At 47.2% G+C, this 71,714-nt stretch overlaps 1 long non-coding RNA gene across 3 annotated transcripts; it reads left to right on the top strand.

The window, feature by feature from the left end:
• Positions 1-39,855: 39,855 nt before the first annotated feature.
• Positions 39,856-53,814, top strand: LOC103348645 (uncharacterized). 3 transcript variants are annotated; one of them, XR_011385131.1, is made up of 5 exons: positions 39,856-40,044; positions 43,462-43,515; positions 48,838-48,937; positions 52,101-52,264; positions 52,386-53,814. It is a non-coding gene; the product is annotated as an uncharacterized lncRNA (long non-coding RNA). The 3 variants fall into 3 exon arrangements; XR_011385127.1 differs by lacking the exon at positions 39,856-40,044 and adding an exon at positions 40,071-40,726; XR_007920165.2 differs by lacking the exons at positions 39,856-40,044; positions 48,838-48,937 and adding an exon at positions 40,072-40,726.
• The last annotated feature ends 17,900 nt before the right edge of the window (positions 53,815-71,714 follow it).

Raw genomic sequence — 71,714 nt, 5'->3', positions numbered from 1 at the left:
AGGTGCTCCCGGGGCTGCTCACAACGCCAGCCAGGCTGCCTTCCCATCCAGGGGCTCTAGAAAACCAGTCACATTCCTATCCAGTCAAGGTGAGGGAATTGTCCAAAGGTGTCCACAGTAGGAGGCTCAGATCATTGAGGATCAACACATCCATGTTTGAAAAATGAAACAAAGCAGCCAGTGCTGTGACTTAGTAGGCTAAGCCTCTGCCTGTGGTACTGGCAGACCACATGGGTGCTGGTTCATGTCCTGGCTGCTCCTCTTCCAATCCAGCTCTCTGCTGATGGCCTAGGAAAGGAGTGGAAGATGACCCAGGTGCTTGGACCCCTGCACCCACAAGGGAGACCTGGAGATAGTTCCTGGCTCCTGGCTTCAGATAGGATTGGCCTAGCTGCAGCCATCTTGGTCATTTGGGGAGTGAACCAGCAGATGGAAGACCTTTCTCTCTGTCTCTCCCTCTGTCTGTAACTCAACCTCTCAAATAAGTGAAAGAAAAAAAAAAAAACAGAATAAACTTCTATAGAAGATAGAATGCACCACATGTGACAAGAGTGCAGTATGCCCTCCATTGTTGACAGATTCTGTATCCATGGATTTAGCCAATGGAGAATCCAAAATATTTGGGAAAAAAGTGTGTCCTTATTGAATAAATACTGACACTGTATAGGGTTTTATAAGGAGTCTATGGATGATTTAAAGTCTATGAGAAAAAATAAAACCTAAACTCGATGTGAGGGGGCCAGTGCTGTGGCATAGTAGGTTAAGCTGCTACTCGCAACACCGGCATTTCATGTCAGAAAGCCAGCCAGCTGCTCTGCTTCTGATCCAGCTCCCTGCTAATGCGCCTGGGAAGGCAGTGGAAGATGGCCCAAGTGTTTGGGACCCTGTACCCACATGGGAGACCCAGATGGAGCTCCTGGCTCTTGACTTTGGCCTGGTAGAGCCCTAGCTGTTGTGGCTATTTCGGGAGTGAACCAGTGGATGGAAAATTTCTCTCTCTCTAGCTCTTTCATGTAAATTTTTTTAATAAAGTCTATGGAAAGATTTGTGTAAGTTATATGGAAATTCTGTGCCATTTTTAGAAGGGACTTCAGCACCCACTGGTTTTGGTTTCTCCTGGAGGTCACAGAACTCATTCCCCAAGGATACTGCTTCTCAGGGTCTGCTTTTAGCAGGGAGCTGGAGTCAGGAGCCAGAGCCAGAGCCAGATATCAAACCTAGTCCAAAAGCTGTACTTTGGAAATTTATATTTATTAAATAAAAGTTAAAAAAAAAACACAAATGTTAGCAATTATTAGTACAAAAAACTAATATAAAAGATTAAAATATCTTAAATAATAATAAATTTCATAATAATGAAAAAAAAAAACCCTGGACACTCCAGCGTGGGGCACAAGTGTCAAGCAGTAGGCCATGTGCCTACCCCAAGGAATCTTTTTCTTCCCAGTGGTCTAGAACAAAACAGGCTGAAAAGGCTAGCCCAGGGGAATGCTCCTTTAGACCGGGAGGAGGAGCTGGAAGCCCCTCTGCCCATAAGCCCTGGCAGCTCCATGTGGCACGCTCTCTGTTCTCACACTGCCCTGGCAGCCTGAAAGAAGACACTCCCCAGCCTGCACGTCTTCCTTTCTGCTGGCAGTCATGGCAGCATCACAGCTCTTGAGTTCCCGGAGGACTCCCATTTCTGTAATTGCTTCCTCTACAGCGTTCTCTCATCTTTCACTCCTGTGAAATGCTGCTGGCCTTGCTGGGCCCACACCCCACAGGAAGCATCCTCTCCTGCTGACCCGATTTCCTGCACATGAGGAACAGGTCTTGCCATGTCCTCATGATGCCTGGATTTACTCTGCCCCCGGCTGTCCTGCTTCCAGGGTACTGGAGGTCAGCAAGTGTGTTCTCTTATTTTATAAATTCCCAGATCTGTTCTTGATCTCCCTGTCATGTTTGGACGGTTACAGAGAAGAGGGCTGTGAGCAGTCTTAACTCTGCCATCTTGAACTCCTGCTCCGCAGCTTTGTGATGGGAGCCCCTGCTGCCTCTGAGCCACCCAGGTCCTCTCCCCGTGGGCAGTGAGATCGCTCTGTCCCCCAGACATCCTTAGGTGTGGCCGCTTCATCATGGGCGAGTGTCTCAGTCCACTGCCCACTGCTATAAGAAAGGACCCAAGGCTGGGTTGTGTACAAAGGAAAGAGGTGCACCTGTTTCCAGTTTTAGAGGTTCCAGGGCACAGCACTGGCCTCATCAGCTCTGCCCAAGACCTCATGGAGATGATGTCACATGGCTGGAGCCCATGAGAGGGAGAGATGGCACACCCAGACTGGAAGTCATGGCGCTAGGTGGGGCCAGGTTGCTCATTTTATGATAACCTTCTTGGAAAAAAATTCAGGTTCCTGCAAGAACTACCTTAATCCCTTTTGAGAGCCGTCCCCAATGAGGACCTCCCACTAGGCGTCCCCCTCTTAAAAGCCCCCACCTCAAGCCCTCCACATGGCAACTAACTTCCAGGGCATGAATTCTTGGAGGATAATTCATGTGCACACTGTAGCAGGAAGCTCACTTGAGGTTGGGTGCAAACTTGACCGGCCTACTCAGGCTCCTATTTCATCTGCAATTTGGCTAAACCATGTGTCAGAGACATCCTTTGCCACAACATTGATCTTGTGGGATTTGGACTCTGATCCCTTTTGCCTTCCGTGGGCAACATCATTTCTGTGTGAGTTGGCCCCTGACACTCACTCTCTCCTGGCAAGACTTCACCCCTTCCATTAAGTTTCTACTTACTCATGAGAATTGTGGGATCTTAGTGATTTTGGTACGTTTGCCCGTGTTTCCCTCCCAGCGCAGAGAAACAGTGGTAACTCAGAACATCCATTGTCTCGCCCCTCCCTGGCCCCGCAATTACAGCAAGGGGAACCTCCTCCCTCAGGTTTTCTTCATATCTGTCTGCCTCCACCTTCTTTGCTCAGTAACAGGTGATAGACAGAGGAGCCTTGGTGGGACCCCTGAGGACTGTGCTTACTCCTTTCCCCTGGTCTGGGGGGAGTGGTTTGGCACAGACACCTCTGCAGCCCAGCCATGCTCTTCCGTTCCCGTCTCAGGCCATCGCTTTTCTGAGACTGTGGCTCCAGGTGCCCCTGATCTCCACGGGTTAGCTGATGACACCGCCTGTGTGCTTCTCAGCCATCTTCCCCTCCTTGTTCTGGACAAGGTTCTTCTGGAGTTATTCTGTTTTCCAGAAGGGCCATGGCCCCAGCCTAGGCGTGTGGGCGTCTCATGGCACCACCCTCACCTGGGAGTTAAATGGGCTGTGCCTCCAGCAGGCCCTCTTTCACACCCGTTTGAGAAAGATGCAACACTTGGTTTCATGCGGTTGTCCCAGGGCCTTCTCCCCTATTCCCCATTCTCTCTCAGCCCTTATCCTTTTCCTCAAAGTTAAGTTGGAAAAACTCATTTAATGCACCTCAGGGAGTCAAAACCAGTCCTAGGCAAAAAAAAATTTCCAGGGAGACAAAGAGCTGTCCCGGCCCCTTCACTTAGCACCCGAGCAAAGAAATTACATCACAGCAGTCCTGTGGCCGCCGGTGTCTGCGGCTTGCTGTCAAAGCAAGGCTGGGTTTTATTTGCTTCTGCGCAGACCCACACTGTTCACTTTAAAAACCCTAAGCTGACATGCCTTTGCCAGTCACGAGCCTTGTCCCCCACGGCTTCACCACCTGTGTTCTTGTCCTCAGCGCAGAAATACTAAATGTCCTCTATTCACTGGATGGGACTGTGGGCCCAGGCATTCAGTCTTGCAGTTAGGTTGCTGGATAGGATCCCGCATTCCACATTGGTGGGCCTGGATTGGATACTTGATTTAGGCTCCTGACTCCAGCTTCCTGCTAATGCACACCCTGGGAGGCACAGTGAGGGCTCAAGTAGTTGGGTTCCTGCCTCCAACATGGGAGACCTGGACGGAGCTCCTGGTCCCCAGGTTCAGCCTGGTCCAGCCCCAGCACTGCAGGCATTATAGAGAGTGAACTAACACATTGGAGCTCTCTGTCTCTGTCTGTCTCTCAAAGATAATTTTAAAAAAAATCCAGGGCCAGTACCACAGTGTAGCAGGTAAAGCCACCACCTGCAGTGCCAACATCCCATATGGGCGCCGCTTTGAGTCCCAGCTGCTCCACTTCCGATCCAGCTCTCTGCTTTAGCCTGGGAAAGCAGCAGAAGATGGCCCAAGTGCTTGGGCCCCTGTATCCATGTGGGAGACCCAGAAGAATCTCCTGGCTCCTGGCTTCAGATTGGCACAGCTCCAGCTGTTGTGGCCAACTGGGGGGTGAACCAAAGAATGGAAGACCAACCTCCCTCTCTCTCTCTCTCTCTCTCTCTCTCTCTTTCTTTCTGTCTCTGCTTGTCATCTCTGTGTAACTCTTTCAAATAAATAAATAAATCTTAAAAATAAAATCCTAACCGGGTGACCATCAGAGACAGCGACAGTTCTGCTGAAGGATCTTAGCAAAGAAGACCCTAGACTCTCAACAAGCCCAACACTCCAAGGTAGAAAAAGAGGAAACAAATAAGGGGCCCGGGAGCCAGGAGAGCTGCACTGGTGAGGTGAAAAGGGAACAGCTTTTCTGGGACTCGGGCTCGGCTCCTCCACCAGTCAAGGTGAATGAGCTGACCAGTGATCACGTGTTTTTCACTGAAAACGGGTGAGTAGATTGCATGAGCTTCAACGGCCAAGCTAAACCTGTGTTTCAGTTTGTGCAAAACTGGGAAAGATTAACAAGCACAGGGTGTGATCATGAGACCAGTGTTGAAATGTAAAGGCATGTTTGCTCCATGCGTCTCAGCACAGCAAACCTCGACTTGGAGAGCTACTAGATTTCTGGGCCGTGAGGTGATGCTCTGAGATTCACTTTCGTAAACAGGATCCTAATAGTATTTTCACTAGGACCGATTCATTATTTACTCGGCAAATATTTTTGGCACATAACAAATAAGTCACTGTTCAAGTGACAGATAACTATGCAGATGACAGGAGACCATATGGTGGCTACAAGACAGAATTTTAAATTTTAAAGAGCAAAACACTCATATTCCTTTGCAGCAATTAACCAGGGGCCGAGACCATCTGCTGTAACTCATTAGTCCCCTGGGGACGCTTATACAATTGTCAGTTTCACATTGGTTTATTTCAGTTTCCCTATTCCAAGCAGAAAAATGTATATTCACCATGATGTCTCGATTCCTTATAAACGTTCTTACAATGTTTTTGCCACGTTGCTCCTGTATTGTTCTTGGCTTAAAGACGGTGTGGTGGATGGGGTGGGTGGCAGTCCTTTTACTTGTTTCCAGGGTTCCCGCCCCTCCTGTTTTCTCTCCCCTGGCTCAGAGCCAGGGTTCCCCTCCCACCTACCCCATGCCATATTTTTCTAGCATCTCTTCTTGTCTCCCTGGAGGAGGCAGGGATGAAGAGGAAGCACCTTGTCTGGCCGTCAGGCACAGCTTTCTTTACATTTCCCGATACCAGAGTAGGCGTTGTACCATTGTACACTGCTTCCCAGGCAATTTGGATGGCAGGTCTGAAACCCCAAGTATTTATCCCTTCAAAGTGTGTTAATCTCCGTAGTGCTGTCTTGTTCTTCTGAGGGGAGACTTTCAAGCTGAAAATGCCAAGTCAAAGCTAGAGCAGAGCACAGGGCTAAGCAACGACCCAGCGCATCTGGTCTCATGGAGGAACTCCACACGGGTCGTCAGGGGAAGCAAAGTGTTCATTTCAACCACACCCAAATCACTGAATCTCTACTCATTTTAGCTACATGGATTAAGAAGTTGTTTTTTTTTTTTTTTTTTTTTTTTTCTGGCTGATACACTTGCAAAAACAGTACTTGGGCCTCTGCCACCACATACAAGACCTAGATGGAATTCCTGGCTCCTGGCTGCAGCCCCAGCCGTTGTGGCCATCTGGGGAGTGAACCAGCAGATGGAAGATTTCTGTGTGTGTGTGTATATTTCCGTCTCTCTCTGTAACTTGGCCTTTCAATAAATAAATAAATCTTCTTAAAGAAAAAAAACTGGGGAACAGATTTTTATTTTCTTAATGTTCTAAAGAAGAAGGGTTTTGGGTGTGTGATCTAGTTCTCCTTGTTTTACCATTTTGCCTGAATTAGAGGAAGAATTATTGAATTGGAGGTTGCAGCCTACAGATGGTGGGAGTCATGAGGGGCACCAATGATGTGACAGGCCTGGAATTTGAGGAGAAAAGGAGGCAATAAGAGAGGAACAGAGAGAGAGGTAGGGAGGAAGAGAAAGAAATGTTACTTTTTTTTTTGAGAGAGAGAGACATACAAAGAGCCAACTAAAGATAGACAGACAGAAAGAACTCCCATCTGCTGGTTTACTTTCCAGATGCCCACCATGGCCGAGACTAGACTGCGTGGAAGCTGGGAGCCGGGAATTCAGTCCAGTTCTTCTATACTGGTGGCGGGAACCCAATTCCTTGAGCCATCAGTGCTGCCTCCTAGGATCTGCACTGGCAGGAAGCTGGAGGCAGGAGCCAGAGCCAAACCCAGGCACTCTGTTGTGGGACACAGGCATCCCAACCTGGCATCTTAACCACTAGGCCAAATGCCTACACCAAGAAATTTTATCTTTTAAACACTGGTTTTTAAATTTTCATCTAATAAATGAGTCTGTTCACTTTCACAGATTAGAAAAAGGACGCAAGTCTCCTGTGTCAGAGACAAAGAACATTATTACTCCCAGCACAGCCAGGACCCTGAGCATCAGTGTGTCTGTGATGGCTCTTCTCGGAGTGACGTAGTTTAGCCAGATGACAGCTGCACACACAGTGAGCTGTAGGACATGAGGAAGACAGCTTGGGGGAATCTGCTACTTTAATAGCAGGCAGGCAGTGAGCCCGCTCTGTGTCCCGGGGGTACTTCCCATCCTCTGAGCTGCTTGCTGCAAACTGTCCTGAGACTGGGCTCAGGCAACACGTGACCTGGCTTCGCATTCCTTTTTTTTTTTTTTTAATTTTTAAAAGCTTTATTTAAAAAGCAGAGTGAGTGAGACAGAGAGAAAGGTCTTCCACTCCCCAGATGGCCGCAACAGCTGGAGCTGCGCTGATCCAAAGCCAGGAGCCAGAGCTTCTTTGGGTCTCCCACGCTGTTACAGGGGCCCAAGCACTTGGGTCAGAGAGCTGGATTGGAAGTGGAGCAGCTGGGACTCAAGCCGGTGCCCATGTTGGGGGCTGGCACTGCAGGCGGCTTTACCTGCCACACCACAGTGCCGGACCCCATGGCTTTGCGTTCTTATAACACCCAGCATGACCTCTGTTGTGTGAGACACAGAGAACACTGTCTTTCGTGGGAGGACGTGGAAGTGGCAGGAGCAGCTGGATTAAAAGCTTGGAAGCAGGGAAGTCACTCCATGCTGGCAGGGACCTTGGGGGCAGCAGCAAGGCCACGTGCCAGTGACCCTAACTGGTCTCCAAGGCTTGTCTTTCCCAGACGCCGTCCAGTAGTTGAGAAGCATAGAACAGGAGGAGCAAGAGTAGAGTAGAAGGGGAATAGGAGAATCCGCGGTGTCTGAGAGGAGGCAGAAAGAATTGCTCGTCGTTGAGCAAGAGGTGGCTGTGTATGGGAGACAGAGAGAAGCGAGACAAGTAAAGTCAGGCGTGCAGGGCGTGGCGTAGGTTCCCACGTCCTGTGGACTAAAGGAAGGAGAGGAAGGTGCTGGCCACACAGACAGAGGCAGAGGTGAAGGCTGGGTCCATGGCTGGGGAGGGGGCAGGGCACGGTGGAATCTGAAAGAAGATGGGGGCCTTGAATCACCCAGTGAGTGACACGAAGGAGCCAACGCCCAGATCTGCTGAGTCTGGGGAGTGTGGGCTGTGGACTCGTATCCTGAGCTTCCCTGACGGTACCTCTCGCACCCACTGCCAAAGGTGCCCAAGGCCCATGCATCCCAGTTCCCTCCCCTGGAAACGGAAGGCAGCTCAGATGGAGTCTTCCCAGTGGGACAAGGCTCTTTGCTCTGCTGAGCCTAGCGTCTGCAGTCCCCTCCCACCGTGCAGATAGTAATAGTGGGGATCAAGGAGAGCCCTGCTGGTCCCAGGTAGCTGAGAGCTGCTCTCATCCTGTGACCTGGCATCCCCGAGACACCCAGCATCCTGGGAAGGAGCATCTCAACACGTGGGTACCTCTAACTTAGAACAGCAGGAAGCTCCAGGGGCATGAGTGAAAGACACCATGAAAGCTCTGGAGGCCATCTTGCTTCTGGAACCACAGCCCATACAAGTAGGCCACGAGCTGTGCACTGAACATAAACAAGGTGACTGCCTGCTGATAGAGGATGTTCAAGTAGAATCTAAAGTCTGCTAACATAATGCCTGAGTGCCAGGATGTGGTCAAAACTCACTTGTCAGTAAAATACATAGAGGGGAAAAAAAGCATGGGGTCAATAAATGTGACAAGGAAAAAACCGATGGCACTGAAAATTCAATAATAAATTCAATTTGAATAACAGAAAAATAACTAAAAAAAATTCCGCAGCTTCAGGGATCTGTAAAACTATAATAAAAGATCTAAACATTCATGTCCTTGGAATAACAAAAGGTAAGGAAAATCAATTGGGGCTGGAAAAGTATGCAAACAAATCATGGCTTCAAGCTTCCTAAATTTGGCGAAATAGCTACACTCACAGATTAAATAAACTTAGGAAGCCCCAAGTAGGATAAACCCAAGGAAGCTCATGTCAAAATACATCATAAGTCAACTAAAGACTAAGGAAAAATCATCTTGAAAGCAGTCGTCTGGAACCATGAATACCAGGAGGGAATGGAAAGCACATCTCAGATGCTGGAAGGGAGAAACTGTCAGCTGTGAGCTCTGTGTCTGGAACGGTGAGAAAATAAAGCCGTGTTCGCGTGACATGAACTAAGAGAATCACTTGCAGCAGTCTGACCCTTGAAGAAGTACAAAAGGAGGGGTGGGAGTTTAGCCCAACGGTTAGGAGGCCTGCATTCCACATCCCAGTGCCCTGGTTCAGTTTCTGGCTCCAGCACTGTTGTTAATGCAGACCCCAGGAGGCAATGGTGATGGCTCAAGTAATTGGATTTCTGCTGCCCACATGGGAAACCTGAACTGAGTTCCTGACTCTCAGCTCTGACCTTGGCACAACCCCAGCTGTTGTGGGAATTTAGAGAGTGAACCAGTAGATGGGAATTCTCTGTCTCTCCCTCTCTCCCTCTCTCTACCTCCCCTCCCCTCCTCTCTCCTCTCCTCTCCTCTCCTCTCCTCTCCCTCCCTCCCTCTCAAATAAATAAATACATAAATAAATAAAAGAATGGCTATAAGACATTCTTCAAACAGAAATAATTATAAATCAAGAAGAAAAGAAGTTGAACAAAATGGGCAGACACAGGAATAAACAGGCTACCCTTGCCCTGCTGATGCATCTGGGGAAGCAGTGAAAGATGTCCAGAGCATTTGAACCCCTGTCACCCATGTGGGAGACCTGGGTGAGTTCCTGGCTCCTGGCCTCAGCCTGGTCCAGTCCTGGCCATTGTGGCCATTTGGGGAGTGCATCAGTGGATGAAAGACCTCTCTCTTTCCCTCCCTCTCTCTCTCTCTGTGTATGTGTATGTGTGTGTGTGTGTGTAATCTGACTTTCAAATACATAAGTAAATCTTCAAAAAAATTCATAACCAAATTCAGAATCACCTAGATTTTTCTCTTGTGTTATCTTTTTATAAATGTTAGTTTGGCATTACATTTGGGTCCATTTTTGAGTTACGTTTTGTAAAAGGCATAATATCAGTGTCTGCATTCTCTAATGTTTTTTGTATGAATCTCTAGTTGTTCCATTACCATTTGTTAAAAAATTATTCTTTCCCTTGCTCCACTGAGTTGTGTTCACTCCTTTGGCGTAAGTTCAGTTGACTGTATTTGTGTAGGTCTATTTCTGGGTACTCTATTCTATTCTTTTGATCTGGTTGTCTATTATTTTTTTTAGGTAGCACACTCTTCTGATTGTGGTGGCTGCATATGAAGACTTGAAGTCAGGGAGAGTCAGTCTTCATTGTTCTTTCATGCAGTTTGGCTATTCTGGGTCTTGCTGCCTTTGTGTGTAAGCTTTAGAATCAATTTGTGAATGCTCACGGAGTAGCTTGCTGGGATGGAAACCGTGAAGCAAGCTGGACAGAAGCATCTAGACAATTCCGAGTCTCTTACCTGCTAACAAGGGCGTCTTTCCATTTATTTAGATTTTCTTTGATTTCTTTCATCATAGAGTTGTGGTTTTCCTCCGGTAGATTTGCTACACATTTTGTTAGATTTATACCAAAGCTTCTCTCCCTTTTCCTTTCTCACTGCCATTGTCAAGAATGTCGTACTTTTAATTTTGAATCCCAACTGTTGGTTGCCACTGTACAGGGAAGCAGCTGACTGCTGTATATTCAGATTTCATCCTGCAGCCTCAGTGTAATAACTGCTAGTTCTAGGACATTGGTTTGGTTTTGTTCTTATCAATTCTCTGTGATGTTCTACATAGACAATCATGTCATCTATGAGTACATTTCTTCCTTCCCAGTCTCTGTAGCTATTATTTCTTTTTCTTGTCTCACTGCCTACAGTGTATTTGTAGAGCAATACATAACTACAAAAATGATTACAAATAACAATGGGCATCCTCTAAGCCGGGGCCTATACCATTTGAACATAGGTTCTAAATGCATTTTCTACACATTAATTAAAAATGTTTTAAAATGGAGCAATTGTTTGGATTTATGTGTCTCTGTAGCCTAGTGGGTATTTAGTGGAATGAATGTTAAGATTTAATTTTAAAAATTAATATCTATGTCCAGGATGTAAAAATAAAATAGAATTCACATCAGGTGCTTCAAATGAAGAGACTTTTGCACAGTGGTCTCTCAGCCAGGCTGTACGTGAGACGCTCTAGGAATCTCTCAAAATATCCGCACCTGAGGCTGGGGACCTGGGCTTTGATACCAGTGGAAAGCGACAAATGAAGATCAGTAGTAAGAGGACTTCTTTCAGAACGTCGGCCAGCTAAGGACGTTGAAGCATTTGCTTGGGAGAAGTGACAAGCTCAAAGTGACGGAGCGAGCAAGTGGCTAAGTAAGACTCAAGCCCCGCAGTGTCGGGGTCTCCACTCCACCCTGCCTCCCAGATGCTTTCTCCCGGGGGACAAAGGGTCCCATCTGACCAGTCCTGAAGTTAGAAACACCTTCGAAGTAGCACAAGCTGCCCCTCTTAAAACCAGACCAAATGGATTAAGGTCAAAGTTCTCTTTGTGTTCTCAAATGAGTTATGGCCTGAAATAAAACCTGTCTGGTGTATGTGAATAATAGCAAATGTATGATGCTTCCTCTGCTCCTCTCCTCCCCATTTGGCAGATAAAATCATGTCTGAGCTTTTCCTGGAAACAAATTAAATGGAAGCCAGAATGACAGATATTTTATCTCCTCATGTGCACTCTGGGGAAGGCCCCAGTTTGGTGGGGGAGTGGGTTAGACAGGTGGGAGATGTTGACATCTGGTCAGACTTGGGATTGAAAAGCGCTCTCTTTTCTGATGCTGCTGGAGGTGATTATGACATTCTGGCTTCACCTCCCCGCTAAGAACACGATGCAAACCTATTTTTAATTCACTTGTCGCTTATTGTTGGCTAGATTAATTAGGAAGCACTGAAAGCTTCCCAGACCACCAAAATGCGATGCTCCTGGTTTTGTGTGAGGAATAGCATTTGTCTTCCTATTGTTCATAACTCTCTCCTAAGCATGCAGGTACTTCAAAAAGTTCACAGAAAATACGTATCATGAAGGAACTGTGCAGAGCTCTCAAATCTTTTGCACCAAAATAAATGTATCTTTTAATGCATTTCCATGAACTTCTGAAGTGCCCCTTTATGACATCACAGATTCACTCAGTATTACACGTCTCGAATGGCTCTCTATCATTCATGCTGAAAGCTCTCCCCTCCAAAAGGAGAGATGATACTGGGAAGATTGCTGGGCTGTGGCAAGCTCTGTGCAGTTCACTTCCGTCCCCAGGGGTCCCTGTGGATGCTTCATTTATTCAGGTTATCTGTCTGGATGCCAGGAGCGCCGCAGTGTGTGACAGCCAACTCCCCAGACTAGACCATGAAATTCAGCAGGTGCGTGCTAGTTAGGGATTTTATTGTTGTTGTTCTGTTTTTTTTTTTTTTTTTTTTCCCATACAGAAATGAGCTTCAATCGTTGTATTCTTAGGACAGATTTCCTTTATCCTCAAGTGGTCCTCCAGATCCTAAAGATACTTAAACCTTATATTCAAATTCATCAATAAAATCCCTGTGCAACAGTTTACAGGGAAAGTCTCACCATGTACTCAAATTAGATGGATTCAAACAGCTTAGTGTATGGAAGTATCATGAACTTATGTAGGATTAAAAACATCCAAAAAATCAGCGATATTAAAATGTCTATTTTTTATCAGTAAATGTGTCAGAATCAAATGGTTTATAATTATAAATAGATTTCACATTAAAATAGACTCCCTTATAATGATTAGGAACATTTATTTTATATCAGTTTTTTTTAAGATTTTTTTATTTGAAAGGCAATGTGTTAAAGAGAGAGAGAAAAAAGAGAGAGAGAGAGAGAATTCTATCCACTAGTTCACTCCCTAAATGGCTGCAATGGCCAAGACTGGTCCAGGTTGAAGCCAGGAGCCAGGAACTCCATCCTGGTCTCCCATATGGGTGGCTGGGGCCCAAGTACTTGGACCACCTTTCACTGCCTTCACTGGCACATTAGCAGGAAACTGGATTGGAAGCAGAGCAGCCAAGACTTGAACTGGTGCTAAGATATGGAATGTTGGCCTCACAAGCAGCAACTTAACTTGCTGTGCTGCAGTGCTGGCCTCTACCCAATACCAATTTTTTTCCATCATCCTCTCTTCATTACTCATTCTTCTTAAAGCCTAGGTGCACCTTGTAAGATTTAACTTCTCTCCTTACTGTCCCAACACGGGTTGGTTGTCCCCTTGCACAGGCACTGAACCTGCCGGCCTCACATCCTCTCAGCCCAACTTTCCCCAGTGGGCACTCCACTCAGGGATGGCGGACGGCACTCAGGACCTCTTGGGCCTTCTTCCTGGGCTTCCAGGACACCGAGGAAGCTGTGCTGTACCTCTGGACTATGAAGACATTATCCTCTTAGGGACTACGGTGACCCTTGGTGGTTGGGGAACGAGAGCTGATGGAGACACTTGCCTTGCTGGGGCCTTTCTTGTGGACACCCAGTCCTGGCAGGATCTGGCCCTGGTTGCCACAGTGACCAGGAAGCTGAGAACTCATCCTTGCATTGTCTTCCCTTCCACTCCTGGTCGGTATCCATGGTCCTCCACACCGGCACCCAGGAATCAGTTCCCAAAATGAAGCACCCACACACCTCTATCTAGCTCAGGCTTTGCTTTCAGGGGGATTCAGCCTTGGATTCGCAGCATCTGCGTGTGTTGTTTTTCCCAGCTCTTGAACAATGGTAACTTCAGTTTGTCTGATTTGGGATGAATTCATTCACTTTCTCACCCCCAGAGAGCAAGCTTGTCCTGGAAAAATGCTTAACTGGCTTTTTATGGCCTCACTATGTCGAGGGCTCTGGTAATTTTACTTATTATTTGAAAGGCAAATAGACAAAAGAGACACAGAAACAGATGGAGAGAGATCTTCCATTTACTGGTTGACTTCCCAAATGCTGGCAACAGCCAGGGTGGGCCAACCACTCAGGAACCTGTAACTCAATCTGGGTCTCCGATGTGGGTGGCAGGGACCATCGTCTCCTGGCTTCCAGGGTGTGCATTAGCAGGAAGCTAAATTAGAAGCAGAGTATCCAGGACTCCAGCCAGACACAATGATGTGGGATATGGCCATCCCAAGCAGGGTTTTAATTGCTGTGCTATTTTAGAAATTATAGATGATATCGTCATAAACACCTTTGTATTTATTACCCAGAAAGACAAATCTAGATGTTTCATGTCAGATATTCATCGAAAAGAACATGAGAGCATTGGAGATAAAACTGAAATGTGTTGTTAATTTTCTCAACCTCATATCTCCTTCATCAGTCCCTAGAAACAGCCACGATCCTGATTTTGGTACATTTTCTTCTAGCCTTATTTTATTTGTTTGCTAACAATTATTTTATGTGATTCAATATTTACACAGATTACTTTAATTAAAAGTTGACTAAATTTTTCCATAAATGGTAGCACATCTTATGCTTCATTTTGAAGTAACATTTTTATCCATTTTATTTTTGTAAACCTCAGGCATGTTGATGTAAGTGGCAGTAGATCATTTCTCTTGTCTGCTGTCATGATCAATTGGATAAATATAATTTATTCACAAGTATCTCCTTCTAGACATTTTGGGGTGTTTCCAGGGATTTTTTTTCCTGTTATGAATAATGTTACTGCTGTGAACACATTTTTGCAGGTGTCTTGCACTGCACATGTGCAAACATTGTTTTCAGGAATTTTCCTGGTCATGATGAGGGGGCATCTCTAGCATGTCTATACGTTGCCAGGCTACTCTTTAGAGTGACCCTGCCAATTTACTTCTTCACAAGCAAGGCGAGAGTTTCCGCTTATCCAAGTCCTGGCCCTCACTTGGTATGCATAGAAATATTTTGCCATAGAACAAGTTATTTGTTGATGGGTTAATGAAAACACTGTGACCCAATGCTCACAGGAGCCTAATTCCCTCAGTATTCGCTAGCTCAGCATTCCTGGGACCTTATGGAGCCTAACTACCACAAACAACAAGAGTTAGCTCTGCCCTCCTATCTTGTCCAGACTTGTGAGGTTCTGTCTGCCCATGGGGCTTTCACATCTCCTTCTCCACCATGCCCAGCACCCAGTCCTATGCATAGTGTGCAGTGTGCTCAGTTTGGGTTGTTCTCCACCCCAATCCAGTTCTATGTGTCCTTCTACTTGTCGTTAACATAGTTGCTTAACCTTCTTCTCTCATGATCTCTGGGTCATTCTGCACTGGTATCGTAATCATTCTCATTTTCATTGTCTGAACTCTTAGAAAGCATAGGTCATGCTATTCACAATGTTAAAAATTAAATGGAGCCGGCGCCGTGGCTCAGTAGGCTAATCCTCCGCCTTGCAGCACCGGCACACCGGGTTCTAGTCCCAGTCGGGGCCCCGGGTTCTGTTCCGGTTGCCCCTCTTCCAGGCCAGCTCTCTGCTGTGGCCCAGGAGTACAGTGGAGGATGGCCCAAGTCCTTGGGCCCTGCACCCCATGGGAGACCAGGAGAAGCACCTGGCTCCTGGCTTCGGATCAGCGCAATGCGCCTGCCACAGCGTGCCGGCCGTGGCGTCCATTGGAGGGTGAACCAACGGCAAAAAGGAAGACCTTTCTCTCTGTCTCTCTCTCTCACTGTCCACTCTGCCTGTCAAAAAAAAAAAAATTAAATGGCACAACCGCTAATCCACAGGCAAAGACTAATTGCACACTTAAGTCATATCACTGGACTCACTGGTCGATAACCCATTACAGTGAACCACAAGTCAGGGCAGCCAACGTCAATGGCAGTGACCAGGGAAAGCAGATGCTCTGTGCCATTTTCCTATGACCCTGAAAACAGGGTTACTGTGTCTCTTCTTTTTGGAATGTCATATGGGCTTTCAGCTTTCCCGTCGTGGAGAACTGGGATCTTCTGTCTTCCAGGACTGAGGAATTTCCCAGGATGAGGGACCATTGGTGCTAGGCACACCTGGATGGCTGGTCACTCTGGCAGAATCAGGTAGCCTCATTTCTTAGTTGGTTTTCCTGGTATTTGTTTCAATATTGATAAATAGCATATCTATAAAGATACACCAAAGAGTTACTGGGAAATGAAATTAGAAAATTAGTTTATTTTTGGTGCAAAACATATGAAATCTTCTCATAATATTCATGGCCATGTACTTTCTGAAGACCCCTCATATACTAGTGAAAATGAAGCTTCAGCTCTTTCTGATTTTTTTTCCTGCATATTTCTTTTTTTAAGGATTTATTTTTATTTTTGCCTAGAGAGGGAAGGAGAGAGAGAAAGAGAGAGTGCTGCTGGTTCACTCCCCAAATGGGGAAAGCAGCAGAAGATGTTCCAAGTGCTTGGGCACTTGTATTCCCTTGGGAGACCTGGAAGAAGTTCCTGGCTCTGGACTGGCCCAAATCTGGCTGTTGCAGCCATTTGGGGGAGTGAACCAGCAGATGGAAAATCTCTTTCTCTGTCTCTCCTTCTCTCTGTCTCTGTCTCTGTAACTCTGCCTTTCAAATAAATAAAGAGAGGAGAGGCAGGGTGAGGGAGAGAGGTCTTCCATCCTCTGGTTTACTCTCCAGATGGCCACCAACAGCTGGAGCTATGTTGATCCAAAGCCAGAAGCCAGGAGCTTCTTCCGGGTCTTCCACAAGGGTGCAGGGGCTCAAGGACTTGGGCCATCTTCTACTGTTTTCCCAGGCCATAGCAGAGAGCTGGATCAGAAGTGGAGCAGTGGAGACTCGAACTGGACTTGAACCTGCACCCATATGGGATGCCGGCACTGAAGGCAGTGGCTTTACCCACTAGACCACAGCACCAGAAGCTAACTTTTGACACTAGGGTTTCCTGCAGCTTGAGGGTGAGAGACAATAGAGTGATGATGAGGTCTTACAGTGAATGTCACTTGCATTTTACAAAACCAGTGGTTACTACAGGTTCCTCAGTTTTGTCTGAAATTTGGTGCTCGTCTTTTCTTTCAGTATATCACCTGAAGCTTCCTCCAGCCATCACCTGCTGCCTCCCAGGGTGCACATTACCAGAAAACTAGAATCAGAATTGAGAATGGAGCCAAGACTCAGATCCCAGTGTTCCCAATTGGATGTCAGCCTCCCAAGCAGCCTTTTTTTTTTTTTTTTAAGATTTATTTATTTATTTTGAAAGAGTTACATGGTGAAAGGGAGAGAGAGAGAGAGAGAGAGACAGAGACAGAGAGATCTTCCATCAACTGGTTCACTCCCCAGATGACAGCAATGGCCAGTGCTGGGCCAGGCCAAAGCCAGGAGCCAGGAGCTTCTTCTGGGTCTCCCACGTGGGTGCAGGGGCCCAAGCACTTTGGCCATCTTCTGCTTCTTTCCCAGGCTATAGCAGGGAGCTGGACAGGAAGTGAAACATCCAGGACACCAACTGTCCCATATGGGATGTCAGCAGAGTAGGTGGTAGCAGAAGTGGTTGGGGTGACTCCTCTACTTTGTGAAGCTGTTGTTTTATAGTCTGAAGAAATAGTTCTGTGTGTTTTTCAAAGTGGAGAATGATGGAGGTGGGGGGTGGCACTCAGAGACTCTTGTTTAAAATAATTCACCTTCGGGGCCAGTGCTGTGGCTCAGTGGGTTAACGGCCTGGCCTGAAGTGCTGATATCCCATATGGGCGCTGGTTCGAGACCCGGCTGCTCCACTTCCAATCTAGCTCTCTGCTATGACCTGGGAAAGCAGAAGATCATCCAAGTCTTTGGGCCCCTGCTTCTGCGTGGGAGACCTAGAAGAAGCTCCTGGCTCCTGGCTTCAGATCGGTGCAGCTCTGGCCATTGTGGCCAATTGGGGAGTGAACCATCGGATGGAAGACCTCTCTCTCTCTCTCTACCTCTTTTCTCTCTGTGTAACCTGACTTGCAAATAAATTAATAAATCTTTTTAAAAAATAAAAATATAAAATAATTCACCTTCTATGTATCACTTCTCAGGAATACTCCAGGAAAGTGCATGTGTAAAGCAACAAAAAGAAATATATAGGAGCAGGGTTGGTCTTGTGGCACAGGGGATTAAGCCTCTACCTGCAACACTGGCATCCCATATGAGCACCGGTTCAGGTCGTGTCTGTTCCACATCTGATCCAGCTCCCTACTTATGCACCTGGGAAAGCAGTGGATGATGGCCCAAGTACTTGGGCCCTGCCACTCACATGAGACACCCAGATGGAATTCCAGGTGCCTGGCTTCTGCTATGCTGTGATAGAAGCCTTTGTCTTTTAATTAAGCTTGTTTCTAACTAACATGATTAATGCTGTGGTAGAGGCCTTCCCAAGGTCAGAAGAAGAAAAAAGGGAGGAACCTGTCCTGGGAATGAAATGTAGTTGCTATCTGCTTGCCTGCGAAGTTACAATCTGCTTGGATTCTTGCTTGCTAACACTGAGTGATAGTGTTAACCCTTGCTAGACAGCTTACAGCTCAGTAGGTGTGTGAAAGAAACATGATCAGTGAATCTGTGCCCATGCAAAGTACTGTATCAATTCCTGTAACCACTATGTAACATTAGAATATCCAGTCAAATGTATACATATAACCATATAAGGAAGACAAAGAAGCTAAAACCAAATATAAGGAAATGGACCTCTTTGAGGCTTAGGCTTTTGAATAAAAATCCACCCCGGCCTTATGCTGGTATAAAGATAATAATAACAGCAGACTACTTAATGTTGAAGGCTTTGGTGTCTCATCTCTGTACACAAATTTCTCTACAACGTCACAACACTCCCCCCCCCCCCGCCCCAGGCAGTGTGTTACCAATGCATCAAACACTGACCTCAAGTATTTTGTGAACCATTTTTGAAAGCCTTCACAAAAACTAAGGTTAACTTAATGACCTTGAGTTATATAAGGAAAATACTGTCACTGAAGCTGTAGCAGGAAAGAAAGCCTAAGAGGAGACTGCCTGTTGGAGCCCTCACATTGTTCTCTTTGTCCTACATTGTGCATTGGGGAAAAGATATGAATGGTTGCCAACATGTAAAAATCAAGAATGTTCACATTAAGAATAGATTTTGATGGGTCGGCATTGCGGTACAGTGGGTAAAGCCTCCTTCTATCCCATATGAGCGCTGATTTGTGTCTCAGCTGCTCTACTTCTAATTCAGCTCCCTGCTAATGCACCTGGGAAAGCAGTGGAAGAAGGCCCTGGTGCTTAAGCCTGTGCCACCCATGTGGGAGGAATGAAAGTAACTCCTGGCTCCTGGCTTCGACCTGGCTGTTGTGGGGGATGAATCAATGGATGGAGATTTCTTTCTCTGTCTCTATCTCTAACTCTCCCTTCAAATAAATACATAAATCTTTGAAAAAGAATATATTTTTGATTCTCCAGATTAATCAACAGCTCTGAGCCTTTACCATGGCAGGAACTGCCTTGGGCCAAGAAATGACCACCACAGCTGATGGACATGTGCCTTCTGTTTGCCCAGCACCTCCACCCCCAGGCCCACTCCCCTCGGTAACAGAACCTCCTCCACCCCAGGCCCACTCCCCTCAGTAACAGAACCTCCTGGGTCCTGGGAAGCATTGAGGAACCTCCTCCACCCCCAGGCCCACTCCCCTCGGTAACAGAACCTCCTGGGTCCTGGGAAGCATTGGGGTTGCTGCTCTGTTCTAGAGAAATGGTGCCATCCTTAGCGAGAACAGGATACCTGGTGAAGGTTGGGCTGTGGCTGCACAAGGGTCCAACTCTTACTCCCCTTGGAGTCTCTGATTCCTGAAAAGACTTTGCTGTACCATCTTTTTTTTTTTAAAGGTTTAGAAGCAAGATTTAGGCCGGCGCCGCGGCTCACTAGGCTAATCCTCCGCCTTGCGGCGCCGGCACACCGGGTTCTAGTCCCGGTTGGGGCGCCGGATTCTGTCCCGGTTGCCCCTCTTCCAGGCCAGCTCTCTGCTGTGGCCAGGGAGTGCAGTGGAGGATGGCCCAGGTGCTTGGGCCCTGCACCCCATGGGAGACCAGGAAAAGCGCCTGGCTCCTGGCTCCTGCCACCGGATCAGCGCGGTGCGCCGGCCGCAGCGCACCGGCCGCGGCGGCCATTGGAGGGTGAACCAACGGCAAAGGAAGACCTTTCTCTCTGTCTCTCTCTCTCACTGTCCACTCTGCCTGTCAAAAAAAAAAAAAAAAATAGAAGCAAGATTTATTAGAGGCAGAGTCCTCCAGCCAGAGTGGCGTGGAGAGGGGCTCCAAGAGAGGCAAAACCCACCATCGTTTTTAAAAATTTTATCAGGTCAGTATTCTGGGAACTCATGACAAAATGAAGCCAAGCCAAAGTGCTGACATTGTAGTGCCAAGGACAAAAGGCAAGAAGGTGGGGGTGGGGAGGTCCTGGGACATGAGTCACAAGTGTGGACTCAACTGTCTTGGATAACAGATGTCAACTTCTGGAAGGTTCCCCGGTAAATCAGGGCCTGCACACCTGGATCAGAGAGTTTAGTTGCTGAGACCACTCAGCTAAGCATTAGGAGAAAGTGAGGCTTGTATCGTTTTGAGAGACTCAGGATAGGCCACCTCAGACAATGCTACTCTGGTGAAAAGGATTAGTTTTAGTTGAAAGCAACTAAGAAAAAAGTAGACACAGGGTAAGTTTTCTTTCCTCTCCCATTTGCGTGAAATCAAAGCAGGAATTCTCCGTAGAGAGGTGCCAGGAAGAGAACAATGTGTCCCAAAGACCAGATGACAAGGGGCCTCCTACTAACAAACCCTTGTCTCCAGTTAGCTCCCCCAGATACTTTCCCTCCAACATGTAGCTGACCCAGGGCCTCAAAGTCCTCTCTTGTCTTGTTGCTTCCCTACACGTTAGTAGCGCTTTGTTAAAGGGGCACACCAGCCCACATTCTAGCCACTCCTCCATTACTCATCTTTGAGTGCTCCCTGCATGTACGCATGATGCATGCCCGAGTAAACATCTATTTGTTGTTCTCTTATTTATTGGTTTTTCATCAGAACTACCCAATGCATCTAAAATGGGTAGAATATAGAGGATAGTGGAGCAGCTGGGACTTGAACCATCACCTGTATGGGGTACCAGCACTGCAGGCCGTAGCTTTACCCGATAAGCCACAGCGCCAGCCCCATCCCCACAGTTTCTTGTGAAACATTTTTTGACTAAAGTACTGACTTCAATATTTTTGTAACTTCAGATTAAAAGGATTCCTTATATGCAGAGTAACACACACAGTAGTTGTTAAGGAAGCATGAAATGCATTGATCAGATTATATTATTTTACAGGTTTGACTCCTCAACTTAATGGTTTTGAAAGATCAATATGTGTTCTCTGTTGTTTACATAAGGTGAGAAGGCAGGTGTTAACAGCAATTTGCTTATTAAACTAATTCTGTGTTGTTCTTAATTAAAATTCTTTTCTTCTAAATAACCCTCTGAGGACCAGAAAATCACAAAGCATTAAAAGAGTAATTAGGTACCTGGCAAATACCTACGTTCATGAAAGACTGTAGCAACTCTAAGCTACTGAAGTCCCAAATCACCAAGACCTTTTTCCACTCACATTTCTCTTCCAGTAACTATTTTGGGGGATTTCGTCTGCGTGTCAAAAGTATCTGCTTAAAGAAAAAAAGATACTCAAGTTTCTTCCAGGGACCATCAAGATAAGGTTTACAAAAGCTGCTAAAATCATAGTTTCTTATTCCAGACCCAGTGAGATCATAAATAAAGACAGTTTTAGAAACGTGGAAAATGCTCCGCTGTGAGTGGTTTTTACCCAGGCGACATGGAAATCAGATGGTTTCAGAATGGTCTGGAAGAGGAATCTGGGGGTGTGTCCACAGATCTGATTCCTAACGGAGACTTGAGCCTTCCAGACCATGATGGTGCTCCAGACAGTTCTCCGAGCGCAGAGCGGGCCCACTATGGAATGGATGGCGCAGTCTGAATCTAATCTGCACAGAGCAAGATGCTTTCTTTCCGTAACTGTGCTTTTCAATAAATAAAAATAAATCTTTAAAATAAAAAAAAGAGGGGCTGGTGCTGTGGTGCAGGAGGTTAATCCTCCGCCTGTGGCGCTGGCATCCCATATGGGCACCTGATCTAGTCCTGGCTGCTCCTTTTCCAGTCTAGCTCTCTGCTGATGGCCTGGGAAAGCAGTGGAAGATGGTCCAAGTCCTTGGGCCCCTGCACCCATGTGGGAAATCTGGAGGAAGCTCCTGGCTCCTGGCTTTGGATCGGCCCATCTCCGGCCATTGTCACTGTTTGGGGAGTGAACCAGCAGATTGAAGACCTTTCTCTCTGTCTTTCCCTCTCGCTGTCTATAACTCTACCTGTCAAATCAATAAAATAAAATATTTAAAAAAAGAAGGAATACTTGAAATTAAAATACAGAAATGCATTAGAAAGTAAGATTTGCCCTGCAAGGGCAGATGGAAAGTAAGGCGAAAGTGAAATTCTGAAAAAAAAAAAAAAAAAAAAAAAAGCGCCCCTGAGGAACAACATCCACATGAGAGAATACAATAGGTGAAACACTTGCAAAGACTGGACTTCTGCAGTCTCTCAGGTACTGGTGCAGACCCTGGAGGGCAGCAGGTGGTGTCTCAAATGGTTGAATTCCTGCCATCCATGTGGAAGACCTGAATTGAGTTCCCAACTCCTGGTTTTGGCCCAGCCCAGTCTTGGTCATTGTGGGCTTTTGGGGAGTAAACCCATTGATAGGAAACCTTGCTTTGTATCTCTGCTTTTCAAATAAAGAAATAAAAGATTTTTTTTTTAAAAGAATTCCTTCTAAAATTATTCCTCAGAATAACACAATAAGCAATCATAGGTTTGATTGTCAGGTTGGAAATACTAAGATGGACAAGCTAGTGGGAACCCAAGATGTGTGGAAATTCTGAAAAGCAGACTCAGTGCTGCTTTCACGGAACCTGGCTTCCAGGACAAAAGTATGAGTGTGAGCAGGCACTGACTATTCTGCAGATCAGAAAAAATGTTTTTAATTGTGTGTGACCTATATAATTGTGTACGGACAGGCTGTGATTGCTGTGCTTGGATTTTTTCCCATTCCTCTACTGTCCCCCACATGTCCCTCCTACTTTTCCCTATCTGAGTACAGAAATTCTCTTCTTGGGTTTTTAAAATTTTTATTAATGTTTCATTTTATTTGAAAGGCAAAGAGACAGAGAGAGAGAGATCTTCCATCTACTAGTTCACTCCCCAAAAGCCTACAATGGCTGGGGCTGGGTCAGGCTGAAACTAGGAGGCTGGAACACCATCCAGGTCTCCCACATAGCTAGCAGAGACCTGAACTTGAGCCATCGTTTGCTGCTTCCCAGAGTGTGCAATAGCAGGAAGCTGGAATCAGAAGCAGAGTCAGGATTCAAACCAGGCATTCCAGTTTGGGATATGAGCTTTCTATGCAGTGTGTTAACCACTCCACTGAATGCCCACCACTAGGATTTGCTTAACAGCAATTAAAGAATGCTGAAACAAAACCAGAAGTATAGGAAGAACAAATGAAAAATTGTCTGACAAGAGCCAGCTTCCAAAATATGAAAAATATAGGTGAAGCCAAATGACATCAATGCTGTCCTTTAGTGAAATAAGGTGAGGTATCCATACTGGCTAGAAATGAGGTCGTACCGTTAGAGTGAATTTGAAGCATCCTGAAATGCCATATACAACTGTATAAACACAGGATTGAGGGACTGCACAGGTCGGACCCAAGGATGTACATCCATGGATAAGAAACAGTGGTTAGCACTAGAATGTGACGGCCTTTGTCATCTCTAATTTTATTGATTTGGGTCTCTTTTTTTTGGTGTTGTTTTTTGTTTTTTTTTTGGGCCAGTGATGTGCCATTTTTGTTTGTTTGTTTTTCCAAAAGCCAGCTCTTCATTTTGCTGATCTTTTGTATTATTTTTGGCTTCAATTTTGTTTATTTCTTCTCTAATTTATTTCATTTCTCCTACTAGTTTTGGGTTTGGTTTGCTGTTGTTTTTCTAGATCCTTGAGATGCATTGATAGCTCATTTATTTGGTGCCTTCCCAATTTCTTGATGTAGACATCAGTTGATATAAACTTTCCTCATTTTATTTTATTTTATTTTATTTTATTTTATTTTTTTGAAAAGCAGAGTGGACAGTGAGAGAGAGAGAGAGAGAGAGAAAGGTCTTCCTTTTGCTGTTGGTTCACCCTCCAATGGCTGTCGTGGCCGGCGCACTGTGGCCGGTGCACTGCGCTGATCCGAAGGCAGGAGCCAGGTGCTTCTCCTGGTCTCCCATGCGGGTGCAGGGCCCAAGGACTTGGGCCATCCTCCACTGCCCTCCCGGGCCACAGCAGAGAGCTGGACTGGAAGAGGAGCATCTGGGACAGAATCTGGCGCCCTGACCGGGTCTAGAACCTGGTGTGCTGGTGCTGCAGGCAGAGGATTAGCCTATTGAGCCACGGCGCTGGCCATAAACTTTCCTCTTAACACTACTTTTGCTGTAACTCATAAGTTTTGATCTGTTGTGTTGTCATCTTCATTCGTTTCCAGAAATGTTTTCGATTTCTCTTTTGATTTCTTCTATGACCTGCTGTTCATTCAGGAGCATGTTGTTCAGTTTTCATGTGTTTGCATATGTTCTAGGGATTCCTGAGTTGCTGATTTCTAGCTTCATTGCATTGTGGTCCAAGAAGATGCGTGGTATGATTCTGTTTTTTTTTTTTTTTTTTTTTTTTTTTTTTTTTTTTAATTTCTGAGACTTGTTTGAGGGTGTAGCATGTGGTCAATCCTAGAGAAGTTTCCATGCACAGGTGAGAAGAATGTGTATTCTGCCACTGTGGGGTGAAAGGTTCTGTAGGTATTTGTTAGGTCCATTTGTTCCATAGTGTTGATTAATCCTGCTGTTTCCTAGCTGATTTTCTGTCTGGTTGATCAGTCCATTGCTGAAAGTGAAGCATTGAAATCAGCCATTACTACTGTAATGGAGTCTGTGTCTCCCTTTAGATCCCTTAACATTTCTTTTAAATAGCCAGGTGCCCTGTAATTAGCTGCATATACATTTATAGTAGTCACATCTTCCTGTTGAATTGATCCCTTATTCATTACATAGTGCTCTTCTTTGTCTCTTTTAACAGTTTTTGTGTTAAAGTCTATTTTGTCTGATATTAGGATGGCCACACCAGCTCTTTTTTGGTTTCTGTTTTCATGGAATATCTTTTTCTATCCTTTCACTTTCAGTCTGCATGCATATTTGTTGGTGAGATGTTTTTCTTATAGGCAGCAAATAGATGGGTTTTGTTTTTTAATCCATTCAGCCAGTATGTGTCTTTTAACTGGAGAGTTAAGGCCCTTTACATTCCAGGTTATTATTGAAAAGAAATGACTTTGCCCTGCCATTTTCCCATAAATATTCCAATATTTTACTTTGGATATCCTTTGTACTTTTACTGGGAGAACTCCTTCATTTACCTTCTTCCATAGTGATGACCATGTTTCTGTGTTTCTTGGTGTAGCACAACCTTAAGCATCTTCCGCATGGCTGGACAGGTGGTGACAAATTCTTTTTTTTTTCCATGAAAGGTCTTTATTTCACCTTTGTTCATAATTGAGAGCTTTGTAGGTACAGTATTCTGGGTTGGCAGTTTTTTTCTTTTAAGATTTGGACTATATCTCACCATTCTCTCCTAGCCTGTAGGGTTTCTGATGAGAAGTTTGCTGTGAGTCTAGTTGGAGATCCTCTGAAAGTAATTTGGCATTTCTCTCATGCACATTTTAGAATCTTTTCTTATGTTTTACTGTGGAGAGTTTGACTACAATGTGTTGTGGTGAAGATCTTTTCTGGTCATATCTATTAGGAGTTCTATGTACTTCCTGTACTTAGACGTCCCTTTCTTTATCCAAATTGGGGGAATTTTCTGTAATTATTTCACTAGGAAGGCCTTCTGATACTTTCTCTCTCTCCATGCTTTCAGGAACTCCTGGAACCTGTATGTTGGGTCGTTTTATAGAGTCCTGTAGATTCCCAACAGTGTTTTTTAGTTTTCTAATTTCTTCTTGTATTTGTTCTGACTGTGTAATTTCCTGTGCTTTGTCTTCTAATTCTGATACTCTTTCTTCTGCTTCACTGATTCTGTTGATAAGGCTCTCCACTGTATTTTTCATTTGTTATATTGAATTCTTCATTGCCAAGATTTCATTTTAATTTCTCTTTAAAATCTCAATTTCATGGGGCAAATTTTCTTTCAGGTCATGTATGGATTTCATTGGTTCACGTATTTGCTTCTGATTACTTCTATGTAATCCTGTGATCAATTTTTTAAATTCCATTTCTGGCATTTCTTCAATCTCATCATCTTCACCATCTAGTATTGAGTGTTCTTTTGGGGATGGCAGTTGTCTTCCTTGTTTTTGTTTCTTGGATTGGTACATTTGTTATTTGGCATTTGTGGGGATCCTCATTTATTTCTGATTTTTCGATGTGTCGACTTTTATCTTTGGACCATATCTGATTGGATTAGTGGAGTGTCTGCTTTCAGGGAATAACTAGAGAGGTGTGGTGGCAGTGGTCAAGGAGCTCAGTTCAGTGCTCCAGGGTGGAGGGCATGTCTGAGATGACACACCCAGGTTTGGTGTGGTAAATCTCTCTCTCTCTGTCTCTCTTTTTAATCAGAGGGGAGGTTTCTTCTTGTCTGTTGGTATAGACTCAGCTGAGCTTCTCTCCTTGAAGGAGACCTGTGCCTAGGTGGCAGCCCCAGTGAGTATATTATTCATCTGCCCTGCCACAGGGACCGCACAAAGGATCTGTGCAGTCCTCAATATAAGCACAGATTCCCCAGAAATGTCTCTCATCAGGTGACCAGGGAGGCCTGAGCGTGTGGAGCCTCCCACAGTGACTGCCCAATGTCCCAGCCACACCCTGAGTCCTCCCACGCATCCTCGGCATTTTCACAGTCCCAGCACACAAGCCTGCCACAATCAGGAGCACCCAGCCCCCGTCTGTTCTCCCCACTAGACTCAGGAGTTTCCACGTGGCTGGTTGCTGGGCACGGACATCAGCTGGCACAGCTGTTATGTATGTCCAAAATGGCACCTGCTCTCTGTCAGCTTGTTACAGGTCACATTTGCAGGATGATCAGGGAGAGAGAAAACATGCCCCCACTTTGTTTTTTTCTCCTCTAGTTTGGCAGGTACATTATCCCCCATGGGGCTCCAAGCAGATTCCCTCTGGGGTCTTTCTGCAGCTGTTTTGCCAGTGGCTTGGGCTGCTACAGTCTGGTGTCACCCTGCTCGCCACTGCTGGTTCAGAGGATCTCAGCTGATGGGGTCCTAAGTTGTGCGCATCTTCGCCCTCCACGTGGGTCCACTGCATTGCTCCAGTTTACGTGGAGTTTCCCAATGTTTTCTCCCCAACCCCTTCCTGAGACTGCACTCGTTGCACTTGTTTAAACTATCGTCTCCTAGACTCGAGCAGCAAGCTCCTTCCCTACTCTGCCGTCTTCGTCCATGGATGCCAGGTTCTAAGCCAAATATCTCCTGCAAGATGATGAATCAGAAAACATTTATTTAATATGAAGATTCCCATTCCCCTTGAAAATGACTGTCAGATATTTTATTGGAAATTAGCAAAGTTATCGTTTATTTCAAGAGGCTAGTAGCAATATTAAAAAATCATCATCTGCATGAATGAACACATATAACTCATGCCGTCGTCTCATGAAGATTGATCAAGACAAGCCTCAGCATCAGTAGTGATGCAGAGCAAAGAGCCTGTTTCAAATAATGACCGTAGTTTTGGGGTTTTCCCAGCCCTTTAATTGTCTAAAAGCTTTATCTTTTTCATTTGAATTTGTTTAAACATTTTTTAAAGATTTATTTATTTATTTGAAAGTCAGAGTTACACAGAGAGGAGAGGCAGAGAGAGAGAGATATTGGTCTTCCATCCACTGGTTCACTCCCCAATTGGCTGCAATGGCCAGAGCTGCACCAATCCAAAGCCAGGAGCCAGGAGCTTCTTCCAGGTCTCCCACGTGGGTGCAGGGGCCCAAGGACTTGGGCCATCTTCTACTGCTTTCCCAGACCACAGCAGAGAGCTGGATCGGAAGTAGAGCAGCTGGGACTTGAACCAGCGCCCCTATGGGATGCCGGCGCTTCAGGCCAGGGCATTAACCCACTGCGCCACAGCGCCAGCCCCTGTTTAAACATTTTGTATAAAATAGTTCTGGGCACTTTTCTTTCCAAGTGATTTTATTACACATGTAGTTCTTTAAAATAGACCTAACTGAAAACCTATAGAGTTGTCATTCCTTGTGTGTAATATCAAGACTTTTATTAGAAAATTAATTTGCTTTAGGGAAAAAGTAATCCCCCTGGACAAGACTGAACAAACTCCCTTCAGGGTGCTGTCTTCAGGTCTGGACCCTGGGTTCTTGGAGGCATCGTCCTCAGACCACAGCCTCTACAGCATTAGCCCACAAGCGTGGGAATCCAGGGCCATGATGTCTCGGTGTGGCCAAAAAGACTGAGGCCATTAACTCTGAGAAAGAAAAAGACTGAACAAACTTGGCTTTTATGATTTAAGAATGTATCACAGAGAACTGAAGGTGTCTCTTTCAACTTCCATCTTGGGTTTTGGAGGACACGAAGGGGGAGAAGGAGACTGCTATTTTTCACACATCTTATGCCTGGAAATTATCTTGGCAGATGCTCCCACAGTCATCCCAATTTTACAGATGAAGAAACAGAGACACGGCAATGAAGAAGTCGCATTCTATTGTCTATAAACGAGTTACGTGGAGACCTATCAGCCCGGTTTACTTTCAAAGACGAGGAAAGGGACTCCCAGGTAGGGAGGAACTAGGGAAGTATTTGAAGTCAGGAAGAGCCTGATCAGAGGCGCCTTTGGAGCTGAGGGGAAGGCAGGAAGAGAATGGAGAAAGCAGCAGTCAGGAGATCTGCTAGGCACAGGTGAGAATGGAGCTGATGGCGACCTGAACTGGGCCAGAGGTGACCAGACTGCTAAGATGTGGGCTCCAGGGGAGTTTAGAAGGTGAGGACACAGTATGAGGGTACTTCAAAAAGTTTGTGGAAAATGGAATTAAAGGATGTTTACGTTAGTGCAAACACTTTTAGAATCCATGTATAGTTTTTTCAGAATACGTATTTTTATAGCCATACCAAGTACATCTTTTTTTCTATTTCATTTCCTGATGAACAAAAACTAACTACTGAGCTTGTGACTAATTAAAGTGCCTGCTCACCTCAACAGATAAGTAATGCTTCCGTAAGAATTCCAGAAACTGGCCAAGAGAAGGCAGCTAGCTGAAGCTGCAAGGTCATCTGGTCCTCCCCTCGGCATGACCAGAGGTTTGAATTTGTTCTAACAACTAAGGGCACATGGTAAGTGTGGGCTCCAAGCTCAGTGGGCTTCATCCCAATTAATGAAACACTGGAATATCTTAACACAACACTGTGCCTCTTTCAGATCTCAGCCAAATAGTATTTTGTAGCTACTTAGTTGTACAGAATATCCTGCCTTGTCCTCCTCATGATAAAGCCAATCCATGAAGCAAGTTTCTCAAGGAATTGCATCGATGTCTGGGATACTGTTATCAGACCTGCAACCAGCTTCAGCACCTGCCTCAGCAGCCCAAACTCTTTTTTTTTTTTTTTAAGATTTATGTATTTATTTGAAAGGCAGAGTTACAGAGAGAGAAGGAGAGGCAGAGAGAGAGAGAGAGAGAGAGAGAGAGAGAGAGAGAGGTCTTCCATCCACTGGTTCACTCCCCTGTTGGCCGCAGTGGTCGAAGCTGCATTGATCTGGAGCCAGGATCTTCTTCCAGGTTTCCCACACAGATGCAGGGTCCCAAGGACTTGGGCCATCTTCTACTGCTTTCCCAGGCCATAGCAGAGAGCTGGATCGGAAGAGGAGCAGCCGGGACTAGAACCAGTGCCCATATGGGATGCCGGCGCTGCAGGTGGAGGCTTTACCTGCTATGCCACAGCACCCACCCCCCAAACTCTGTCTTACACTTCTTAAAAGCCCCAGGCCCTTCTCACTGAAGAGGGTGGAAGTTCTTGAGATCCCAAGGTCTGCTATTATACTCATCAACAGGTAGATTAAACTTTGTCTTTGCTTTAACCTCGTCCTCATTGTTTTGATGCGCACCATGACAAGAACAGAGCTTTCACTGACATTTCCCTGAAGTGTTTGGAGACCCCACATACGAGGGACATAGAATAAAAAGCAGGCATTCTGATCATCAGGGGTATGCATGCTGAGGCACTCCTACTAGATGGTTGAATGGAAATAAAGCAAGGAGCGTGCAGCAGACAAATATAATTGGAACAGGAGAAAATAGACCTGTAAACAAAATTCCTGATTTCCCATTTATCTAACATTGGTGATAGGAAATTTCCTAAGAATTGAGACCCTTTGTCTAAGCCATTTAGCCATTGTGGGCATTTGGTAACTATTAACTAAAACACTTTGCAACAAATTATTGGTCATCACCATGCACAGCAAAAGGCAGCACATTATAGCCCCACCTCTTTTTATACAGCATAGTTTTTACATTTTTCAATGGTTGGCAGAAAAGACTATTTAGTGACATGTGAAGATTATATGCAGACTTCATTATCTATAATAAATGTCCTGAATAAAGTTCTTTTTAAAGGTTTATTTTATTTATTTTGAAAGGCAGAGTTGCAGAGAGGGAGAGACAGAGAGAAAGGATCTTCCATCTGCTGGTTCACTCCTCAAATGTTCACAACGGCTGGGGCCGGGACTGGGGCTGAGGCTGGGCCAGGCCAAAGCCAGGAGTCAGGAGCTTCTTCCAGGTCTCCTACATGCATGCAGGGGCCCAAGGTCTTGGGCCATCTTCTGCTTTCCCAGGCCACAGCAGAGAGCTGAATCGGAAGTAGAGCAGCTGGAACTCAAACTGGTGCCCATATAGGACACTGGTGCTGCAGGCAGCAGCTTACTTAACCTGCCACATCACAGTGTCAGCCCCCCACCCAAACCCCGAATAAAGTTTTAATGAAACACAGGCAAGTTTGCTTATTCAGACGTCTACTGCTCCATTCCCAATACGATGACAAAGTTGTATGGCTGTGACAGAGACTTGCAAAGTCTAAAATATTTACTATCTGGCCTTCACAGTAAATATTTGCTTTATCTTGTGGTTGGCAGGATAAAATATTTGCTGCTTTCTCATTTGTCCCTTGCCTATTCTGATATTTGATATGGGTGACTTTCAAATTAGGTTTTAAGTATATAAAAGCCATTTAGAAATGAAAGAAATCTGGGGTGGGTATTTGGCATAGCAGTTAAGACATCGCTTGGGCCCCCCACATCTTATGTCAGAGTGCCTGTGTTGCTGTGCTGACTCTGCACTCCATTCTAGCTCCTGCTAGTGAGCACCCAGGGAAGCAGCAGGTGATGACTTGAGTACTTTGGTCCCTGTCACTCATGCCAGAGACGCAGATTAAGTTTTGGGCTCCTAGCTCCAGCCTTGCTATTGCTGGCATTTGGGAGGTGAAACAGTGGATGGGAGCTTAGTCTGTCCATGTCTCAAATTAAAAAAATAAGTAAATTTACAGTAAATGGATAAATCAGAACCAAGTGACATGGCTTTTTCCAGAGAAGGAATTTGTCAAGTGGCAACATGACCATAATTTCAAACCTGAGTAGAATTTCACACAGTACAAAGATGTGGGATTTTTTTCCCCTAAGATTTATTTATGTATTTACTTGGAGGGCTGGTGACAGAGACATGGTGGGGGAGGAGGGGAGGAGAGAGAGAGAGAGAGAGAGAGAGAGAGAGAGAGAATGAGAGAATATCTTCCATTCACTGGTTAAATTGCTAAATGCTTACAATAGCTGTGGCTGGGCCAAGCTGAAGCAAACATCCAGGAATTCCATCCAGTTCTCCTTCCTTCTGCTGTTTCACTCCCCAAATGCCCATGGTGGCCTGGGCTGAGCCAATCTCTAACTCTGCCTTTCAAATAAATGAATAAATCTTTTTAAAAATTTTAATACCTCCACAATGGGGACAAAGCTTCCAACCCCTGAAACTATGGGAGATGGAATCAAGCCATATGCAAACCATTGCAACTACAAACAACCCAGATGTTCTTCAATGGATAAACTCTTAAGCAAACTCTAGTATGTCCATAACGTGGAATATGACTTAACAATCAAAAGAACTATTCATGCAACAATTTGGATGAATTACAAAGGAGTTACACTGGGTAAAAAAGAAAAACAAAAACAACAATCCCAAAATGGTTACATACCATTTATATATACTTCCATTTATATATTTAATATATTTATGTTTAATATATTTATATATAATACATTATATAATATATATTATATAATATATAATGTATATAATAATATATAATATATATAATAATACATTCCATTTATATATACTTGTTTTTAAAAAAGATTTATTTATTTAAAAGGCAGAGCAACAGAGAGATGGAGACACAGAGACAGAGAGATCTTCCATCCACTCGTTCACTCCCCAAATGGTACAACATCCAGGGCTTGGCCAGGCCAAAACCAGGAGCCAAGAATTCCATTCTGGGGACCAGTGCTGTGGCATAGCAGGTGAAGCCACCACCTGCAGTGCCAGCATCCCATATGGGTGCCAGTTCAAGACCTGGCTGCTCCACTTCTGATCCAGCTCTCTGCTATGGCCTGGGAAAGCAGCAGAAGATGGCCCAGGTGCTCTTGCACCCACATGGAAGAACTGAAAGAAGCGGCTCCTGGCTTCTGGCTTCTGGCTTCAGATTGGTCCAGCTCTGGCCATTGTGGCCATTTGGGGAGTGAACCAGTGGATGAAGATCTTTCTCTGCCTCTGCCTTTCACATAAATAAATAAATCTTAAAAAAAATTCTATTCTGGTTTCCCATATGGGCAGCAGGGGCCCAGGAACCTGGACCATCCTCCACCACTTTCCCAGGTACATCAGCAGGCAGCTGCACTAGACAAGGAGCAGCTGGGACTCAAACCAGCACTCTAATTCGGGATGCAAGCAGCTGCCTAACTTGCTGCACCACACCACTGGCCTCATATATAATTCCTGAAATGACAAAATTATAGAAATGAGAAACAAACTGGTGAAGAGTAGAAATCACCCAGAGTTAGAGTAAAGGGCTACACAAGATCAACATGAGGTCCTTGGGTGATGGAAATACTCTGAATGTTGATTGTGTCTTCCCAGGCAGACGAATCAATTAATTCACAGGCTTTTATTGAGGTTCCGCTCCCGGGCGAGGTCCCCTGGTCCCAACAGAGCAACAGAGCAGGGGCCAGGGAAGTCGCGCGTCAGAGATTGGGAGAGCTCCTTTTATAGATTCAGGGCATGGGGGTTAAAGGTTGAGGCAGGTCTGATCCTCATTGGTTGACCTTTAGGCACCTGCAGGGACCTTGACAACGACTTTCTTGCCCAGAAGTAGGCCTCTCCATTCCCGGAAGTGTAGGCCTTCCTTCCATGCAGATCCCAAAGCTATCAGTCAATACCCTGGTTGTGATATTGTGCTACCATTTAACTGGATGTTGTCATTGGGGAAAACTAGGTGAAGAGAGCTCAGATCTCTCTGAATGATTTCTTGCACTGGCAGGTGAGCACACAATTTGCTCCAGAAGATTAATTTTTTTAAAGATACAGTCTATTACAGGTGTATTACCTCACTCCTATTGTTTTACATACCCCAGCCCCCCCCCACATTTATGTTGTCCATAGGCATTTGAATTTCTGAACTCTTCTAAATCACAATTTAATGGCCAAATGATTAATTGCTTAAAAGACGACAGCTACTTGCTACTTTTAAAAGGACTTTCCTACTTTTATCCACTTCACCTAATTGAAGCACTCCCCTGTATACATACCACTGAGGACAAAGAGTGAGATGCTAAAGTTGCATATAAGCAATTTTAATCATTGGAAGCCAGGATTCTGAAATGATTTTTGCTGCACATTTTATTATAGAATGACTAAGTAGGAGAAGTAGATGGAGCTGTGGTGATGAGACCCAGAGGATGGGAGAGAGGCTGCTGTCTAAATGAGGCAATGTCAGAAAATGAAATATTCCAAATGGGCAAGATTGCTCACAACGATGGGCCTACAATTTGCGGAAAGTACAGCTGAGGAATCCAGCGTCAGACAGTCTGCAGGGATGCGTGTAAAGGCTGTAAAGATTAGGAGCCGGGGCTGCGAGAAGGAGAATCGCAGCATAAAGTGCTATCTTCCATTTTCATCTCTCCTATGGAACATAAAAGACCCCAGTCAAAAATGAAACCCACAGCCCATGAATCCAGCGGAGCCATGGCTGTGGCTGAACAGACCTGAGGTGCTCTCAGTGAGTAACAAATGAATAATGAAACACTTGAAAGGCTAAGACATTTGTATAATTATGGATCCTGCTGAGGAAGGAACAGCCGTAATGAAGCCATGGGGATATGCGGCTCGGAGCATTATGGGTAATCCCCTAATCACATTTCTTAACGAGAGAAAAGCCCTTTCAGGCACGTACCTTTCATTCCTCTAGAAACTAAAACACTGAATTTCCAATGAGGAAAATTATTAAAGCCAGTGACTGTTCTTTGGAATTTGTCTTTATTCATGTGGAAAGACAAATGGAGGATAAATAAAATTTATTTGGCCCAGAAAAATAATTAACTTCTACAGTTTTTCCTAAGGACCTTTCTTCTTGTTGCTATGCTTTGGGTTCATGTGTGGGAAGATTGATCCCCAGTGTGGTGACATCAACTAATGGGACCTTTAAGAGGTGGGGCCTAGCAGGAGGTCACAGGTATTGTGGGTGCTGCTCTTGGAACAACTTAACATCGTTTTTGTGGGAACCCTATTTTTTTAGATTTATTTATGAAAGTCAGAGTTATACAGAGAGAGAGAGAGAGAGAGAGAGAGAGAGAGAAATTCTCCATCTGCTGGGTCACTTCCCCAGGTGACCGCAAGTGGCAGGGCTGGAGTCCTGAGCTGCTTCTGAACCTCCCGTGTGGGTGCAGGGGCCATCTTCTTCTGCTTTCCCAGGCACTTTAGTGGGGAGCTGGGTCGGAAGAGGAGCAGCCTTCAGAAGGGTCTCGAACTGGCGCCCACCTGGGATGCTGTTGCTGCAGGCAGCAGCTTTACCTGTTACACCACAGCGCCGGCCCCCCGGCGGTTCTTGTGAGAGAGTTGTTATAAAAGAGCGAGACTTAGGGGCAGTTGTTCAGCCCAGTGGTTAACATACTGGTTAAGATGGCTGTGCCCCACGTTGGAGTACCTGGCTTCAATTCCTGGCTTTGGCTGTAGCTCCTGACTCCAGCTTTCTGTTAACACAGACACAGGGAAGCAGTAGTGATGACTCAAGTGACTGGGTTCCTGCCACCCATGAGACCTGAGGTGTGGGTGTACATGCAGGGCTGAGGGCTCCACAGGTACTCTGATGGTTGTAAGGTGTCTGGTGCGCAACAAATCTTCCCAGGCAGACGAATCAATTAATTCACAGGCTTTTATTGGGGTTCTGCTCCCGGGCGAGGTTCCCCGGTCCCAACAGAGCAACAGAGCAGGGGCTGGGGAAGTCGCGCGTCAGAGATTGGGAGAGCTCCTTTTATAGATTCAGGGCATGGGGGTTAAAGGTTGAGGCGGGTCTGATCCTCATTGGTTGACCTTTAGGCACCCGCAGGGACCTTGACAAGGACTTTCTTCCCCGGAAGTAGGCCTCTCCATTCCCGGAAGTGTAGGCCTTCCCTCCTTGCGGATCCCAAAGCTAACAATGGTGAGGGCAGAAGCGGCATGGCCTCTCCAGCCAAGGATCAGAAGTCACATAGGTTCACCCCCACCATACTTTGTTGCTCAGAGCAACAAAAGCCCACCAGATAGAAAGGGAGGGGACACAGACTTCATGCCTGATGGTAAGGGCTGCAGATAATTTCTGGCCAATTTTCAGGTTTTAGAACTGCCACCTGTCTTATATGGGCTCTTGATTTAACCTCCTGAGCACCTCTGGGCCCAGTTCTCTCTCTCTCCACCCAGACCACCTCAACACCCTGCTCACTACTGTTCCTGCACCTACCCTTACACATCACTCAGCCACAAGCTAATCACCCTGTACCCGGATGACTGCACAAACCCAAGTCTGCTTGTCACAGTCTTCTAGCCTTCGGGGATCGAGATACGGAGCGCTTAGCTTGGCCTGGAAGCCCCTGGTGAGTTATCCGGTTCCCCAGTGAGGCCCAAGGCCTCATTACCTTCCTGAATTCAGTGTGCTCTCTGGTGCCACAAGGCCTTGGCACATAACTATCCCTCTGCCTTGACTTCTTCTTGCAGGCCCCGCTGGCCTTCACCCAGAAAACTCCTATTCAAATGCCCCTGTGATGTGACTTTGCAAATCATCCTATCAAGAAGTAGTGTTTATGCATGGAAGTGACTGGGTGATTTGTTTTGTTCATGGGTCTAACACAAGAAGAGGGTTGAGGGTGCCTGTGCCTCAAGTTCAGAGTGCCTTGCTCTTTTACATGGACTAAAACTGCAAGACCACCAAGCCCAAATCAGCCCGCTGGATGATGGGAGTTCACGTGCAGAGGAGCTAAGACTTCCTGGCAAGCAGCCGACATGTTCAGGAGCCCATCCTCCATCAGCCAGCAGCCAACCTACTCCTGACTAACTGAGGACAGAGGAGGGAGTGACACCCGAGACCACCCAACCTAACGCAGCCTGGAAGACCAGGCCAGAAGATGACAGACTCATGTGCCACAGCTCGAGGGTCCTTCACAAGGGCCATGGAAACCCATGGAATCATAAACTACTTTTTGAGTCAAAAAAATTTTGAAATTCATGCATAGTTTTTCTATAATATACAATTTTACAGGAACTTTTTAAAAAAAGATTTATTTATTGAAAGGCAGAGTTACAGAGAAGCAAAGGCAGAGAGAGAGAAAGACAAAGGTCTTCTATCCGCTAGTTTACGCCCTAAATGGCTGCAATGGCTGGAGCTGGGCCTATCCGAAGCCAGGAACCATGAGCTTCTTCCAGGTATCCCACGTGGGTACAGGGGCCCAAGGACTTGGGCCATCTTCCACTGCTTTCCCAGGCCATAGCAGAGAGCTAGATGGGAAGTGGAGCAGCCAGGACTTGAACCGGCTCCCAAGTGGGAGGCCAGCACTACAGGCAGCAGCACTGGCCCCTACAGGAACTTTTTTAAAAGCCCCTCTGTGTTGGGGAGCTGAGGAGTATGTGTGGATTTGGGTCAATACTTCATCACTGCTCTGTAGCTACATCATCAAACCGTGAGCTTCACAAAGGCAGGAGCCAGCCATAGGCTCAGCCAAGCCTCACTAAGGTTTAAAACAGTGCCTGACATACAAGCAGCTTCCCCACAATTATTTATTACTCAGTGAATTAAGTAAACAAATCTTAGTCTCCAATGTAGAGACAAAATTGGCCCTTGGTCAAAATTCCTTGTCTCATGAATGCAATGTTTTTCTCAGACTTTCTTGCCAAGCCAGGATTTTTCCAGGGTCACTTGCTGGGCTGTATGGACTATTCCTTTACAAACTGACCCCATTCTCTCTCCCTGCCAACTCTGAAGCCACTTCCTCCCCTGCCTCTCAAGGTGTTCTGTCTCTGTCTAAGTTTGAGTTTCCACTGTACGTTTCCAGTTCAGAGCCAGCCTGTGTGCGACACAGCAGTAAATGCGCCGATGTGGGCCTCCCTACAGGGAACACACTCGTGCTAGAAGCCCTCAGGGCCTCCAAGGGAGCAAACAGGCTGGAGAACTGAGATCTTGTTGAAAGTGTCTCCCCCAGCCCAGCTTCTTTGACCTTGAGTAAAGTAAAACAAAGCACGAGGAATGGTGGGTGGCAGTGGCATTCTGTACACCTTAACAGTAGTGCACCTGTGGATGTCCTGTACGGCACTAGGGCACTTTCTGGGATGACTGAAACATTGTCCATGTCCACTGTGCTGCGATGACCCAAGTGCATGTATTTGTCCTAACTTAGCAACTGCACAATGGAACATTGGTACAATTTGCTGCTCACAAGCCATTCTTCAAAACAGTTGTTTCAGGGCCTGGTGTGGTGCAGCTGCCACTTGCAAGACCGGCATCCCATGTTGGAGCGCTGGTTCGAGTCCCAGCTTCTCTGCTTCCCATCTGGTTTCCTGCTGACGTGCTTGGGAAGACAGCAGATGATGGCCCAAGTGCTTGGGCCCCTGCCACCCACGTGGGAGAACTGGATGGAATTTCTGTCTCCTGGCTTTGGCCTGGCCCAACCCTGACTGTTGCAACCATTTGGGGAATGAACCAACTGTTGGAAGACCTCCCCCTCTCTCTGCCTTTCAAATAAATAAACCTTAAAAAAAAAAATAAGTGGTTTCACAGGCCACAAGTGTTCCTCTTTCCTGGCTCCTTCTCTGCTCGCCCACCAACTGCACTCCACAGATGACTGAGTGGAAGGGATGTGAGAGTCTTCTACTCACCCTGGTCCAGGAGGAAGCTGGGTCACCTTGAAGCCCAGAGACATGCCCCCAAGCCACAGCTTGCGACCCTCTGCCCTTAGGGTTCCAGGACCAGGAATTATGCCCCAGCCCACTGCACCCTTCAGAGTGCAATAGTTCAGTTGGGCTTGAGGCGAGAAGGCAAGCACCCTTACCCACACCCTCACACAACCCTGAAAGTCTCCCCCCACCCCCCTTCTGCAATGCACTTCTACATTGCGTAACTTCCCTCTCCTGGTCTGGCGGCTCTTACAGGCATGCACCCTCCTCGGGAGGCTCAACATTCACTTCCCACCCCAAATAGCAGCTGCGATGGTGACCGCTGGGACTTTTTAAATTTTTGCTGTTTTCTGCCACCCAGCATCCCCTGTGACAATGACAGCCTCATTTTGCTTTGGTGACAGATGTTGTCCCAATTCAACCCAGCTGGTTGTGGTAAAGATGACACCCTAGGTACATCAAAGACAGACACCTGACCCAGGGCCAGGGGCAAAGGGCTTGGCCTTGCAGATACCCAAGGGAGAGCATGCTGAGCAGAAGGGACTGTTAAGGACTGGATCCTCTACCCCGCACCCCAGATTCCCAAGCTGAAGCTGTAATTCCCAAAATGTATTTGGAGGCAGAACCTATAAGAGGTTATAAAGGCCATAAGGGTGAAGCCCTGCTCCCATGGGACTGCATGCATGTGGGAAGAGACAACACTGTCTCCACCATGGGAAGACAGCTGGAGGGCAGCTGTCCGAGGCTGCAGAATTCATCTACACTTTGACCTGGGTCTTCCAGCCTGCCGCACTGCCTGCGAGAAGCACGTTTCTTTCGTTTAAGCCGTGCAACCTGTGGGATTCTGTCATGGCAGCCCAAGCTGACCAACACAGGTCCCAGCAGGGCAAAGGCCCAAGGGTGGAGCTCAGGAGCCTTGAGTTAAGGCAGAAAGGTCTGGGCCAGAGGGGGCTTCACAGATGTGGTTTTACTTAGTGAGGCGGGTCGGGAGCAGAGCAGGCTGTTCGCTTGTTATTTAAACAGACACTGGGTCCTGGAGGGCTGGCGTAGTACAAACCTCCAACTATCTTGAGACGAGAGGCCGGTGGACAGGGTGTGAGGCGAAGGAAAAGAGTGGGCTCAGGGATGACCAGAGGACTCGTTCTGGGCACCAGCAAGGACAAGGGCAAGGACAAGGACCCGGGCAGGCGGCGCAGGCGCAGGTGAGGTTCCAGACGTCCAGGTTGGGGTGGGCCAGGAGGCTCACAGCGAAGGTGGCTGAGCCGGAGCAGCTAACCTAGGCAAGAGGGCGCCCAAGAGGGCGTCTGGACCACCCAAGAAGGGCCAGGTGCTGAGATGAAGCGCCTGATGGGGGCTGGCCTCCGCCGGTCCCGGGAGAGTGCGGCCAGACGGGATGGCCAGGCTAGGCGCGAGAGAGGAGGACGAGGCGGAACCGGGAGGACGGAAAAAGGCACGGCAGAGAGACCGCCTGGTGGGGCGCGGGTGGAGCCGCAAGATCCCCGCAGGCTGCCAGCGGCTTCGGGTCTGGAGGAGAGCGGGGGTGGGGCCTGCAGGGGCTGCAGGGTGGGGGCGGGGCGGGGATAGGAGAGACGTGGTAGCAGGTAGCCGAGGGTGGGAAACCGCCGCGTCGCACTCGCTCCTGGGGGTGGTGGTGGTGGTGGTGGTGGTGTCTCCTATCGGCGACTTCTTTTTCCGTTGTCGGGGAGGGTGCCAGAGGAGGCGAGGGCCACCGAGAAGACGACTGGGCTGATACTGGCGACTGGGAGGGGCGGGAGCCAAAACACCCAGGTGACGATGGGCGGGGTCTCCCCGGGGGGAGGTGGAGGCCGGGTTGAGACCCCGGGACTGGGAGGCGGAGAGAGCTAGCCGAGGAACGGAGGTGGACCAGCGCCTGGCTCCATGGGTCGGACCCGGGGCCAAGGGAGCGGGGAATCTCGGGGGGCCTGGCCTGGGGACGGGGATCTGCTGCAGAAACTCCACAGGGCCTCTCCCTAGGGTGACACCGGAGCAGACTCCAGGAGCAGAAGATGCCCAGACGCGCGCACCCTCGCAGCTGCGCACTGCGCGCGGCTGACCCGCACACCGGGTGCACCTGTGCAGGGGCGGGAGCGCCGGGCCGGAGCTCAGGGCCGGCCGGGTGGAGGCTGCTCGTCTGGGAAGCCGCGCGCCGGGAGTGCCTAGCGCTGCATGTACAGAAATAAATCCACAAAGCACCCGTGGGCCTCTGCTCGGACATACGGGGGTCTGAATAAAAGAGCATTGGCGATATTAGGAGGAAGAAAGAAGGGAAGAGGGAGGGAGACCGAAAGGAAGTGAGGGTGGGTGGGAGAGGAAATGACCGGAGCTTCATTCTGAGCTCCGTTGCCGGTGCTGCAGCCCTCACTGCTGTTCTCAGAATTTAGCCAACAGCGGGTCCTCGGCGTCCATCATAAAACCCGTCATCGAGGGCTGACGGGCTGCAGCTGATGAGGTATAATTCGCTGCGTTGATCGGTATTTGAGTGCTTTGTGGTTAATCTCTGCCTTTGTTTCTATTCTGGCCACGTTCCAAGTAAGGCATTAATAGATCTCTGATGGTATGCAATTCGTATTCAGTCATCTTAGCAGATGAAACCCAGAACATTCAAATATGCTTAGAAAACTGGACTAAATTGTATTTACCTTGACTATATAAAAATACCTAAAGGTATCCTAGGCTGATGGGAAGTTTCTAAAGCTGGATTGTGGCATTGTACACTGACAATGGGTGGACTTTATGAAAAGTAAATGATATGAGCTGTAAAATGGAGGGTGGAGAAAGCAGTATGTTGGTTTTTTTTTATTTTTTTTAATTTTTTTTTAATGCATGCTTTGCTGGGAAGACTTAGGCTAGGCTGCGAAGGTGCTGGAGAAAGTTTCAAGAAAGGAGGTGGGAATGGTGAGACCCTCATTTAGCATTTCGATAGGGCAATTACTGCACCTAAACATACTACTTGAAGCCTTGGGTTCCAGTCTGGCTTTGCACTGGATTCCACCTCCTGCTAATGGTCACCTGGGAGGCAGCAGGTGATGGCTGTGGGCTCTTGCCACCCACCTGGCACTGCCCCATCTGCTGCAGGCATTTTAGATTTAAAAAGATAGATTTCTGTCTCTCTGCCTTTCAAATAAATAAATAAGAATTTATATATATATAAGCTAGTTCATTCTAGGAAAATGGACTGTAATGTAACCATAACAAACTAGAAGGAAGAGGAAAAGTAGTCTAAATTAACAGCTCCTTTATCTGATAATGGAAAGTCGCTCAGAAAAAAAAATCAAAATTGATAAACAAAGCTCAGTAAGTATATTGTTATTTGGAAGTTTGAATTTTGGAAGTAATCGCCTACAGAAACTAAAAACATTGATGGTCAAAGATTGTCTTTAGGGAACTTCCCATGCATTTCTGAATTGGCTTTGCACTGGTGTTGTCTGGATAGAGGAGCTGGTGAAATGATGTATCCCATTTCCATTGTCCTGCACTTGGCATGCTCCAAGTGTGTGTGTGTGTGTGTGTGTGTGTGTGTGTGCTGGTCTGTGCAAATGTGTGCCCAGGTACATATGTGTTTTAATGACTTAAGAGATTCATACAACCAGAAGGAAAACTAGCCTCAAGGTAAAATTACAAAGATTTCCTGTATACATTTACAGTGATCAATGACTTGAAATAGTTCATCTTTCATTGTTGCCCCGGCCTGCGGGGTAATCAACCAGGACATGAGGAGGGCAGACCTGAATGGAGAGACAAACCAGACACGAGAAGGGAGACCAAGACAGTACTCTGATCAAGGTCTCACTTTACTGGAGAAGGAGGTAGCTTACATAGTACAAGGCGAGGATTGTAACAGTCGAGGGTAAGCAGGGGTCATCTCACAACATAGATCAAAGGAATAATTTCACAGGAATCAGTATCAATTTGACAAAGGGAGTTACAGCAAGGTCTTACAGCTACCAGATGTGCTTATCAAGGTACAAGAAAGAGAGCACTGAAGCCAGATGGCCAAGCGCTAACCATATCAGTGAGCTGTACAAATGGAATTTTCTAGTGAATCCTCCTTACAGGAACACAGTTGAAGGTTAGTCTAAACAAAGGCCTATACAGGGAAACCAGCACAGTGGCTCCCAACAATCGTTAAAGTAAATATTAAAATTTGATGATATGGGATGGTTTATATTTAGGAAACTAGTTGATTCAAGTTATATGACATTTCTGTATTTCAAGTATCTTTCTAAATCTTTATGACTTTTATTACTGAATCACCTGTTAAAGATCCTGGTTAAAATTAAATTTTAAAACTTTAAAATGTGATTTTTAAAGTGGTCACACTGAAGTTGTATCCAAGTGTATCAAGTAAAATTGAATAATCATGGGGCTGGCACTGTGGCGTAGCAGGTAAAGCTGCCGCCTGCAGTGCCAGCATCTATATGGGTGCCGGTTCGAGTCCTGGCTGCTCCACTTCTGATCCGGCTCGCTGCTATGGCCTGGGAAAGCAGTGGAAGATGGCCCAAGTTCTTGGGCCCCTGTTCCCACATGGGAGATCTGAAAGAAGATCCTGGCTTCTGGCTTTGGATTAGCTTAACTCCAGCCGTTGCAGCCATTTAGGGAGTGAACCAGTGGATGGAAGACCTCTCTCACTCTCTCTGTCTCTCTGCCTCTGCCTCTCTGTAACTTTGCATTTCAAATAACTAAATAGATCTATAAGAAAAAAAAAGATTTATTTATTTGAGTGGCAAAATTACAGAGAGAGGGAGATACAGAGAGTGAGGTCTTCCATCTTCCAATCTAAAGCCAGGAGCCAGGAGCTTCCTCTGGGTCTCCCACGTGGGTGCAGGAGCCCAAGGACTTGGGTCATTTTCTAGCGCTTTCCCCAGCCATTAGAGAGCTGGATTGGAAGAGGGGTAGTCAGGACTTGAACCGGTGCTCATACGGGATGCCAGTGCCTCAGGTGGAGGCTTGGCCTACTATATACCACAGCGCTGACCCCTATCCTGGCTTTTTATACTTTTAATTTATAAATGCATAAAATCTTGTCTCCTTTGCCTTTTTTCTGCACAGAAAAAAAAACACCTTGTAGCTTTGCCCAATTTGCCTGGTGTGGAATCCCATAGATAACTTGCCCTAATAAACCCTTCTGTTTTTCTGTGGCGCTTCTTTCCTCTTCTTCACTCTCATGGCTCTTTCTCAATCCAGGGGATTTTCCATGCTGTGCTGGCATTCAGGAAGATGGCAGGCTGTGACCACAAGGTAAGTTGGAGTGGAAGTTAAGTATATAGCTACTAAACCCGGAGGTATATGCGCAGTAGGACGGACATCCCACCAACTACGAGTGAAAACCTCCCCCTGGTTACAAAAAAGGTTTTGTAAAGGAAGGGGGCAGGAATTAGGATGTGTTCTAGAAGAAATACTGACTTTGCCATTAGCCTGGGAATCTCAGCATTTATCTGGCTGAATAAAAACTGTTGAGCCCATCTTGCAGCAGTGTGTAAAACGCGTCAGCACTCCTTATAATTTCACTTAGACCAGACACAACAGCAGGACATCTGGTGAGAGATTGCTTTAATTTAATTCTGAATTTGCAAAATCCCCCAGAGTCCCTACATGAAAGAAAGCAGTGGTCTTGCAAGATCTAGTAAATGATTATATTTAATCAACGTGTAAAAATGTGAATTTTGCGAAAGATAGCCTCCCCAGCCTGCCCTGGAAGACAACATACCAGGGAGTTCTTTTTGGGATGGGGGCAGCCCTTCTGTAAGACATTAGCCCCAGGATGTGTAAATCATCCCTTCATATGACACATCTTGATCTCACATTTCTGCACCTCCGTGATCAACTTTGTGTTGAATAGCTGGGGAATAAAGATTTCAAGCCCCATTCAAGGCTATGTAAAATACATTGCAGTTTTGTATGTGTGTGTTCTGAGAAGCATGCCTTGATTAAAAAGAAAAATTCCACCTGCTCTTGTCTGGCATCCAGGAGAGGCAAGGAGGTGGAGCACCAGGCCTGAAACAGGCTCTCAGCATCCCAGCAGCCATCTTCGGTTTTCTGTTTGGTTCCTGAGTAAAACTTGAGTGCCATCTTTTGTCTTCCTGTATATTGGTTCTAATGCTTCCCCATCTCTAAAGAGGCTTAGTTCCTCCTCCTCACATCTGGACAAGCACCTGGTACTGTAGCAAGCTCTCCTGGGGCCCTGCATGAACAGAAGCTATTGTAATTAGGGCAATGATTTCTTGGATCCCAAACCATTCTACCTCATCACTTCTGATGTCAAGTTCTCTCCACATAAAACAAAGGTGGGAGGGTGTCTGGCATGTTTACTGAAGTCCTGTCGGGTCTCCTGGTCTCCAGCTTAGACTTTTCAGCCTGCAATGTTGCATGAGCTAATTCCTTACAATAAATCTCTTTCTATGTATGCTTACCTCATATTGGTTCTGTTTCTCTGGAGAACCCTGACTAAAACAAAGGCAATATATATTAATTTTAAAAACTCAAAATATCAAAAAATCATCTCTCACCTCAATTCTTAGAAATAGCTAAAGAAATTTAAATATATTTCTTCCCAATCTTTTTTCTAAGTATAACTGTATAGTATCATAATATGTACTTTTGTAATCTACTTTCACATTATTACATTTTTGGGAATATGCTTTAAAACATTACTTTTCTTCAAATGAAAAAATACAAGTGAGGGGCTGGTGCTGTGATGTATTAGGCTAAACCTCCACCACCGTCTGCAGCACCAGCATCCCATATGGGTGCCGGTTCATGTCCTGGCTGCTCCACTTCTGATCCAGCTCTCTGATTATGGCCTGAGAAAGCAATGGAAGATCACCCAAGTGCTTGGGCCCCTGCACCCACATGGGAGATGCAGACTAAGCTTCTGGCTTCAGACTGCCCCAGCTCCTACCACTGCAGCCATTTGGGGAGTGCACCAGTGGATGGAAGATCCTTTGTCTGTCTCTCCTTCTCTGTAACTCTGTCTCTCAAATAAATAAATAAATAAATAATATCTTAAAAAAAAAACAAGTGATACAAAAAAAGACCCACAAAAACAAAAAAAAAAAAAGAGAAAAAGAAAAAAAAAACCCACAAAGAATAACATAAGCGAGCAACATTTGATGCATCCCTAAACATAGATAAAACAGAAGAAAATTTTTACAGAAAGCTTCTACGTTCATCCATCCCTGTAGTGAGAGAGACTCTCATCTCAGTGGGGACTGCGCCCCCTCCGGACCTCCTCTCAAAGTCCGTTCTCTCCCTCTAGTTTTGTCATGATCCTGTCTCAGCTTGAGCCACAGCTCAGTGTGCTCAGATGGACAGTGCCACCCTTGCTGCCTTAACCACGCGTCTGGCTTCTGTGTGTGGATGGTCTTGTCCACCATGTTCTTTTTTTTTTTTTTAAGATTTATTTATTTATTTGAAAGAGTTACACAGAGAAGGAAAGGAAGAGAGAGAGGGAGAGAGGGAGGGAGAGAGAGAGAGAGAGAGAGGTCTTCCATCCGCTGGTTCACTCCCCAATTGGCCACAACGGCCAGAGCTGAGCTGATCCGAAGCCAGGAGCCTGGAGCTTCTTCCAGGTCTCTCACGCAGGTGCAGGGGCCCAAGGACTTGGGCCATCTTCTACTGCTTTCCCAGGCCACAGCAGAGAGCAGGATGGGAAGTGGAGCAGCCGGGACTCGAACCGGCGCACCAGGCGGTGGCTTTACCCACCATGCCACAGTGCTGGCCCCCACCACGTTCTTGACAGCCACGTCCGCTGTGGAGCGTGGCAGAGGCACTGTTTATCCTTTCCTTTCCTTTTTGTTTGTTTGTCTTTGGTGAGCCAAACCCCAAATATGCCCAAAGTATGGGACCACCCACGTTTATCCTGCACAAACTTACCTGTGGGGATATAGCAAGGGTAGGACGAAAATGTTCTGCCGTGGGTGCAGGTGACAGGGAGGCACATTTCAGTAGAGAATGAAAAAATAATGACTTTTATTGAAAGGCTGACTGCGTTACCGCATGGTCTGACTGTTGTGAACAGTGTCGGTAGTGAAACCCTCTCCTCCCAGGGCATGCTCTCCCTGTCACCCTGCTTCCTCCATGACACCCATCCTTCCTGGTCCCTGACATTTAGCCAAGGCCTGCAACTCAGCATAGGCCTCTCCTCTTCCTGGCAAGGTGGACCACGAGTTCTGTTGACACCCCATGTTTTTATCCCCCCCCCCACCATTGCTTTCCGTTATTGGGGGTTAAGAATAAAAATGTCCTTACTCTAGCTGCATTCCAGGTGATGGAAGCATCTTGATTTGCTCCCCCACAAAGCCTACATCTGGAAGGGCAGCTTCAGTTATGCGTGAGTCTTGATCCTGTATCTGATCCACTTGTAGAGTGGACAAGCTGGAGGTTAAGCAGGATGGGCATCCTGGCAACCTGGCCGCTGACATCGCCAACGTCCTCTGAAATCCCCTCACCTGTTTGGTACTGCTTTTGGCTTTTTTTTTTTTTTTTTTTGACAGGCAGAGTGGACAGTGAGAGAGAGAGACAGACAGAGAGAAAGGTCTTCCTTTGCCGTTGGTTCACCCTCCAATGGCCGGCGCGGCCGGCGCACCGCGCTGATCAAAGGCAGGAGCCAGGTACTTATCCTGGTCTCCCATGGGGTGCAGGGCCCAAGGACCTGGGCCATCCTCCACTGCACTCCTGGGCCACAGCAGAGGGCTGGCCTGGAAGAGGGGCAACCGGGACAGAATCCGGCGCCCCGACCTGGACTAGAACCCGGTGTGCTGGTGCCGCAAGGCGGAGGATTAGCCTAGTGAGCTGCGGCGCCATCCAGCTTTTTTTTTTTTTTTTTTTTGTCAGTGGTAAGGGAGGTTCTCTGAAACTTTCTAGCATAGCAACTTTTACCTCTTCTTCAGAGGACCTGTGGGGAATCGCACCAGTTGCTGAGGCCGTCTAAGCACTACTTCCTTCAGGAACCAAGGAAATAGGAGCCGGCAATGACTGCAGGATGGAGGGACCACTGTGAAGCAGACTGCGGTCCTTATTCCACCTGTTGTATTAGTAACCCTCTATCCACCCCTGCGTGACTGTGGACCCCAGTGGCTTTGCTCACATACAAAAAGCCGTGAGTAAGGTCTTCTGACTTGCTTGAATGTCTGGCACAACGTCTGCTTTGACAGTGCCTGCGGCTTGTGTCACACAGAGGCTGTGCTGGCCTTGGATTGGCCTCCTCTTCTGCCTCCCAACACTGAGGCACTAGCTGAGTGCAGATACAGAAGGAACACAAGGCAGAGTAGGGCACCTAAGCCCAAGGAGTGTGGCAACTGCCACTGGAGGAACACCTGTGCCTTCCACATGGCGTCAAGGTCGCTCTGCCCTTGGGAACAGCTCTGCCACCCCTACTGGATCTTACTCCACAATAGCAGATTTCTACAGCAAGTAGATCTGCAGGAAATGAGCACATACATTTGTTTCCATTAGACCCACAGTGAGATAGGCAAAGGATGTGAGCTTATCTCTCTCTTTCATTTCAATTATCTTTTTGCTTATGTCTTGGAAAAGAGAAAATTCTGACGCCTCAATTTCTCACCTACATAGTTAACACTTCTAGAAAAATGCCTGCCCATAAAGGACAGACTCCTGAGTTTAAGGACTGTCCTGGTGCAGGCATTTGGGGTAATGGTTAAGACACTGCTTGGGTCGCCCACATCCCATATTGGAGTACCTGGTTGTGATGTGAGCTAGGTTTCCCGCAGTCCCTGTGCCTTAGCTCTGCACCCTGACCCGACCCTCCATGCCAACTCAACACATCCACTTTCCTGTGATGTGCCTGAGCCTCCTCCGTCACGAAGAAGACGCCATGATGAGCACGTATAAGCTGAACTCCACATGGAGGTGCCGTTAAACTCCCCCAGAAATCATCACACATACTAAACCCCACCCAAACGCCACCTCATTTGTATATTCAATTAGAGCACCACCCCTTATCCAATAAAGGGGCCAGCTAAACTGGGCTGCAGGTGCCTCTCCTCATGGCTTGCAGTTCTTCTCAGGGGACCTACAGTCACATCTGCATGTATATTACCTCTGTCACTTCAAATAAATCCTACTCCCATTCTTTCACTTTTATCTATGTCTCTGCTTTGAATTGCTCTCTTACTTGGAGACGAGAACTTGGAATAATGAGGGACCAGGACACCCCAACACAGCTTCCCATCCAGCTCTTGCTAACACAGACCCTGGGAGGTGGTGATGAGGGCTCAAGTACTTGGATTCCTACCACCCCCGTAGGAGACCCAGGTGGAGTTCTTGGCTCCTAGCTTTGGCCTCACCAGACTCCAGCTCTTGAGGGCATTTGGGGAGTGAACTAGCAGATGGGAGATTTCTCTCTCTGCCTGTCTTCCTGGTTCTGTCACTGTCTCTATCCCTCTGCCTTTCAAATAAGTAAAAAATACGATTGGAAAAAGAGAAGAAATCCAGAGATACCATCGTTGGCTTTCCTGGAAAGCTTGGAGGCCCCAGGTATCACAGGCCTGCTTCTTGCCCCTTCCCTGTGGCTGAGTCATCTTTCTCTCATGCCTTTTGGAGGACTTGGAGGACCAAGCATGACTCCTAGCAACAGTGTGACATCGAGCCTGACCTTTCTGGCAAGTGTGGGACAGGACACACAGTGGAAGAGGCTTCTCAGGTGAGAGAGATGGCACTGCCATCACAGGTCGCGGTGCTGTCTTGGTGCTGTAACTATACCTGAACGTATCCAGAGGAGAAAAAGCAGGAGGAACAGACACAAATCCAGGAAGTCCGTCTTTCCGTGGCATGTGGTGTTCTCAGCGGAGACCAGCCGCCGCTGCCACCCGCACTGCCGCGTGGAGCCAGCAGCCCGCAGCTTAGACAGTGTGCCTGGGAGCCTGGGGCACGTGCCCCAGAGCCCTCACCTGCTCACCAGCCTTGCTTTGTTCTCTCAAGGGCCTCCCTGCCAGTCAGGCCTCTCAAGATGTACTTTGTAATAGAAGCTGGAAATAGAAGCCTCTTAGAAATCCGCTGGGCCCCAGATACAGAAAGGAAAGGAGGCGTGGGTTGGAGAGCTCTTCCCAGGAGGGCCTCTGCACACACAGATGGGCGCCCTTCCAGGGGTGTCGTCAATGGTCACTTTGCGGTCCTTTGAAGGGAAGCCTGAGAAATATTTAAGGTTTGGCCGCTTGTCCCTAAGATGAGTGCCTTTTGTGAGAGCTGGGAGTCAATTATCCCAGACTCTGCCTTTTTTTTTTTTCTTTTTGGTAAATTTTTGTTTGTTTATTTATTTTATTTATTTATGAGAGGCAAAGAGACAGAGAGAGAAAGCACACGCTCCCATCAACTGGTTTACTCCCCAAACGCTAATAATGCCTGGGCCTGAGCTAGGCTAAAGATGTGAGCAGCAGCCTCCAGCTGAGTGTCCCACGGGAGTGGCAGGGTCCCAGCTACTTGAGTCATCACCAATTGCCCCCCCACCCCAGGGTCTGCAGTGGCAGGAAGCTTTTAGTACCATTTAATGTACAAAAGATATATGGGGGCCTTCCCAAAGTTCATGAAAACTACGTATTATGAAAAACACACGCGTGGATTTTAAAATCCCTTTGCACCCAAATAAATTTATCTTTCAATTCTATTTCCCACGGACTGATGAGAGCCCCCTTGTATGTGTAATGTAAATGTTCAAACGTGGCAGTTAGGCCATCAGAGACGGTGAAGGATCCTCCAGGAGTAAAAGCTTACGGGAAGGACTCCTGTGTGCGCTGAAGATCATTCCTTCCCCATTGCAGCTAGCGTCTGGAGATGGCTACCCAGGAAGGCAAACTGTTTCCCTCAGGGTACCCCATTCTCAACCTGGCACATAGAACTGGAAGATATTTCTAGAACAAGCCCCTGACCCTTAACACCTTCCTCTAGAAGTTCTCGTCATGTTGCTCTTAGCATAATCCCAGAACCCCCTGCCTTGTTCTTCAGGACCTGCACCACATGGTCCGGTACAATTTTCTAGGCTTCCCTGCATCACAGCAATGCACATCCCTCCAGGCTGGGATGGACGACCCTCCTTCCTGAAATGTGTCACTTTCACGTGGTCCCTGTGGTGTTAACTTTATGTGTTGACTGGCCAACATACCCAGATAGTTGATCAGACATTCCTCTAGATGTTTCTGTAAAGATGTTTTTAAGATGACATTAAAGTTAAATAGGCAGAATTCGGGGCCAGCATTGTGGTGCAGCAGGTAAAGCTGCCTCCTGGGATGCTAGCATCCCCGATCAGAGTGCCAGTTTCAGTTCTGGCTACTCTGCTTCTGATCCAGCTGCCTGTTCTTGCTCCTGGAAAGGCAGTGAACTTGGTTCAGAGGTGCAGCGGTGCTGTGGTGTAGTGAGTAAAGCTGCTGCCTGCAGTGCACATCCCATATGGGCACCACTTTGAGACCTGGCTGTTCCACTTCTGATCCAGCCCCCTGCTAATGCACCTGGGAAAGCAGCGGAAGATGGTCCAAGATGGTCCAAGTACTTGGCCCCTGCACTCATAAGGGAAATCAGGAAGAAGTTCCTGGCTCCTGGCTCCTGGCTCCTGGCTTCAAATCAGCTGAGCTCTGGCTGTTGCTGCCATTTGAGGGGTGAACCAGTGGATGGAAGATTCCTCTCTCCCTGTCCGTCTTCCTCTCCTTCCCTTTCTCTGCCTTTCAAGTAAAATAAATAAATCTTAAATAAAAAGATGGTCCAAGTGCATGGACCCCTGCCACCTATGTGGGAGACCCAGATGGAGTTCCAGGCTCCTGGCTTCAGCTTGGCCCAGTTCTGCCTGGAAGAAGCTCCTGGCTCCTGGCTTCAGCCTGGCCTATCTTCAGTTGTGGGCATTTGGGGAGTGAACAAGTGGATGAAAGATCTCTCTTTTTCTCTCCCTCTCCCTCTCTGTAACTCTGACTTTCAAGTAAATAAATAACCTTAAAAAAAAAAGAAGCTATGGGATTTGGCTAATACCATTTTATTTTTACATATTTATTAGTTTTATTTCACAGGTAGAGAGACAGATGGAAAGAGTGAGACCCCCCATGGGCTGGTTCACTTCCCATATGCCCAAGAGCCAGAAACTCAATCCAGATCTGCCTCAGGCATGCAGGGACCCCGATACTTGAATCATCACCTACTGCCTTGCAGGGTGTGCATTAGCAGGAAGTGGGAATTGGATCAGAGCTGGAATTTGAACCCAGGCACTCCAGTGTGGGATGCAGGCATTAGCATCTTAACTACTGCACCTCCTCAATGCAATTTAAAGCATAATCATATGTGAAAATTCATTCCAGGTTTCTTATTTTTAGAAACTTGGACAGAGACCATATGAATTAGAATTAAAAGGCGTTTCATCAATAATCTAAAACTCTAATAACTTGTTAATTCATTAATAATTATTAAAACCTCTTAAGGACTGTAACTACTCATTGGTTCTCAGGAGAGAACATCAGACCACATTGCTACCCTTCATGAAGTGGAAAAGTTGTACGTGGAGCTATCATACATCGAGGGTCATCTGTATTAGCACTTGCTGCTCCCAGGCCACATGGTGGCATTTCCTACCTCTCACCAGCAGCACCACGTCTGGCATTTGTCGCGGTTAGCCCACTCCCATTCTAAAAATCTGTAACCAGACTGGGGTTGTCCAGGATTTGTCTAAGTACTGCTTCTTCAAGAAAAAAAATCAATACACAGTGATTATGTTATATTGATCACTATTGTAAAAAGTGGTCTCTATCAACCCAAGAGAAAGAGTTTCCCATTGTGGATGTGTCTGAGTATCTACATCGCCGGTGAGTTGATTTCCTCAATTTTCCCTACAGTGCTAGAGTCTTTGGAGTGGTATTTGATGAGTATAACCCTAATCAGCATGAAGGCTGTACAGAAAATCATCAGCTCCAAGAGCCAAAGCAAGCATGACTCTCAGTTCCAACCTGCCAAATAGAAGTGTGTTGAAAATCCACAAACGTGCTGCATTTTCTCATTGGTAAGGATAAAATGTACTGTTTCCTCTCTGTGTTGAATCTTAGGTCAGATTCTGCTCAGGAAAAGGAAAATGTAATCTTTTTTTTTTTTTTTTTTTTTTTTTTTTTTTTTTTTTTGGACAGGCAGAATGGATAGTGAGAGAGAGAAACAGAGAGAAAGGTCTTCCTTTTCTGTTGGTTCACTCCTCAAAGGCCGCTGCGGCCGGTGCACCGCACTGATCTGAAGCCAGGAGCCAGGTGCTTCTCCTGGTCTCCCATGGGGTGCAGGGCCCAAGGACCTGGGCCATTCTCCACTGCCTTCCCGGGCCACAGCAGAGAGCTGGACTGGAAGAGGAGAAACTGGGACAGAATCCGGTGCCCCAACTGGGACTAGAACCCGGTGTGCTGGCTCCGCAGGCGGAGGATTAGCCTATTGAGCTGCGGCGCCGGCCAGGAAAATATAATCTTAAAAACTCATCAGACATTAGGGGCTAAGGTTTCCTATTTATCATTAGACATGCCACTGAGTGGAACAGAATATACTTCATCTCCATTTCTCTGTACAGTAACACATTGGTGAAATATCCTTTGACCCTCCCAGACCCTTGGCCAATGAATACCTTGAATCCAAGATTCAACCAACCTTGGTTGCTTGTTCTTATCTGGCATAAACACACTTTTTCCTCTGCCTCCACCCCATCCACATGTTTAAGGTACTTTAATAACCATGGGTAGTTCTGTCTGGTTCAGAATCCAGCCCAGGTCACTGCAAGAGCTTGTTCTCCTACCGTTCTTGAGCAAATCCCACGGAATGTCACTGGGGCTTGATGCATAGACCTGCTGACTGTGCACATTCAGGCAGAGACCCCGATGTAGAGCAAGAGCTGAGCCACTTGTGAGGAGCTGACGAATGCACTTGTGAACTTGGGTAAGCTGGTGGGCTGGTCACAGACAAACCTCCTTCCCTATTAGCTACAAGCACTAAACAAACAAATAGCAGACCCATGCAGTTTTTATTTGGGGGGACATTTTTTAATCAATCACGGAACTAAGAAGCCACAAATGTGAATAGCGGAGGACATGTAGGTGAAACAGCAGACAGAGACAGTCGAGAGGTGGTGAGACAGAAGGCGACAGGGAGATGCGTGTGAGGTCCACACTTTGTTGCTGCTAACCTGGGAAACAAAATTCATGTGGTCGATAAATGTACTGTGGCTGACTCCGAATTCCATAATTGTGCTCTGTGGCACCCTGCTCAGGCACAGCTCCTAAACAGAGGTCAGTGTAGGCAGCCCATAAACAAGTCATAGACAAGTCAAGGCCAGTCTTGGCTTGTGGAATTCCTGGGAGGAAAAAAAGTCACCTATTCCCATGCTCTAGGAGAAGGATCAAACAAGAACACTCCGCTAAAATTAACTATGTTATGATTGTGTTGCAGAAAGCCTGATAAGTTGCTTGCCTGTGTTGTTAACTTCTGTGTTGCTTTGAGCTGCAGCTGGTTATGTATAAAATGTCACTGAGACACTGGAATAAACGAGCCTTGATCAGCCTTGTTGTCTTGGCTCATTCTCTACGCCCTTGTCCCTCTTTTCATTCCCACTCCCTCCTTCAGGTTCCGTTTGACAGTGTGGCTGGTCCGCATCAGGTCAGGACAGCCTGGTCGGCACAATCTCCTGTGTTTATCTGCTGCCCAAGGTTGACCTCAAAGTCCAGGCTATTCTCTGAGACCTCCACAAGTGTCCCTTTGATAGTAGGAGAGCGCACAGTCCAGAGCTTGGCTGTGGTTTCTGACACCCAGAGATGTGCTGTCTCAGGGTCTTTCTAGTGCCTATTGGTAACGATCACACAGGTGGGTCTGGGAGATGACTGTCCTCATCTTCCCTACACTTGGAGAACCCTCGTTGGAGGCAGAGTGAAAGGTGACCCTCTTGATTCTTCCTCAGTGGGGACAATAGTAATGCTTTCAGATAACACTGCAAAAGCCAGATGACATCTTAATTCGAAGTGTTTGAGGTATGTGCCTAAGGACAGAGATGGAGGGACGTGAGAGCATTAAGCTTGCAAATGCTGAAAGGGCAATAGTCCCTCTCTCCAGTAATGACTGTACCTTGGTGCCTCAGTAGCCATGGGGACTGGCTCCAGGACCCCTGAAGAGATAAAAACCCGTGATATTCAGGTTCCTTACACAAAGTGGAGTAGTGCGTGCATAGCACCTATGCACATCTCTCATCTCTCTGCACACTTTTTTTAAAAAAGGTTTTACTTATTTCTATTAGAAAGGCAAGCAGAGAGAGAGAGAGAGAGAAAGAGAGAGAAATCTTGCATCCTCTGGTAAATTCCCCAAATTCTTTCAAACAATCTGGGCAGGACCGGGCTGAAGCCAGGTGCCTGGAACTCCATCTGGGTCTCCCACGTGGATGCAGGAACCTAGGGGCTTGAGCCATCTCCTGCTGTTTCCAAGGTGCTTATTAGTAGGAAGCTAGACCAGAAACAGAAGTGAGACTTGAACCCAGGCACCCTGATATGAGTTTAACCACTGGTCCCTTTCTGTATGCTTTAAATCAGCTCTAGATGACTTATTGTATTTAATACAACGTAAATGCCATGCGACTGGCTGTTAGGCTGTATCATTTAGGGGACAATGACACGAAAAAACGTCTTGCAGCACAGATGCAATTATTTTTTTCCTGAGTTTTTCTGATCCAAGGTTGTTTAAACCCACAGATGTGGAACCCACAGGTCTAAAGGACATGTCCAGAGTGAGCATATGGCTGCGTGTGTCTGGTTGCGATAAGCTGGCACTTAGATTCAGAGGAAAAAGTCTGCAAATATGTTAGAAAAGGGAGGAGAAGGAGAACAGGACGAGGAGGCCGTGGAAACAGGCATCGTGGTTCGCTGTGCTCTGTGCTGCAGAGCTTGTGCGGGCAGTCTTTGTGCCAGCAATCCTCAAACCCGAGTGCATCAGAATTCCTGGGCGCCGGGCTTTCAGACAAAATATAGGGCCCCCACTGAATGTGAACTTCAGCTACGTGATGAATCAGTTTTGAGCATTGAACCACGCCCTGTGCAATAATTGGGATGTTCTTACACTAAAAATTGACTCATTGTTTACCTAAAATTCAAATTTAATGGCGCTTAATATTTTTCCTTGCTCTACCTGCACAGACACTGATTGTCCAGTGACTACCCCCACCCCAAGTTCCTGATTCGGTGGACTGGGGCTGGGTCCAGGACTCTACATTACTGACTGTTTTTTTTGTTTGTTTGTTTTTGTTTTTTGACAGGCAGAATGGACAGTAAGAGAGAGAGACAGAGAGAAAGGTCTTCCTTTGCCGTTGGTTCACCCTCCAATGGCCGCCGTGGCCGGCGCACAGCGCTGATCCGATGGCAGGAGCCAGGTGCTTCTCCTGGTCTCCCATGGGGTGCAGGGCCCAAGGACCTGGGTCATTCTCCACTGCACTCCCGGGCCACAGCAGAGAGCTGGCCTGGAAGAGGAGCAACCGGGACAGAATCCGGCGCCCCGACCAGGACTAGAACCCAGTGTGCCGGCTCCGCAGGCAGAGGATTAGCCTAGTGAGCCGAGGCACCGGCCTGCTGACTGTTCTAAGAGTGATGCTGCTGGCTGAGGGTGTGCTTCTTCACAGTCCCTCCCAGCTGGGTGCTCCCTGCTCCGGGATTGCCCACCCGAGGGGTGCTCTTTGAGCACTCAGGCTGCGCTCTTAGCTTTCTGGGAAGGGTGCTTCTCTCCACTTCTTGGCAGAAGCACCCAATGCACTTATGAATTTACCTGCTAGTTTAATGCTCATTGACTTGAAATGCTCACCTCCACTTACAGGGCTCCTTTTCTCACACTCACCCATGGCCCCACCCATGCCTACTCTCTTTATAATACTTGGTCCAGAAGCACACAAAAGCTCTGTGGGTGACAGGCACACAAAAATACTGTCCCCATCGCATTTCTCAACACTTGTTTCATGTGAATGTGTATCACTCTGCACGAAACACATCCACCATTTCTTAATGAAAGACATTAGTGCCTCATCAACATATGCAATTTAGCTGTTGCTAAGCATCAAGTTCTTTGGAAGAACACCTACCACTGATTTCCCATTCCTATAATTAACCAGCGGCGGCTCACATGAGTGGCTGGACTTTATGTCCTTCAGAGGGGACACGACGCTGCAGCTGCCATTATTGAAATTGAACCCCTATGCAAGCATCCCTAAAAGCATAGGCAAGCTTTCGCCAGGATCCACCCTCCTACCTGTGCCGTACTTCCCGTAGGATGGCTAAGGGAATCACTGAATTGAGGGCATTGTACAGCCGGCCCTACAAGACTCAAGACCCACTGGACCCAAGAAGTCATTTGCTTCTCCAATGGATAAAAGCCTTGTTGGTCAGTATTTTCAGGGAGGAGTTGTAGGTCCGGACAGGGAAATGGGGCAAAAAGTGACTACCACCGACATGTAACCCCCAGGCCAACTGAAGCCCACCTGGCCACCATAAATTCTCTAAAGAGTAGGGCCTCACCAGCAAATCAGAGGAAAGTCTCGAGTACCACAGACCAACCAGGAACATGGACATGAGTTGATCACATGCCTCTCAGCCCCAATTTCAGCCTCTAAGAACCTTTACCAATAACTCCCCGGGGAGCCCAGGAATTAGGCAATAGCTGCCCGACTCCTTGCTCTGGGTTTTGCAATAAACACCAGCTTTCTTCCACCAACCCCAGGTCAGTAATGGACTTTCTGTGCATTGGGTGAGTGGACCCAAGTTTGAGGGTTCTGTTGCAACACCCCCAGCTGGCTTAGGGGTTGTTCTGCAACAATATCACGCAGTTACTCCCTGACCGAGGCTCCTCCAAGGTACCCTTGTCTGGAAGCTCTGTGTATAGTTAACTAGGGCTACTGTAGCACCTTGCTGTCTGGACTCCCTGACTCACATGTTGAAGTCTAAACTCCCCCAGCCTCAGCATGTGACATATTTGGAGACACGGACTTTTTTTAAAAAAAAATTATTTATTTATTTGAAAGTCACAGTTACACAGAGAGAGGAGAGGCAGAGAGAGAGGTCTTTCATCCGCTGGTTCACTCCCCAGGTGGCCGCATCTGAAGCCAGGAGCCAGGAGCTTTTTCCAGGTCTCCCATGCAGGTGCAGGGGCCCAAAGACTTGGGCCATCTTCTACTGCTTTCCCAGGCCATAGCAGAGAACTGGATCGGAAGTGGAGCAGCCGGGTCTCGAACTGGCGCCCATTTGGGATACCAGCACTTCAGGCCAGGGCTTTAACCTGCTGCGCCCCAGCGGCGGCCCCTGGAGACATGATGTTTAAGGGGTGATTCAGATTAAACAGGGTCAGTAGGGTGGAACCTCATCAATCTGACAGTGTCTTGTAGGAAGACGCGATTAGGGCACACAGGCACAGAGGGACTGCACTGGGAGGACACAGGGAGAAGGCGGACTTCTGCTAGCCCAGGAGAGGCCTCGGGAGGAGCCCAGCCTGCTGACGTCTTCATCTTAGACTCCAGCCTGAGAGGGAGGGATGCGTCGTTTCAGCCGCCCACTCTGGGGTCTTTGTTGTAGAAGCTGGAGCAGGTGCCTGCAGCATGAATGCCGGCTTTCTCTCATGGCAAAGAGGCCTGGGTCCCACCTGAGTGGGCAGGCCTTCCTCCTCTGGAAGTGTCCCATGGTGCAGAGGCTCAGGTTGCCTCCCCTGACCAGATGTTACTGTCTTCTCGGGCTAAGCAGAGGCCACGAGTGAGCACACATCAGGAGGTGGGCCCCGGGACGAGGGACAACACCGTCCCCCCCCGTGGCCACCTGCCGCTCACTGTGTTACCACTTGCTTCTGCCAAGCTTCATCCTGTAAAGGGGAGTCTTGCTTATCATTATTTTTCTTCCTCCTTGCAACATTCAAAATTCAGTCCTCTTCTTCTTGGCATTGACAAACGGTAGTATTCGTTGCTAATTTGAAGTGTGAAGAAACGCACAGAAAAGAGGTTTCTGATAAATTCTCTGCCAATTGTTTAGAAATCTGCTAGTACTGAAATAATTTGACATTTCTCCCTGTGCAGTAATTTCCTCCAGTAGAAGCTTGTTTTTCCTCCACAAAGGTGCATTCCTCAACATTGTTTTCTCTGCATCACTAAGAAAAATGATAGAAATTACAATTTAAAATTATTGAGTAATTATATAGTCTTCATTGAACACTTAAGATTCTAGGACGAAGCCATGTATATAACCAGACCAATTTTTTGGAAGACTTTGATTATGCATCCTTCTGTCTGGCTAATAAATATGGCATCTATCCATGACTCTCACTTTAAATCACCATACCGACTTATAGCACTCAAAATTACAATCTAACTATATTGGTTTTCTCTAATATGTCTAATTACTTAGATATTTAATCAGCTTCCCATCTCCCCAAATAGCAACCATTTTCTTTTGATTAACCTTGCTGAGTCACATGAAACCTTATGCTTATCTTGCTGTCAATTGCAAGCATATTTGAGTTTTAAATAGAAAGAGCTCACACTTCACTGTGCAAAAAAATAAAGAGGATGAAGGGTGGCAGGTGGTTAGGTGATTAATTTCACAAGTAACTGGCTCCTCTCTTGGCTCTGATGGATAAAATGTAAGAGCGAGAAGCAAAAGAAAGACCCTCAGCTCTATTTGGCATGCGTTGGGCACTGTAGTACCCAAAGGTCCCTTATTTTAGAAAGACTTATGGTTTATTACAGTTTTTTTTAATTGCCAATTTATTTCATTTGAAATTTTACTGTTTTTGAAGTCTGAATGCCACAGCCAAGGCTAGGTGATAAAGTGAGTCCTCCTACCTGGGCCAGGGTGTCGAAAGGAGACTGGGAGAGTCACACAAGGCTCATCTGCAACTGGACGGCTGGAAATGCTGTGGGAGCCCGGGATGCCCATGCAAAGGCGCTTCCAGGGCTCCCCCTGGTGGACAGGCCCTGGAATAGACAGGTGAGCTGCTTCTCTGTCATTCTGGAAGTCTGGTCCCTGGACCCAGGAGCTCCTCAGAGATGTAAACTCTCAGGCCTACCCCAGACCTGCTAAGCCAGAAACTAGGGGTGCAGCCCAATGATCTGTGCTTTAATGAGCCTTCTGGATGATGTTGACACGGGCTCAAGTTTGAGAACCATTGTGCCATTCCAAGTAGGGGCCAGAACTTTAGCTCTACGTTCAGTGAACATGGCCACAACATATAAAGTTTCAAAACCCAAACTATCCACATGGGAAAGTACATCAGCCTTTTTAAGGAAAAACATTCTGGACATCTGAAAACAAGTCTTCAGAAGTGGGGCGCCAGCAGAGCGGAGACTGTGCAATACCCAGGTGATGAACTGTGATGAACTGAAGCTGTGTCCCCCAATGTCACATACTGATGTGGTGAGACTCAGAACATCAGGATGTGACTGGATTTGGAGATAGTCTTTTTTTTTAAAGACTTGTGGGTTTTAAAAATTTATTTGAAAGGCAGAGTAGCTTTCAATGAGTCATTATCCTGTCCTCAGTGTCTAGTAAGTTCACAATATCTGCATATAAGTTGATGAATGCAGTTTTCAAGGGAGTCACACAAGTAGAATGTGTGACTCCCTCATTTCCCATGTCACAGGTGCAGTCAGGGTTAGAGCAAGAGAAAAGGGGGCTCCTTCTCCATAGCACACACCTGTGGTCCAACAGATGCCAGCCAGACATCTAGCCATGGGGAAAGTCGGGAGGCAGCCTCTGTGGGATGCTCTGTGATCTGTACAAGGTTTTTCACCGGAGGGACTCTTCTACTGACATTGATACATCCATCCCAAAGGAAATAGCTTTTGAAGAAATCGTCCTCCCATGAGGTGTTAACTTGTGTCGGGCATGAAGGAGTCCAAGCATTATGAAACAGATAAAGGACTGGAGATTGCAAGCATAACCAGGAAATACCAAGACTAAAAAATAACAGCAACTTCCTGGAAGAGCCAGGCCATTCACTGGATGAAGTAGACAATTTTTTTTTTCGTTACTACAACAAAATACCTGAGGCAGTTAACTTGATGAAGAGAAGAGGTGTATGTAGCTCACAGTTTTGGAGATTCAAATCTGAGGCTGGGCAGCCTCTGATGAGGACAGCAGTGGGAGCATGGAGCACAGGGGAGGTGGGAGTGGCTGATGGGGTGGAGTGGGGATGGGGCAGGGAATCACATGCAGAGCCGGGGAGCAGAGCGAGGGCGGGGCCTCCGCAGGCTTTCAGAACCCACCCTCTTGCAAGAACTGCATTCCAAGAGCATGCTCCGATGAAAAGACCTTCTCGAGGACCCACGCGTAATAACCTCTTTTTTTTTTTTTTTTTTTGAGGTTTATTTATTTGAGAGGTAGAGTTACAGACAGAGAAAAAAGTCTTCCATCTGCTGATTCATTCCCCAAATGGCTGCAACTGCAAGAGCTGGGTAGGTTCAAAGCCAGGAGCCGGGAGCTTCTTCCAGGTCTCCCATATTCATGGAAGGGGACCAAGCACTGGAACCGGTGCTTGTATGGGATGCCGGCACCACGGGTAGAGGCTTAGCCTACTACACCACAGCACCGGCCTCACCACCATTATTTTCGTTGTTTCCATCTTCCTAGTACCGATAACTTATGACTTTGAAGTTGAAGTCCTGCATGAGCTCAAGGCACATCATTGGTTAACTGTAACATTGAGTATCTAAAGGCCTGGCCACCCACAGGTACTAAGCTGCTCTCCTCCAGGACCAAGGCCGTCCTCCTAGGTGTGGTGGAATGAGAAGGTGACTGACAACAGGTCCCTGTCTCACAGACAACTGTTGACAACTTAGGGAGAGAGAACTCTGACAGTGAAAATGACATGACAGCAGACAAGGTAGCAATGCCTGGTCAGCCACCCCCCAAATATCCATGGGATGAACTTAGACGACCTCAAGGCAATAACCCATGCGAGGTCATCCCATCCACACCCAGTGAGGATCCCCACGTTTGTGGCAGTTCCCAGGCACCCCAGGCTCTCAGGCTAGCTACTAGACCCCATCCCACCCACATGTTTGCCGTTAATGTAGGAGTGGATGCAGAATTCAGGCCCTGGATTCCAACAACTGTAAAATGGCTTCTGCTAACCAAGGGTCAAGGATATGCTTGTGTCTTTCCAGAGAATGCAGAACAGCCCACTTGGGTATCAGCCAGAAACATCAAGCCTGCAACTGACAGCCAACCAGAACCAGCTGAACAAGACTGAGAGTCTACCTTGTTAGCAGCTACACCTGCCCTATCATCCTACCCCGAGAAACTGCCCATAGCCACATCCATTACTGCTTTATACCCCACTAGCTCTGGTCAGCCACTTAAATGGCCCACAGCCTGCATGTGGTCATCCCATTCCTGATTACCACTGTTCCACATTCCTACCCCTATCTGAGCAAGCAATCCTGTGGTCTCCCGTTTTGAGCACTGATTAGTCAATGACAGGTAAGATCCCCTAGGGGACAACCTAAGACAGGCACAGCTGCGTACGGAGACCACATGGAAATGGGGTCAACAATGGTATAGCCAAGAATCATGCCTCCCGTTGCTGAAAAATAAGGGAAAAGGGAGAAATGTGGTGGAATGAGAAGGTGAGAAGGTCATGAGAAGATGAGAAGGTCATGCCAAGATGGCCGCTGACAACAGAGCCTGACTGACAACAGGCTGTGATTGGATGGCTTTGGAAACTGCCTGGCAACAGGCTGTGATTGGTTAGGGCATAGACTGCACCTTGACCAGATTGGCTGCATTGGCTATATAAGCAGCTGTAGCAACTGAAATAAATGAGTCTGTGGGCTGCTTGCCTCTGGCCCGCTTTCACCCGACTCCCGGGGTCTGTGAAGTGACTCTGTGCCTCTTGCCCCCACCACGCTCCTCCTCTCAGAAACGAATCCACCTCAACACCCCGGGAATTGCCATCTGTCCGATTTTGTCCCTTTTCTGTATATGATGACTGTTACATGTGGGGTACAATTCTGGACAATCTGGAAGGGCCAATATGACCCAGAGTGCATTTCCTGAAGGCCAGCTGCAGAAAGAGGTGAACAGCTGTCTGCTGGGGCAGCACCAGGTCTGGGAAGCACTGAGCGTCCTTCAACAGGGCTGCGTGGAGAGTGCTAAGTGGTGTTGAACAGGACTGTCGGGCCTGGGGCCTCATGCACACCCCCACCCACCCCTTCCCCTACTCCAGCTTTCCTACAGGACATTGCATTCTTCTCTGGAAATGGAGAAAGAAACACACAATAACTGTAACTGCCAAGCATGTGTTTCTGTCCGGAGCCAACAAGTGCTGGACTGAAATGCAGGAATGTTTGCAGTGAATACTAACAATCCTTAGGGTGTGAATTGGTTCACGTTAGGCCTTCAGTGGGTCAGCGTTGTGGTGTAGTGGGTAAAGCTACCACCTGCCATGGGCACCATATGGGTGCCGGTTGAATTCTGGCTTCTCTACTTGCAATCCAGCTCTGTGCTCATGTGCCTGGAAAAGCTGTGGAAGTCGATCCAAGTGTTTGGGCCCCTGATATCCGTGTGGGAGTCCCAGATGAAGCTCCTGGCTCCTGGTTTCAGCCCGACCCAGCCCTAGCCATTGTGGCCATCTGGGCAGTAAATCAGGAGATGAGAGATCTCTTTCTCTGTCCCTCCCTCTCTCTCTGTAACTCCAACTTCAGATAAATAAATCTTAAAATAAAGTGGGGCTGGTGCTGTGGGATAGCAGGTAAAGCTGCCACCTGTAGTGTCAGCATCCCATATGAGCACTGGTTGAGTCCCAGTTGCTGGACTTTCAATCCAGCTCTCTGCTGTGGCCTGGGAAAGCAGTAGAAGATGGCCTAAGTGCTGTGCCCCTGCATCCACATGGAGGACCTGGAAGAAGCTCCTGGCTCCTGGCTTCAGATTGGCCCATTTGGGGAGTGAACCAGCAGATGGGAGACCTTTCTCTCTCTCTCTCTGCCTCTGTCTCTCTGTAACTCTGCTTTTCAAATAAATAAATCTTTAAAAATAAAATAAGAATTAGGCCTTCAAGTGAAAACCTCTCAATTAGATAACTTCCCATTTCCTGTAGATGCCTCTTTTCCCATACAGAGATAATGAGGTATTTGGCCCTGAACTACCAGCTTTGAGAACCAGGCTTAAAGGGAAGTGAGCCATGACCAAGTCAGCCATGGAGCAGATGTTGACCTATTGAGTGCTAGCACAGTCAGTTCAAGAGGTAAAACCAAAATAGTTCTGCATCTGAGCCTGTCATGTGAAACCTGAGTCTATTTTCACATAGTCTTCAATGATCACAACGTTATCCATGAAAGGGCCCCTTCCTTATCCCCAGAACATATTTACTCTCTCTTCCTATTGCTTAATGGTTTGACATGAATTTGTATGAAGGCTCTCCTGTCCCCCCTGTACCCTAATAATCTCAGAAGCCCTTTCTAATCACTGTCAATCAAGGCAGTTCTGACTCTGGTGACCTGTACTACGTGGCTCCTGTGACATCTCTGGCTAACCCCAAGTCTCTGCTGAGCCTCTCTGTCTAGATTCTTCTTGGCCTCTCCGTGTAGTAGTCCTTCCTCCAGCGTAGGGGACAGGCCTGTCACTCCCCCTCTTCGTGGAGGAACGACACTAAACCCTGCCTAGGCTTCACATCCGAGTCACGGCACCATTATGTCGCTCCCCCTATTTGTGGAGGAACGACACAGGACCCTGCGATGTCGCTCCCCCTATTCGTGGAGGAACGACACAGGACCCTGCGCTGTTCTTTCGTCTGCTCGGCCCTCCCCGGGTTTGCTGCTGGTTCTTCCCGGGTTGGCTACCGACCCTTCCACCTCCGTGGAAGGGCGGTTCCCCCTGCCACATTCCCCACTTCTGCGGGGGAGCGGCACACCGCCGGCCGGCTCTCTCGGGGGCTGCACAGGTGTTCCTCTTAGATGTTCCTGGTGCATGCCGTCTCTCTCCTCCTTTATAGTCCTCCTCCGCCAATCCCAACCCTGCTACCCGCACGCCGAGTACGCTGCTCTCCTCCAATCAGGAGCAGGTCCTGCTGTTTATTGGTTGAACTGGAGGCAGCTGTGTAGAAGCTGTTTCCTCCTCTCCCAGCGCCATATTGTGGGAGAGCAGATGCATAAAATAAGTCTTAATTCGAGTAACAGTCTAGTCCGAGTTGCTCCCCACAGGCCACTTCTAGAATGAGAGCCTTAACTTCTTTCTTTTTAAGATTTATTCATTTATTTGAAAGACAGGGGGACAGGGAAATACACAGAGAGCCCTTCCATCTGCTGGTTTACTCCCTAAACGGCTGCAAAAACCAGGTCTGGGCTAGGCCAAAGACAGGAACCAGGAACTCAGTGTGGGTCTGCCTATCGATGGCAGAAACCCAATTACTTGAGCCATCACCTTTGCCCCTCAGGGTGCGCATTAGCAGGAAAGTAGTCAGGAGCCGGAGGCAGGTGTGAAACCCAGGCAGTCCACTGTGGGATGCGGGCCTCTTAGTCATCACCTTAACCTCCAGGGCTGGGAACATTTTTTCTGCCAAGGGTCGTTTAAATATCTATAACATCATTTGTTAACCATACAAAATTATCAACTTAAAAGTTAGTCTGCTGGGGCTGGTGTTGTGGTGTAGCATCTTAAGCTGCTGCCTGCAGTGCCGGCATCCCATATGAACACCAGTTTGAGACCCGGCTGCTCCGCTTCCGATCCAGCTCTCTTCCGTGGCCTGGGAAGGCAGTAGAAGATGGCCCAAATCCTTGGGCCCCTGCACCCACGTGGGAGATCCAGAAGAAGCTCCTGGCTCCTGGCTTTGGATGGGCCCAGCTCCAGCTGTTGTGGCCAATTGGGGAGTGAACCAGTAGATGGAAGACCTCTCTCTCTGTCTCTGCCTCTCTGTAACTCTGCCTTACAAACAAATAAATAAATCTTTTAAAAAAGAAAAGCCTACTGTGGATTTATTGAGTTTGAATTCCACCTGTGCTTGCATGGCAAGGCCAGACCAAATGGCTTTGCGGGCCTTATACAGCCCACGGGCCAGGCATTCCCCACCCATGTGAATCTAGGCTAAACGCTCACCCTCAGTTACAGATTTTTATTTGCTTGCTATTACTTCCATTGCTTATAGTTATAAAATGAAATTTAAAGAATAGCAAACCGGGGACTGGCATTGTGGAGCAGCAGGTGTGATGCTGGTGTCCTGGACTGGAGCAGCAACTCAAGTCCTGGTTGCTGTGCTTCCTATCCAGCTCCCTGATAAAGCATCTGGGAAAGCAGCAGAAGGTGGCCCAAGTACTTGGGCTCCTGCCGCCCGTGCAGGAGACCTAGATGCAGCTCCTGGCTCCTGGCTTCAGCTTGGCCCTGCCTCAACCATTGTGGCCATTTGGAGAGTGAACCAGTGGATGGAGGATCCCTCTCTTTCTCTCTGTGTTTCCCTCCTCTGCCTCTGTCACTCTATATTTCAAATAAATAAATTTTATGTTTTTTTTATTTTCATTTATTTATTTATTTGACAGGCAGAGTTACAGAGAGAGAGACAGAGAGAGACAGAGAGAGACAGAGACAGAGAGAAAGGTCTTCCTTCCATTGGTTCACCCCCCAAATGGTCGCTACAGCCGGCGCGCTGCGCCAATCTGAAGCCAGGAGCCAGGTGCTTCCTCCTGGTCTCCCATGCGGGTGCAGGGGCCCAAGCACTTGGGCCATCCTCCACTGCCTTCCTGGGCCACAGCAGAGAGCTGGACTGGAAGAGGAGCAACCGGGACTAGAACCCGGTGCCCCTATGGGATGCTGGCGCCGCAGGCAGAGGATTAACCAAGTGAGCCATGGCGCCGGGCCCAATAAAATAAGTTTTTAAATATATATTTATTTTTTGAAAGGCAGAGTTATAGAAGAGAGAGAGATACATAGATGGAGATCTTCCTTCTGCTGGTTCACTCCCCAATGGCCGCAATGGCTGGAGCTGGGCCTGTTGGAAGGCAGGAGCTAGGAATTTCTTTGAGGTCTCTCTCATGGATGCAGGGACCCAACTACTGTACCATCCTCCACTACTTTCTAAGGCACATTAGCAGGGAGCTGGATCAGAAGTGGAGCATCTGAGAGTCAAAGAGGGATATAAATGGGATACTGGCATTGCAGGTGGCGGCTTTACCTGCTACAACATAATGTCGACCCACTTCCGATCCAGCTCCCTGCTATGGCCTGGGAAAGCAGTAGAAGATGGCTCAAGTCCTTGGGCCCCTGCACCCACGTGAGAGACCCGGAAGAAGCTTCTGGCTCCTGCCTTTGATGGGCACAGCTCCGGCCGTTGCGGCCAACTGGGGAGTGAACCAGTGGATGGAAGATCTCTCTCTCTCTCTCTCTCTCTCTCTCTCTTCCTCTTTCTCTCTGCCTCTCTGTAACTCTACCTTTCAAATAAATAATAAATAAATCTTTTAAAAAATCACTATATTCCTAAAGTTGTATTAGAAATGCATGGAGTTTTTATTCCTTAAATAAAAGGTTTCTTTGGGAAAAAAAATAAAATAAAAGAGGGATGAAGAAGAAAAATAAAGATGTGTCAAAGATATGCCTATATACTGGCCATTAAAAAAAAAGACTGATGGAACCACCAAAATTACACTATTATATATTTTTTAAAGATTTATTTTTATTTTACTTGAAAGAGTTACACAGAGAAAGAAGGAGAGACAGAGAGAGAGAGAGGTCTTCCATCCACTGGTTCACTCCCCAGATGGCTGCAATGGCCGGAGCTGCACTGATCCAAAGCCAGGAGCCAGGAGCTTCTTCCGAGTCTCTCACGCGAGTGCAGGGGCCCAAGGACCTGGGCCATCTTCTACTGCTTTCCCAGGCCATAGAAAATAGCTGGATTGGAAGTGGAGCAGCCGGGACTTGAACTGGCACCCATATGGGATGCTGGCACCGAAGGCTGGCACTGTACCACAATGCCGGCCCCCAAAATGACACTATTATAAATTATACCATGTAATAATTCCAAATTTGATGGTTTTTCCTCATTGCCACAGATTTTTTAAATGCTATTTATTCTTTTTTAAAATATCTATTTATTTATTTGAAGGGCAGAGTTACTGAGAGGTAGAGGCAGAGAGAGAAAGAGAGAGAGAGAGAGAGAGAGAGAGGTCTTATATTCATTGGTTACTCCCAGATGGCCACAATGGCCAGAGCCACACCTATCTGAAGCCAGGAGCCAGGAGTTTCTGAGTCTTCCACATGAGTGCAGGATCCCAAGCACTTGGGCCATCCTCCACTGTGTTCCCAGGCCACAGCAGAGAGCTAGACCAGAAGTGGAGCAGCCAGGACTTGAACTGGCGCCCATATGGGATGCCAGCACTGCAGGCAGTGGCCTTACCCACTACGCCACGGCACTGGCCCCCTACTATTTATTCTTGACTCAACAGATTTCCTTTCTTTTCTTCTCTCTCTTTCTTTTTTTTTTTTCAAGATGTAACTAATTCATTTGGGAGACAGAGTTACAGGGAGACAGGGAGAGACAGAGAAAAAGAGAGAGAGAGAGATCTTCTATCCACTGGTTTACTCCCCAAATGGCCTCAAAGGCCAGGGCTGGGCCAGGCCAAAGTCAGGAGCAGGAGCTTTACCTGGGTCTCCTACACAAATGTAGGGACTTAAGCATTTGGACCATCTTCTGCTGCTTTCCCAGGCACATTAGCAGAGAACCGGATTGGAAGTGGGGCAGCTGGGAAATGAACCAGTGCTCATATGGGATGCAGGCATCGCAGGTGATGGCTTAACCAGTGACACCACAACACTGGCCCCATCATTGCCACAGATTAATTCACTTCCCCTGCACCCTGTCTGTAGCTTTCAAATGGTGCATCTTCAGATCTCCTTCCCTCCCCATGTGGCAGAAACACTGCCTGCCTTCCCCAAAACCACAAATTGATCTCAAAGGCTCTGGTTTCATGGGTGTGAGGTAAAGCTGAGGATGAGGAAAACACACACACAAAAAAAAAAGTAGAAAAAGGGCTGTGCTGGGACCTAGCCAGTAAAGCTGCTTCCTGCAGTGTCAGCATCCCATACAGGTTAAAGTTCCGGCTGTATGGGGTCCCTGTCACCTGACATGGGAGACCTGGAGGAAGCTCTTGGCTTCTGACTGGCCCAACTCCAGCCATTGTGGCCATCTGGGGAGTGAACCTGTGGATGGAGGATCTCTCTTTCTGCCTCCTTTTCACTCTCTCTAACTCTGCCTTTCAAATAAGTAATCAATAGGCTAATCCTCTGCCTTGCAGCGCCGGCACACCGGGTTCTAGTCCCGGTTGGGGCACCGGATTCTGTCCCGGTTGCTCCTCTTCCAGGCCAGCTCTCTGCTGTGGCCAGGGAGTGCAGTGGAGGATGGCCCAAGTCCTTGGGCCCTGCACCCCATGGGAGACCAGGAGAAGCACCTGGCTCCCAGCTTCGGATCAGCACGGTGCGCCGGCCCCGGCGGCCATTGGAGGGTGAACCAACGGCAAAGGAAGACCTTTCTCTCTGTCTCTCTGTCTCTCTCTCTCTCTCTCACTGTCCACTCTGCCTGTCAAAAATAAATAAAAATAAATAAATAAACAAATAAGTAAATAAATCTAAAAAAAAGAGTGCTCTTTAAAATATTTAAATAGGGGCTGGCTCTGTGGTATAATGGGTAAAGCCACTGCCTATAGTGCTGGCATCCCATATGGGTGCCAGTTCAAGTCCCGGCTGCTCCAATTCTGATACAGCTTTCTGCTATGGCCTGGGAAAGCAGTAGAAGATGGTCCAAGTCATTGCAGCCAATTGGGGAGTGAACCAGCGGATGGAAAACCTCTCTCTCTCCCTCTCCCTCTCCTTCTCTCTCTGTAACTCTGACTTTCAAATAAATAAATAAATCTTAAAAAAATAAAATATCTAAATATATTCAATTTTTGGAAAAGATTATAGGTTCAAAATGAGGAGTAAAATACTTTTAGGGAGTACAATGAAAGATGGAAACCTGGAGAAGAAAGTAATCAAACTAGAAGACTGATTTGAGGGAACAGGTGTTCAGCCTGGTTGTTAAGATGCTCGCATCCCACACCAAAGTACCTGGGTTCAAGTCCCAGCTCCTCATCATACTCTAGCTTCCTGCTATTGCAGCTCTTGGAAAGCGACAGTAAGGGCTCATGGAGATGGGCCTCTGCCACCCACATGGGAGACCCGGATTAGGTTCCTGGCTCTTGGCTTTAGCCCACCAGTCATTACAGGCATTTGGGAAGTGAGCTAGCATATGGAAGTTCTTTGCCTATCTCTGTCCCTCTCTCTTTAATAATAATAATAATAATAGGTTTGGGAGGCAAAAAGCCAAAACTGGAATCCTAAAAGAGAAGGCAAAGAAAATGTAAGGGCAATAATCAGAAATACAAAGAGATTTTTTTTTTAAGGTTTTATGTATTTATCTGAGGGACAGAGCCAGAAAGAGAGAGAAAAAGAGAGGCCGGCGCCGCAGCTCACTAGGCTAATCCTCCGCCTTGCGGCGCCGGCAAACCGGGTTCTAGTCCCCGTTGGGGCGCCGGATTCTGTCCCAGTTGCCCCTCTTCCAGGCCAGCTCTCTGCTGTGGCCAGGGAGTGCAGTGGAGGATGGCCCAAGTGCTTGGGCGCTGCACCCCATGGGAGACCAGGATAAGTACCTGGCTCCTGCTATCGGATCAGCGCAGTGCACTGGCCACAGCGCGCCGGCTGCAGTGGCCATTGGAGGGTGAACCAACAGCAAAAGGAAGACCTTTCTCTCTGTCTCTCTCTCTCACTGTCCACTCTGCCTGTCAAAAAAAAAAAAAAAAAAAAAAAAAAAAGAAAGAAAGAAAAAGAGAGAGATCTTCCATGCGCTGGTTGTTCTCCAAATGGCCACAATGGCCAGAGCTGGGCCAATCTGAAGCCAGAAGCCAGGAGCTTCTTCTGGGTGCAGGGGCCCAAGCAATTGGGCCATCCTCTGCTCTTTCCCAGGCCATAGCAGAGAGCTGGATTGGAAGTGGAGCAGTCAGGACTAGAACTGGCACACATATGGGATGCCAGCGCCTCAGGTGGAGGCTTAGCCCACTACACCACAGTGCTAGCCCCAAGGATATTTTCTAAAACTGAAAGATATGAACTTCCAAATTAAAAATGGGCACTAAATACACAGCAGAACAGGTTCCACACACAAAGGAACATTGGGGGCAAAGAGAAGATTCTAGCTTTCTTCACAAAGAAAGACAAACAGTTTACACACAGAGGGTGGGGAGTAGGATGGCATCGACATTCCCAAGGGCGAGCTGTAAATTACTGCATTTAGATCATGAGAACTGTCTTCCAGATTCTGAACGGACGAGACTGCCAGTAGAAATCCTGTAAACTGGAGATCTGCAGATAGGCAGTCTCAAAAAATTAACTCTTCTCCACCCCACCTCCGGGAGCTTCTTCTGACTACGCCTCACTCAATGACAGATAAACCCAAGAAAAAGCACCATATGGCTTCCAGAACATGTGAGCTCCAACAGAGGAAAGCAAGCCCCAGGATGCGGAAAAAGGAAAATCCCCGGATAACAGTGGGGAAGGAGCCAAGAAGCACGCGAGTGGAGCTCTCTGGAGCAATAGCCCAGAAAGAAGCGAGGAGGAGGGTGGGAGAGACCGGCGGAGAATTAGAGAATGATTTAGGCATAGAAAATATTAATTTTCGGGGCTGGCGCTGTGGTGCAGTGGGTTAACACCCTGGCCTGAAGCACCAGCATCCCATATGGATGCCGGTTTTAGTCCTGGCTGCTCCTCTTCTGATCCAGCTCTCTGCTATGGCCTGGGAAAGCAGTAGAAGATGGCCCAAGTCCTTGGGCCCCTGCATCCATGTGGGAAACCTGGAGGAGGTTCCTGGCTTCAGATTGGTGCAGCTCTGGCTGTTGCGGCCAATTGGGGAGTGAACCATCGAATGGAAGACCCTCCCCCCACCCTGTCTCTCCTCTCTGTGTAACTCTGACTTTCAAATAAATAAATAAATCTTATTTTTTTAAAAAAGGAAAATATTAATTTTCTACTTTTTGGTTATAGGAAGAGAAGTGTCAGAAAGAGAATGTAATCAGGATACATTATGAAAAGACTAATATTTTATGAATGATAGGATCACTGTAATTTTATGAATGATAGGATCACTGTAATTTACCCAGAAACTACTACATTTTATGACAAAAGATGGAAAAAAGTAAATATCGGTAAGTGCCAAAATAATTAAACTCTCATCTCCCATGGTAAGAAGTCAACAGACAATTTACAAAATTAAAAATCCAAGAAACAAGGCTGGCATAGTGGCGCAGCATGGTTAAGCCGCCACGTATTACACCCTGAATCCCATGTGAGCTCTTGTTTGAGTCTCTGCTGTTCCACTTCCCATCAAGCTCCCTGATAATGCACATGGGAAAGCAAAGGAAGATGGCCCAAATGCTTAAATACTTGGGCCATTGCCACCCATGTGGGAGACCT

This window comes from Oryctolagus cuniculus, chromosome 1 (genome assembly GCF_964237555.1).
Source record: "Oryctolagus cuniculus chromosome 1, mOryCun1.1, whole genome shotgun sequence".
Lineage (NCBI taxonomy): Eukaryota > Metazoa > Chordata > Mammalia > Lagomorpha > Leporidae > Oryctolagus > Oryctolagus cuniculus.
The sequence above is the reverse complement of the archived record's forward strand: the minus strand, read 5'-3'. Positions and strand labels throughout refer to the sequence as shown.